This window comes from Triticum aestivum, chromosome 7A, assembly GCF_018294505.1.
Source record: "Triticum aestivum cultivar Chinese Spring chromosome 7A, IWGSC CS RefSeq v2.1, whole genome shotgun sequence".
Lineage (NCBI taxonomy): Eukaryota > Viridiplantae > Streptophyta > Magnoliopsida > Poales > Poaceae > Triticum > Triticum aestivum.
In genome coordinates, this window is record NC_057812.1 from 42,756,026 (window position 1) to 42,828,114 (window position 72,089).

The 72,089-nt window shown below is 44.5% G+C and overlaps 3 protein-coding genes and 1 pseudogene across 3 annotated transcripts; all 4 read right to left on the minus strand.

The window, feature by feature from the left end:
• Positions 1 to 34,011: 34,011 nt before the first annotated feature.
• LOC123152938 (ATP-dependent DNA helicase DDM1-like) lies at positions 34,012 to 35,745 on the minus strand (annotated as a pseudogene).
• Positions 35,746 to 41,028: 5,283 nt separating this feature from the next.
• Positions 41,029 to 47,552, minus strand: LOC123154336 (ATP-dependent DNA helicase DDM1). Its single transcript, XM_044573093.1, has 14 exons — positions 47,332 to 47,552; positions 46,829 to 47,152; positions 46,629 to 46,727; positions 45,814 to 46,160; positions 45,554 to 45,740; positions 45,284 to 45,459; positions 43,911 to 44,167; positions 43,699 to 43,803; positions 43,513 to 43,607; positions 43,318 to 43,437; positions 42,126 to 42,245; positions 41,919 to 42,017; positions 41,739 to 41,840; positions 41,029 to 41,614 (listed from the first exon to the last, which is right to left on the minus strand). Exons 1-14 carry the CDS (start codon positions 47,422 to 47,424, stop codon positions 41,387 to 41,389), a joined length of 2,352 nt encoding a protein of 783 aa, XP_044429028.1. The 5' UTR covers positions 47,425 to 47,552; the 3' UTR covers positions 41,029 to 41,386.
• Positions 47,553 to 48,370: 818 nt separating this feature from the next.
• LOC123152939 (cell division cycle protein 48 homolog) lies at positions 48,371 to 56,623 on the minus strand. The gene is made up of 6 exons (XM_044572299.1): positions 55,061 to 56,623; positions 49,534 to 49,607; positions 49,261 to 49,352; positions 48,998 to 49,073; positions 48,667 to 48,755; positions 48,371 to 48,420 (listed from the first exon to the last, which is right to left on the minus strand). The coding sequence occupies exons 1-6, from the start codon at positions 56,345 to 56,347 to the stop codon at positions 48,371 to 48,373; spliced, it is 1,668 nt and encodes a 555-aa protein (XP_044428234.1). The 5' UTR covers positions 56,348 to 56,623.
• Positions 56,624 to 68,990: 12,367 nt separating this feature from the next.
• Positions 68,991 to 70,846, minus strand: LOC123152940 (CWF19-like protein 2). The gene is made up of 5 exons (XM_044572300.1): positions 70,697 to 70,846; positions 70,516 to 70,595; positions 69,719 to 70,058; positions 69,416 to 69,628; positions 68,991 to 69,317 (listed from the first exon to the last, which is right to left on the minus strand). The coding sequence occupies exons 1-5, from the start codon at positions 70,844 to 70,846 to the stop codon at positions 68,991 to 68,993; spliced, it is 1,110 nt and encodes a 369-aa protein (XP_044428235.1).
• Between the last annotated feature and the right edge of the window lie 1,243 nt (positions 70,847 to 72,089).

Here is a 72,089-nt window from a genome sequence, read left to right on the forward strand (position 1 = left end):
GTTGCAAATATTTCTAGGTTGCTAGGTAGGCCAAGATTTCTCAACTTGCTGCAATATTCAGTTGTTGTATGTGGTCCTAGGCTCACACGAAATGCTGAATCATAGCAGTGAATGTAAGTTTTATTCCATGTATAGTACGTAGCAGATTTATAGCTTAATATACTTGTATAAATCCTACAACTCCCACATTAACACACGAGCAGCCCTAAATAGTAAAGTCCATCCACGATATGTCAAAAGATCCATAAAGTCATGAATTATATTTGGCAAAAATAACTATAGGTAAATATAACGTCAATTCGTACTGATCAACATCAACGCTAAAATAAAAAGTTGATTCCATAAATCCACAATTAGTATTGGTTACCTTTGGCATTGGGAAACCATGGATAATCTGGAATTGACAGCATTCATCGAACTTGTGTGGTCTCTCAGATATTACAACTGCAACAAGTATAATGAGACTGTACATTACTACCAAATTATTGAATGAAGTATTAGTACAAACTGTTAAATCATACAAAAATAGCTAAGCATGAAGATGATTAGTGTGCATGCTGTGATTTTTGTTTGCTGTAGCTAAATTTGGCATGCAAGCAATGAAAATCTTTTTATTTAATTAATACAATAATTTAATTCTTTAGACAGTTATGATTATTTAGTTATTTGCTTATTTATTAACAGGTGTGCATTTGATGGAAAAAGGAAAGAGATCTGCACCATCAACAATGGTATATATGGTAGAAAACATTGTTATATATGGTAGAACTATATTCAGCCATGATCTGCTACCCAGTTATTCTCCGGATGTCCTACCTATATATGCTAACCTTCTCTGCCATCCCTCCTCCCCCTCCTTGCTCTTCCTTCGGCCATCACAATAGCTGACCTGGACGAAAATTTCCCAAGGAGTACCTTGTGTAAGCAAGGACCATCTTTAAGGCGAGTTCCTCTAGGTACGAACAATTCTGGATCTTTATATTCTCTAAAAGTGTAATAGTTGTTATACTAGGATCATTTTGGTTGAGATATACTATCAAAAGTATGATTTATCTTGCATTTTCTGTATGTTCACCTACAAAATTATGCATGCAATTCTGAACACGTGATTTTCTGAAGCACATTATATAGCAAAAAAAGCATGCTTGCAATTCTTAACATGGTAGAGAACAAACAAATAAACAAACACTTATGAAAATCTTAATATTATGACAGTCATAATAATAAGTCCTTTCATGTAATAAAAGTCCTATGCGTTGCACCGGTGTACAAAATGTAAATCTATGCTTACACACTTGAAAAAAACTACAAACAAACAACATTGCAATCAGTCAAACAACCATATCAGAACAAATAATTCAAACAATTTTGGTTAAAAATATTTGTCAAACATCTAATACCTTATAAGTTTGCAAATCCCGTACCATTCATAGGAAACATACACATGGATATGCTCTTACTTGATTTTCCACATGGCAAGTTGAAATAATTTTTGTTGTATCAAAAGTATTGTGATAAGATTTAGGATCAAAATTGATGAATGATTTCGGATTATGTAGTCAACAAGACAATACAAATATTAGGCATTGTTGCATGCCTAAGGCTCAAACCCAAAAATAGCCATGCACCCATAGTGAACAATAACCAGACAAATCATGAGCAAATTCATTCAAAAAGATTGGCTACATGTTCTCCATTTATAATTCACAACCAAGAGTCGAGTCATGGTCGTAGGTAAGTTTCATAGCAGAGTATATATTGAGCCTTGGCTGGAAAAATAGTTGGAAACTAAAAAAAATATTAATTGATGGTCATGGTTGTCTGTCAATTAGTGTCAGTGTTGGCAGACAATGATACAACTAACAATCGAGAAATGAACTTGCTACTTAAATTGCTTGCTGGTTAGAATAATAGATCCATTATAATTTGAACAGAAGCTTTTATAGAGGAAGACTCATCTTAGCACCGTAGTAGGTCCGGCTGGTGACAGCGTTGGGGACTTGGTGACGAACTGGCCAACCACACCATGCCGCAGAGTTAGGGAGTCGTCGCTCCTTCCCGTGGTTGTGAGGCCGGGTCACGGCGCCTCGGCTCATCAAGAAAGAGGAACCACATCAAACCATTATATAAAGGAAGAAGAAGAGGACGAGAGGGGTGGGATCAAGAAGGGGGGCGACGTACCGGAGCTGCTGGCGATGCAGATCGAGGAGACGAACACCGCCGCGGATGCGACGGGAACTGGACCGGACCGAGCACCCGATCCCGTTTCATTGAGCTTGCTGCGGACGTTACCTGTTGGTCGCGCTGCACACAGCTCGTCGGATCCCCTGGCCGCACAGGTAGGTCGTCTATGGGCGGAGTCACACGGTCGACGCGCGCGACCATGCGGCAGGGGGAGTGGAGATGGCCGAGCTGCTGGTGGGGGTGGAGAGGACCAGTGAGGCCGCCCCAATATCTGCCGCGGCATGGGATGGATCATATCAATTTAATATGTGTGAACTAATTATCCATAACTACCTTAATTAAAACAGTAGTGACTTAGCTAAAACAATTAAAAAACATGATCCAGATCCCACAATAGTTCCATCTACAATTAATCGGCCAAACATCCAGTGACAACCACTGTTTTAAGAAGTATCAAACTTAGCACACCTCATAGCAGTTCATGTTTGTGCTAAGTCACTACATGATTGAGTGGAATAGTTAAGAGCTCGTATTTATTTGTGAAGGCCTGTATAATAGTAAACGAAGTAGTCAAACGCCCGTTTAAGTTTGCTAACCATGCTATGGTAACTGCATAATATGCTACTAACTAAAAGTGATATCATCAAAAACAAAAAAACAAAAACACATACATAATAATTGCTAATAAAATGACAGGCAAGCTTGCGTTGAAAGATAACAGTCCCTCAATTATACGCTGCTAGAAAATTAAAATCAGGGGCTAATCTGTTTGGGTTTAGTTTAATTCAATCATAAAATTCACAAACAACAATTATACACTGCTAGAAATTAAAAATAAAGCACACATAAAAATAGGTTATCCTAAGCTTAGTTCTACTACGGTTACTTTCCCATGAAGAATTATTGTCCTCCATACTACATTTCCAGTAAAATGCATAGGCATCAAAATATGAAAAGTAAAGCACCCACATTAATAATAGGAGATGTCAATATGGATAACTTTGAATTGCAAGAGGACATGGCTGAGCATTAAATGAAAAGAGAGGACACAACCTAAAATCTTTTTCCACATGGATAATAAAAATTAAAATTGGAGAAGGAAAAATAAGAAGAAGCCCTCACCATATAATCGACATGTTGAAGGTGAGGGAGCTGACATATACATCCTCTCATCGCCACATGCATCCCAGTTCGCTCTGGCCCGCATCAGTACAGCAGGGCAATAGGTGCCAGTGCTGCTCCTGCAAATGTTAATGTGGCCTTCACAAGTGGGTCTGGTTCGTAATAGCAGTGGCTAATAATAGGAAATCATTAAACATGTTACTTTGAGATATGCATGCAAAATAGTGCCTTCTCAGGTGATAACTTTTCTTGGGAGTGTACTTTTGTGATAATTTGGTAAATTTGCATAAATTCAAATCAAAGCAATTGATTCTGCATAAGCTAATTATATGCCACACCACAATCTAAGATAGTTTAACCTCCATTGGTTCATGACTTGTTTTCTGAACATCTTAGGGTATTTGATAACATAGTTTTTAGATAATGTGCAAGAGCTATGCGCTTCTTATTTTAATCCGAAAGCATTACCGATGATAAGAAACTGACCAAGAAAGGATTCTCAGAAAGTTAAGTAAAAACATACACCAAACCTAGCAACAGGTGCATGAAAGGCGCACAGCTGTACCCATTCTATAAAAGGTCAATGTCTTCTGTTATCCGTCATGCACAGCAAGACGGTCTGCAACATATTGAAAAAAAATGCTCAAAGTTGTAGCAAACATCTGCACAAACCCTATAATAATGCTCAAGGTTCTAGCAAACATCTCCAAAAACCCTAGCAAACATCTAGCAAACATTAGCAGAAACCCTAGCTAACATCTAGCAAGCATCTACACAAACATATGGAAACTAAAATGCTCAATATTCAGTTCAACATCTGCACAAAACCTATAAAATAGATCTAAGGATGCAGAGATGCTGCCACAGATTAAGGATTAATTTGCTTACCATCAGATAAGCGGGATCCGTGCGAGCTAGCTGTTGCTGAGAGGGAGTTGCTGCCGAGGGGTGCAGCAGCATGAGGCGGGCACAGAGCGATGTCCTATGGCCGGCTGGCTGTAGCGGTGGGGATGTGGAGGGGTGGTCAGATGCGCCGTTGGTTGAGGTGGCTGTGTCCCCGCGGCACGTCGGTCAGCGCACAGCGTGCTGAGTGCTTGTGCATGTCATCCCTCCTTGCCGAGGGCGGCGGCGTCGGCAAGCAGTCGTCGTCCTCGCCGTGCATGCGAGGTTTGGTCACCGCCCCGCGCCACAGATAGAATAGAGAACCACATCAGCACGCTAGAAACATTCGAAGAAGACTAGGAGGGGGCGGATCTGCCATGGGGAGTGTCGTACCGGAGCTGTGGCGTTGCAGATCTGGACGCAACTCCTCGGATCCACCTGCGACATCGCTGGAGAGGAGCGCCGCCGTGGATCCATGCTGAGTGCATGTGCATGACATCCCTCCTTGCCGAGGGCGGCGGCGTCGGCAAGCAGTCGTCGTCCTCGCCGTGCATGTGAGGTTTGCTCATGGTGCCGCGGCACAGAGAGAACAGAGAATGAGTTCAGTGGCTAAGAAGACGAGGAGGGGGCGGATCTGAGCAGCCCGCGTTGAATGGATTTGTGAGGCATGGGTAGTGGCTTATCGGAGTTGTGTCGTTGCAGATAGTGACGCGTCGCTGCGGATCCAGCTGCGACATCGCCGGAGAGTAGCGCCGCCGCGGATCCGACCGGAACGGGACCGCATCCATCACCCGCAGGTGCTCCAGGAAGTGCGCCCCATCCGTCGCGCTCGGTCGCGCAGTCCACAGCAGGCAGGCCCAAGGTCAGTGGATGCAGGAGACCGATGCGGTGGCCGGCGGGTGGGAGAGTGGGTCTTCCTGCTCGTCGACGCGGGCGGCGATGCGGCAGGGGGAGGGGAAAGGGCGAGAGGGTTTGTGTGAGTGAGACGAGAGGAGATGAGAGAGTGAGTGAGACGAGAGGATAAGGTATGTTAGGTAGAATGCGGCGGGGGGAGGGGAACGGGCGACGGCGCGTCGTTTTAGTTCTGCTGCCGCCCTAGAGGCCTGCGTGCCAGGTGGGCCGTGCTGGCGGGCCGCGCAACAGGCCCGTCGTGGCGGGCATGGCGTTTTTTTGCTGTTTTCTTTTCCTTTTTCTCTTTAATTTTTTGGGCTTCTGTTTATATTTTATTTCCTATTCTTTTTTATTTTTTAGTTACATTAATTTGTTTTAATTATAATATACAGCGTTCGTTGCATGTCACAAAAGTGTTCAATAGTATTAATGAAATGTTCATGGTTTTTTAAAACAGTTCATCATCCATTACAAAATTGTTATTATAAAATGTTCAATGAATAGATAATCATTGTGTTTTTTAAATTTGGTAACTGTATATTACAAAAATTCGAAATATGTATTAAAAATTTGTTCAACTTATATTACAAAAATATATAATCATTGCGTTTTTATGTTTATTTTATTTTCCTTTATCTCTTTTTTTTATTTTTGTTATGTTTAAATTTTTTTTCCCTATACTCTTTTATTCTTTATTTATAATGTTTGGTTTTTATTATAATATACAGAGTTCAATGCATGTCACAAAAGTGTTCAACGGTATTAAGGAAATGTTCATGTTTTTTCGAAAAGTTCATTGTCCATTACAAAATTGTTCAACATTTATTGTAAAATGTTAAGTGAATATATAAACACTGTGTTTTTTAAATTTGTTAATTGTATAAAACAAAAAATTTGAAATATATTAAAAAAAATTGTTCAACTTATATTACACAAATATATAATTGATGTGTTTTTTGTTTATTTTCTTTTCCTTTATCTCTTATTTTTTTTCTATTTATATTTTTTTCCTAAACTTTTTATTCTTTATTTAGATTGTTTCGTTTTTTATTATATGATGCATACAAAAATCCTATTTATATTTCAGCATAGATATAAAGTGATGGTTTCCGACATACGCACTGATGTAACGGTGACAGTCCACACTGAAACACCACGAGAAGAGGTGCATATAGCTAACCTTACTCTGTATGTATATTATAGATGATAATATGAATGGTCTATTTATATTCTTGTTTAATCAGAATATAGGAGACATGGATATGCACATTGGAGATGCACAGAAGAATACATGGAGGTTTCAGATGCAACATCGAAGGGGCCGGATATTCACAACATAATAACGTCGAAGAGGTTATATCTCATAACAAACAAAAAAAGGATGCTAATTTGCGTGTTATCCCACTAGGTATATGTTTATATTATTATCGATCTTATTTTTGTGATCTTGCCTTTTGTATTCAACTAATTTGGCTCATTTTTTTAACTAAGTTGTCTCACTTTTTATGAATTTGACAGACTATGTTTGTATCCCTAGAGATATTACAGTCATCGAATCAATAAAGTGTGCCCGCAAGGATACCCAGTTCGTGGACATTGGAGATGCCTTGTTAGCAACCGACGATTTGAAATGCCTTATAAAAAATAATATGTTCTTACATGACGGTGTAAAACCAATTGCAGAAACTTTGTAATCAATAATATGAACAATATATAATATCATAAAATATAAATATATCCTAAATGTTGTTTACAGGTGATAAATGCTTACATATATTGCATCCTTGCTCACGACCATCTACAAGACAGAGCGGGTGAAAAGGTACATATTATTAGCACGTTTGTATCTGGCCAGATAAAAAAAGACGGTGAAAGAGACATCGACCCATCAAAATATCATCGCATTGTGCGTCATGTTAATAATTATCTACAGCAAGATATGGTTAGTTGTTGTCTTCATATCCATGCATATATTTATGGATTTGTTTATTTAGTTCTTATGTCTAATGATTTATTAATAATTATGTCTAATTGTAATTGTGATTTGTATGATATTTACACCAGTTATTCATTCCGATAAACATGTTGTGCTACCATTGGTATCTAGCAGTCGCCAATGCCAAAAAACGAGAGATCCAAGTATTGGACTCACTTGGTGAGAATGTCAAATGCAATGACCTTGCTATTACCGTAATTATCTATTTTTTTACTCATCTTAACATATGTTTTGTTTGACTTCATCCCTAACATTTCTCATATAATAGTTACGGGGGCTCGAGAAATGGCTGAAACTTGCAGAGCAGAGTCCGGAGTTTATCAGAGGTGATAAGTGGCCCGATCTCAATGTTACAGAATGGACGGTTGAAGAGCAAATTCAGGAGGCAATACAAACCGATGGGTAAGCAATTGTTAAAATGTTTGTTTATTTGATTCATCTGTGTGATATTCTAAAGCACACTTACCAAATATTATAGCGTATCATGTGGGTTGTTTATGCTAAATTACATGGAATATTGGACATCACATGGACTGTCAGACCAGTTCACCCAGGTATTTCATTTTTATACATTATTTCGTTATTTTATCTGAAAATATTATATAACTTTTTTGTATAATTATTTTAGAAGGATATGAAACATTTTCGTCAAAAATTAGCAGTCATTTTGCTTGATTCAGAGCTTAATTTGCTAAAAGGATGTCCCATATACCATAAACCTGTCAGCGAATAAACTTTAGCTAATTCTGATTTCGAGATCCTGGATAATCCTCCTGACATAGTCGAAGAAAAACGTCCTGCCCCAGTCACTATTATTCCCACGGACCAACGTCAAATACTTGCCGACCTCTGCAAGTACATCATGTCGATCGATGATGCCGGGTGTTTGGAGTAAGCATCATGTATCAATATTTAATGTGCGGATGTATATTATTGTTCTTCTTACCATCCAAATTACAGGAAGGTATGGGTCCGGAGCTGCACACCCGATTCAATGAGCTCAAGTCTTAAAAAACTTCAGTGCATACTTAAGATGGAGCAGCCTATGGACAATGATTGCTTCAACACTGCCGTGCATATGCTGGCATGTGATGAGAGAGTATTGTTCACAGACCCTCCTATACACTACATGGATCTACGATTTTGTGTAAGTTATCATAACTCTTCATTCTATGTGCCATTAGTATCAACATGTTTAAACAATATTTCTTCTTTTACTTAGTCCATGATGCTAGAGTCAACACGAGGTCAGAAGTTTTGTGAGAAGGAAACTATCCAGACATTGGCAACATTATTTGATAGCTGGCCTGGAATGGAGAACGACATCTCATCTTGCAATAAGGTAAATAAAATATTTTGTCCATCGTTATGATGGTTTGTTGTTGTTTCTAATAACTCCACTTGTAGATTTATCTTCCCTATGCATCCATCGGCCGATACATATTGTACGTCATCGACAAAGAGGCACATCGTTTATATATTATGGATCCTATTCAAACATCACAATCGTCAGAGGATAAAAACTTGAGGCATTCACTGAAATTAAAAAGTTTTGCAAGGGATTTCAAAGAAGCACTCGAAATAAAGATGACTGGTTGGAATTATGATATATCTAAATGGCAACGTTTATTTCCGTTTAGTGTTCCAACGAGTGTAGACGGGTAATGAATTCATAACAAGAGTATTTACTTTTGTTATCACTATATTTTTTATATTATTAAATTAAATTTTTTCAGGAATGTGTCTGGCTATTTTATTTTTTATTTAATGCTCTGGTGGAACGGTAAAGAATTGGTGAAGCCGATTTGCACGGTGAGTATTGTGCATTACATGTTTTAAGACCTTCGGCGTGAAATTGTCATACTAACTACATGTCTTGTTTCTGCAGGATGGGAATGAATTGAGGAAGCATTTTTTATTATACTTACTAAAACATCGTGGGAATGAAGCTAGAGGAAACTTTCCTGATATTGTGAAAGAATTTCTTAAGCGCATCATCTAGATATTAATAGTTTTATAATAGATGTTCAGTTGGAACATCACTCAGTTGTTACATGGACATCTCGTTATTTTTTCTTTTATGTTATCCAATTACATTGCAATAATGGACTTCCGTTATTAAATAATTGTGTTTGTGTTATATTGTTTGTATGTGTGAAATATTTCAAGAGCTCGTGGCAACGCACGGGCATTCTACTATTCTTATTTAGTATTGCACAATATTTCTAATTCTAGCATGTAAAAACAGTTTTGGCCACTCCGATTTAATTTAGTTTAAGTGGCTTCGATTGAGTACTAGCCATTTCGATATAGTTCAATTTAGTTTCTGTTTTGCACATTCCGAATTAAAATTCAGTTTTAAAACTTAAGTGCAGAAAGAACAGTTTTTACATCACCTATTGGAGCACTGCCGCGCGGCTGATGTATTTTACCTCATCTGTTAGCGTTGGGTGTTTTCTGGTGATGTAAAAATCAATTTTTGATGATGTAAATTTTACATCTAACATTTTTTGGTGATGTATTCTATACCATCTGTTGGAGATGATGTAAGCGACATTTGGAGAAACTGGCGCTCATGCGCGCGCCCGCCCGCCCGTGGGCCAGCCCATGTAGAAAGTATGCTGCTAGGTCGGATTTAACTGGTTTCTCTTCTGGTCGCTGGATCGCATTTTGACCTGTCGCGGTTCATCGTTCAACTATTGACTTTTACAAACATAAGAAAAAATATAAGAAAAATGAAAAAATGCAGAATATCAAAAAAAGTTAGCGAAGTGAAAAAAATCACCGATTTTGAAAACAATAATCCAAATTGAAAAAAGGTCATTGCTTTTTAAAAAATTCACCGAATTTAAAAGTTCAAAAATATCGAAAAAATCATCACCAATTTGAAGAAAAAATCAACGACTTTTAAACAATGTTCATCGAACTTGAAAATAGTTCATGAATTTGACAAAAAAATTCATCAATCTGGAAAGATTTCAAGTATTTAAAAAAGTTCAAAAAAATCAAATAAGTTATTGAATCAAAACATTCGTTGATTTTGGAAAAATCATGAATTTGGAAAAAAAATCAATAAAATTCAAAAAAGTTCATCAAATTTGCAAACATATTTTGAAAAAAATGTTAACAGAGTTTGAAAAAAATTCATTGGTTTATTTTAAAAATCATGGTTTTAGAAAAATAATCAATTTGGAAAAAAACAGTCATCAATTTGAAAAAGGTTCACACATTTAAGAAAGGAGAAAAGAAACACGCAATAAAAACATAGGAACCCAGGTGGACGACGGTAAAAAACGAACAGAAAATAAATGGGCCAGCCCGCTAAAAGACCTAGAATAGAACACCCGCAAAAAAAAGACCTAGAATAGAGGGGATGCGCCCAGTGCTGGATGGCCTTTAAGCGGCGCCTTAAGCGTCGTATAGGAAATGCCATAAGAAGTTCAGCGTATGGCAGAATAAAACGAGATAGGACAGACCTAGCCGGTAGCCGCCTGGTGTTGTAGTGCATGTGGGTTTTGGGCCCCCGCGTAGGACTGGACCAAAGCATTCTCGCTAGGCGCTGGTCAGTTCTCTGCGAAACCTCATAGACTGTAACATGGCGAAAGCAGTATGGTCGCTGATGGATGATGATGTTGTGAATCTTGTTCAGTCACGTGATCAGGAAGATCCTAAGTTGTGGTTGTTCAATCTACTCGAAGTAGCATCACATGCGGAAGTTGTGAAGGTCCTGATAACACTATGGTCCATTTGGTGGGCTCGCCGAAAAGTGATTCATGAGCAACAATTTCAGAGTCCGCTATCGACGTTCTCCTTTATCCAGCGTTTTCTGTCAGAGCTTGAAGGGCTACCAGTCAAGAAGTCTAACCAGCCCAGCCAACCTCGTAGGCCTGCCCGTGGCGGCTGGCAAGCTCCTGCTGTGGGAAGTGCCAAAATTTATGTTGACGGAGGTATAGACAGACGAGAACGGAAGGGAGCTGTAAGTGCAATTTGCCGTAATGTGACGGGTACCTTTCTCGGTGCATCCTCAATTGTTTTTGAAGGTCTTACACATCCATCGACACTTGAAGCCATTGCATGCAGTGAGGCAATGTCGCTAGCTCTTGATCTAAACCTCTCACAAATACAAATTGCCACGGATTGTCTACAAGTGGTTCGCAACATCAAGGAGGATAACCCATGCAGCTATGCCGTAATCATCAAGGAGATTCTCGCAAAAAAGGCGTTGTTCCAGGAGGTGTCCATTAGTCATGAAAATCGAGCATGCAAGTTTGAAGCACATAGTCTAGTGAAAGCTGCTACTTCTCTCGAGAGTGGGCGTCATGTTTGGCTCACCTCACCCCCACCTATAGCTTGTATCCCTACAAACATTGTTTAAATAAAGTTATAATGGTGTTCAAAAAAAAAAGTTCTCTGCGAAACCAATCGAGCGACCAGAATGATATCAATGACTCTACTACTAAAAAACGGCACTGTCGATGGATTAAACATGCAGCAGCGCGGCCGGTAGGCAGACGGTGGGTCGGAGGCTAAAATGTGGGATCAAGACCGCACGACGCACGCGCGCATGTATTGTGTGCAGGGGCGGAGCTATGTAGGGGCAGACCTGGGCCATGGCCCGCCCAGGAATTTGACAGAAAAATATTTTACTACTAATCGTCTTAGCCCAGCCCACTAAGCCCAGCACGCACAGGCTATCCCCCATCGGCCGTCGTCTCCTCGACTCACGCACGCTGCACGCACAGGCTCGCGCATGGCTTCCCCAATTGCTCATGCCCTCAGTCTCATACTCATGTAGCCACGCCGCCGTCGTGGACAGGGAACACGGTCCACCGGAGCGCGCCGCCCTCCGTCTCTCGGAGCAACCTCCGCGGCGACGCCCGCCTGGATCTCGCCTCGCCCCTGCCCTGCTCCCTTCCGCCGCCCATGATCCGCCGGAATCCAACGTGCCGTGCGTGCTGCCGGCGATCCATTCCTGCAGTTGTTCTCCTCCATCTCCAAGTCTCCAAGTCTGGGGCATGACCTGGGCCAGCCCCTTCTCTTTCTATATTCTATCGCTAGCGCCCCCATGATTTGGCCCCTTGCCACACGTACACTTCATAGGTAAAAAAGTTCCCCCAAATTCTAAATTTGATAAGCAATAGCCTTATTTTTCTCATTTGTGTACACCCAGTGATTAGTCCTGCTAGTGATAAATAATAGCCTAATGATTTGATCTTATGCAAATTTCAACATAGGTAGTCATGGGGAAGGAAAATCAGACTTAAAAAGAATTGATTTAGTTTTTAAAAGAAAAAGAGATTACATAACTGAAGTTGAGGATCATTAAGACAAGATTGTGCAATAAGATGGAAGATGAGAACCGGGCTAATAACTTGTTAGTTCACATAGAGGGTGGAATTTTAGAGAACTACAGCCCACGAAGATGTCATTGCAGATTTTATTGCAAGAATGATTGGAGAGTTGATTTCTATATGAGCAAGTCCATGTCTAATGTCTCGGCACTTTTGTATTAGCTAATTCAATAGTGACTCATGGTTGAACTGTACTTTGGTACATATATATTATATATGTACATATCTGCTAGCTCAATCTTATGACATGGGTCTTTGTAATATGTCCTTATGAGTCAGAATTTGGAAAAAAATGTGCTCTTCTTAAGTTTGGCCCACCCAACTTTTTCGTTCAAGCTCCGCCACTGATTGTGTGGGCACTGGGAGCACAACAGCGCGGCGTCTTTTCTGGGCTGCTGGTGGCCAGGGGAAGGGTAAGAGCAACTCTAGCAGACCCCGTATACTCGCGAACTGTAAACGCGGTATAAGGGCTGTGAAAGTAAGGGTTTGAGAGGCCATTTATGTTGGGACCGAACATACACCGTATTTAGAACCGTAAATTTCAAAACAAATCATTCGCAGGCGAAATTGAAGAACACATAGCATATTCATAGTTTGATCATGGGTACATAGATCGATTAACACTACATTATACTACAATGCCACACCATCCTACCCTAAACTAAGCAAAATTTGAGCTCACTGGAGCTTTCCGGGTGCCGTAGCGGCGCTCACTCGTCGTCGTCGGAGTCGGAGGAGACAAGATCGACGTATTTCTTGTCCTGCTCCTCCTGCTTGCGGCGCCATGCGGCCTGCTTCTCGTGGAGCACGTGGTCGGTGACGAGCGCCTGCTAGAAGTGGAGGTCGTTGAGCTCGTCGTCCCGCCGGCAACGTGCGTCCTCCTCCTCCTGCTTGCACGCAGTGCGCTCGGTGAGTGCCGCCTCGATGGCGACCACGTCGGGCCCGATGACGTCGTGGTCGTGCGGCCGCTCCTCCCCCGGCTCGATCTTGACGGCGGGGAGGTCGCCGGACTCCCTCTCCTTCTTCACCGGCAATAGCCCCACATCGGAAGTGCTTCCTGCACCCGAAGAGCTCCCCCCGACGGAGGAGCGCCTCGCATGGCGGAGGTCGTACTCCTCCGTCTCGCGGCGGAGGAGGGACTCCGACACCAACAACCCATACTTGGTGTACCACTTGGCCGTGTGCTTGCGCGCCGCGTCAGAGGTGACGCAGCGTTTGCGCTCCGGGTCTTCGGTGCCACCGTGCCAGCCAGAGCTCCACATCCTCGTGGATTGTGGGCGGGCCGCGGCTGATTTCTCACCGGCGATGAGAAATGGAGAGGGGAATGGGTGAGACGCGGCGGCGAGGGGGTAGGGTTTAGATGGGCCGGGCGACTATACGGTCTCTGGTCTGGCCCAAAAAAGGGGCCAAACCCGTATATCGCCGAATTTTTACCATTTGCGCGAGTATACGGGTCCTGCTAGAATTGCTCTAAGTCACCATTGCGTGGATAAAATTATTGATCAGTAAAGTCAAGCGAGATTTGATTAAAAAGCTGAGCAATTACTATTAAAAGTTCAAACTAAATATGTTTATATTTCTATTGAAATTGGTGATTAGGGTTAGCATCATATAGAAATATAGTGTGCATAGATTACTTTGATATTGTATCGTACATTTGTTTTGGTACTTTATTTAAGTTTTCCCCACCTTAATTTTTCTCGGTCCTCCACCAGAGCACCACTGATAAGAAACACATTGCTCTGCCAAAGATGCAACAAATAATGATATGCAGCCATTATTCATTACAACATTACTATAGTGCCAAAAGGATAAAGGAAAGTGTAAACAGCTACATGTGGACCTAGACTAACCGTGATATAAAAGGTAGATGCAGTAGCAAAGAGCAAACATGAGAGTACCACCTACAGCTGTCACAAAATTGAAGAGAGGGGGGAACTAGACAAAGCAGGTTGATTGCCATCTTTCTGATCTGGCTTGGGAGCCCAATAGCATCCCACGGGATTGAGAGACGTGGGGAACTTGTTGGGGATGGTAGCAGAAATTTAAAATTTTCTACGCATCACCAAGATCAATCTATGGAGTAATCTAGCAATGAGGGGAAGGGGAGTGCATCTACATACCCTTGTAGATCGCTAAGCGGAAGCGTTCAAGTGAACGGGGTTGATGGAGTCATACTCGTCGTGATCCAAATCACCGATGATCCTAGCGCCGAACGAACGGCACCTCCGCGTTCAACACACGTACGGTTGGGAGACGTCTCCTCCTTCTTGATCTAGCAAGGTGAGAGGAGAAGTTGAGGGAAAACTCCGACAGCACGATGGCGTGGTGGTGATGGAGCTCGTGGTTCTCCGGCAGGGCTTCGCCAAGCACTACGGAGGAGGATGAGGTGTTGGAGGAGGAAGAGGGCTGCGCCAGGGGAAGGGTGCGGCTGCCCTCTCTCTCCCTCACTATATATAGGGGGAAGGGAGGAGGGGGAGGTGCCCTAGGGTTCCCTACGGGAGGGGCGGCAGCCACAGGGGAAACCCTAGATGGGTTTGGGCGCCCCTACCCCCTAGGAAACTTGCCCCCCAAGCCGGGAGGGGCGGCTGCCCTAGGGGTGGCGCCCCCACCTCTCCTGGTTACGTGAGATGGGGTGGGAGGGGCGCTCAGCCCCTTAGTGCGCTGATGTGCCCTCTCCCCTTGGCTCATAAGGCCCCCAACGCTTGTCGAGGCCTCCGAAACCCCTTTCGGACACGCTGGTCATCACCTGGTACCCCCGGAACAATTCCGGACTCCAATACCATTCGTCCAATATACTGATCTTCACCTCCGGACCATTCCGGAGCTCCTCGTCATGTCCGGGATCTCATCCGGGACTCCGAACAACCTTCGGTAACCACATACTATTTCTCATAACAACTCTAGCATCACCGAACCTTAACTGTGTAGACCCTACGGGTTCGGGAACCATGCAGACATGACCGAGACAACTCTCCGACCAATAACCAACAGCGGGATCTGGATACCCATGTTGGCTCCCACATGTTCCACGATGATCTCATCGGATGAACCACAATGTCGAGGATTCAATCAATCCCGTATACAATTCCCTTTGTCCAGCGGTATTGTACTTGCCCGAGATTCGATCGTCGGTATCCGATACCTTGTTCAATCTCGTTACCGGCAAGTCTCTTTACTCGTTCCGTAATACATCATCCCATGATCAACTCCTTGGTCACATTGTGCACATTATGATGATGTCCTGCCGAGTGGGCCCAGAGATACCTCCCCGTTTACACGGAGTGACAAATCCCAGTCTCGATTCGTGCCAACCCAACAGACACTTTCGGAGATACCTGTAGTGTACCTTTATAGCCACCCAGTTACGTTGTGACGTTTGGCACACCCAAAGCACTCCTACGGTATCTGGGAGTTGCACAATCTCATGGTCTAAGGAAATGATACTTGACATTAGAAAAGCTTTAGCAAACGAACTACACGATCTTGTGCTAGGCTTAGGATTGGGTCTTGTCCATCACATCATTCTCCTAATGATGTGATCCCGTTATCAACGACATCCAATGTCCATGGTCAGGAAACCGCAACCATCTATTGATCAACGAGCTAGTCAACTAGAGGCTTACTAGGGACATGGTGTTGTCTATGTATCCACACATGTATCTCAGTTTCCTATCAATACAATTCTAGCATGGATAATAAACGATTATCATGAACAAGGAAATATAATAATAACCAATTTATTATTGCCTCTAGGGCATATTTTCAACAATCTCCCACTTGCACTAGAGTCAATAATCTAGTTCACATCGCCATGTGATTAACACTCACAGGTCACATCGTCATGTGACCAACATCCAAGAGTCTACTAGACTCAATGATCTAGTTCACATCACTATGTGATAAACACTCAAAGAGTTCTAGGTTTGATCATGTTATGCTTGTGAGAGAGGTTGTAGTCAACGGGTCTTGCCATATTCAGATCCCTATGTATTTCGCAAAACTTTATGTCATATCCTAGATGCTGCTACCACGTTCCACTTGGAGCTATTCCAAATTGTTGCTCCATATACGTATCCGGTATCTCTACTCAGAGCTATCCGGATAGGTGTTAAGCTTGCATCGACGTAACTCTTTACGTCGAACTCTTTATCACCTCCATAACCGAGAAACATTTCCTTATTCTTCTAAGGATAATTTTGACCGCTATCTGGTGATCCAGTCCTAGATCACCTTTGTACCCTTTTGCCAGACATGTGGCAAGGCACACATCAGGTGCGGTACTCAGCATGGCATACCGTATAGAGCCTACGACAAGAGCATAGGGGACGACCCTCGTCCTTCCTCTTTCTTCTGCCGTGGTCAAGCTTTGAGTCTTACTCAACTTCACACCTTACAACTCAGGCAAGAACCCCTTCTTTGACTGATCTATTTTGAACTCCTTCAAAAACATGTCAAGGTGTGCGTTCTTTGAAAGTATCATCAGGCGTCTTGATCTATCTCTATAGATCTTGATGAAGGAAATATGCCCTAGAGGCAATAATAAAGTTATTATTTATTTCCTTATATCATGATAAATGTTTATTATTCATGCTAGAATTGTATTAACCGGAAACATAATACATGTGTGAATACATAGACAAACTTAGTGTCACTAGTATGCCTCTACTAGACTAGCTCGTTAATCAAAGATGGTTATGTTTCCTAACCATGAACAAAGTGTTGTTATTTGATTAACGAGGTCACATCATTAGTTGAATGATCTGATTGACATGACCCATTCCATTAGCTTAGCACCCGATCGTTTAGTATGTTGCTATTGCTTTCTTCATGACATATACATGTTCCTATGACTATGAGATTATGCAACTCCCGTTTGCCGGAGGAACACTTTGGGTGCTACCAAACGTCACAACGTAACTAGGTGATTATAAAGGAGCATTACAGGTGTCTCCAAAGGTAGATGTTGGGTTGGCGTATTTCGAGATTAGGATTTGTCACTCCGATTGTCGGAGAGGTATCTCTGGGCCCTCACGGTAATGCACATCACTTAAGCCTTGCAAGCATTGCAACTAAAAGAGTTAGTTGCGGGATGATGTATTACAGAACGAGTAAAGAGACTTGCCAGTAACGAGATTGAACTAGGTATAGGAATACCGACGATCGAATCTCGGGCAAGTAACATACCGATGACAAAGGGAACAACGTATGTTGTTATGCGGTCTGACCGATAAAGATCTTCATAGAATATGTAGGAGCCAATATGGGCATCCAGGTCCCGCTATTGGTTATTGACCAGAGACGTGTCTCGGTCATGTCTACATTGTTCTCGAACCCGTAGGGTCCGCACGCTTAAGGTTACGATGACAGTTATATTATGAGTTTATGCATTTTGATGTACCGAAGGTTGTTCGGAGTCCCGGATGTGATCACGGACATGACGAGGAGTCTCTAAATGGTTGAGACATAAAGATTGATATATTGGAAGCCTATGTTTGGATATCGAAAGTGTTCCGGGTGAAATCAGGATTTTACCGGAATACCGGGAAGGTTACCGGAACCCCCCGGGAGCTAAATGGGCCATGATGGGCCTTGGTGGAAAAGAGAAGAGGCAGCCCTACATGGGCTGTGCGCCTCCCCCTTCCCCTAGTCCTATTAGGACTAGGAGAGGTGGCCGGCCCCCTTCTTCTCTTTTCCCCCTCCGCGAATCCTATTCCAACTAGGATTAGGGGGGGGGAATCCTACTCCCAGAGGGAGTAGGACTCTCCTGGCGCGCCAAGCTTGGCCGGCCAGCCTCCCCCCTCTAGTCCTTTATATACTGAGGCAGAGGCACCCCAGAAACACACAAGTTGATCCACGTGATCTATTCCTTAGCCGTGTGCGGTGCCCCCAGCCACCACATTCCTCGATAATACTGTAGCGGAGTTTAGGCAAAGCCCTGCTGCTGTAGTGCATCAAGATCATCACCACGCCGTTGTGCTGACGGAACTCTTCCCCGACACTTTGCTGGATCGGAGTCCGGGGATCGTCATCGAGCTGAACGTGTGCTCGAACTCGGAGGTGCCGTAGTTTCGGTACTTGATCGGTTGGATCGTGAAGACGTACGACTACTTCCTCTACGTTGCGTCAACGCTTCCGCAGTCGGTCTACGTGGGTACGTAGACAACACTCTCCCCTCTCGTTGATATGCATCACATGATCTTGCGTGTGCGTAGGAAAAATTTTGAAATTACTACAAAACCCAACAGTGGTATCAGAGCCTAGGTTATTTATGTTGATGTTATATGCACGAGTAGAACACAAGTGAGTTATGGGCGATATAAGTCATACTGTCTATCAGCATGTCATACTTTGGTTCGGCGGCATTGTTGGACGAGACGACCCGGACCAACATTACGCGTACACTTACGCGAGACCGGTTCCCCCGACGTGCTTTGCACATAGGTGGCTTGCGGGCGACTGTCTCTCCAAGTTTAGTTGAACCAAGTATGGCTACGCCTGGTCCTTGCGAAGGTTAAAACGGAGTCTATTTGACAAACTATCGTTGTGGTTTTGATGCGTAGGTGAGATTGGTTCTTGCTTAAGCCCGTAGCAGCCACGTAAAACTTGCAACAACAAAGTAGAGGACTTCTAACTTGTTTTTGCAGGGCATGTTGTGATGTGATATGGTCAAGGCATGATGATGTATTTTATTGTATGAGATGATCATGTTTTGTAACCAAGTTATCGGCAACTGGCAGGAGCCTTATGGTTGTCATTTTATTGTATGCAATGCAATCGCGATGTAATGCTTTACTTTATTACTAAACGGTAGTGATAGTCGTGGAAGCATAAGATTGGCGAGACGACAACGATGCTACGATGGAGATCAAGGTGTCACGCCGGTGACGATGGTGATCACGACGGTGCTTCAGAGATGGAGATCACAAGCACAAGATGATGATGGCCATATCATATCACTTATATTGATTGCATGTGATGTTTATCCTTTTATGCATCTTATCTTGCTTTGATTGACGGTAGCATTATAAGATGACCTCTCACTAAATTATCAAGAAGTGTTCTCTCTGAGTATGCACCATTGCAAAAGTTCTTCGTGCTGAGACACCACGTGATGATCGGGTGTGATAGGTTCTACGTTCAAATACAATGGGTGCAAAACAGTTGCACACGCGGAATACTCATGTTATACTTGACGAGCCAAGCATATACAGATATGGCCTCAGAACACGGAGACCGAAAGGTCGAGCGTGAATCATATAGTAGATATGATCAACATAACAATGTTCACCATTGAAAACTACTCCATCTCACGTGATGATCGATTATGGTTTAGTTGATTTGGATCACGTAATCACTTAGATGATTAGAGGGATGTCTATCTAAGTGGGAGTTCTTTAATTAATTTGATTAACTGAACTTAAACTTATCATGAACTTAGTACCTGATAGTATCTTGCTTGTTTATGTTGATTGTAGATAGATGGCTCGTGCTGTTGTTCCGTTGAATTTTAATGCGTTCCTTGAGAAAGCAAAGTTGAAAGATGATGGTAGCAATTACACGGACTGGGTCCGTAACTTGAGGATTATCCTCATTGCTGCACAGAAGAATTACGTCCTGGAAGCACCGCTGGGTGCCAGGCCTGCTGCAGGAGCAACGCCGGATGTTATGAACGTCTGGCAGAGAAAAGCTGATGACTACTCGATAGTTCAGTGTGCCATGCTTTACGGCTTAGAATTGGGACTTCAACGATGTTTTGAACGTCATGGAGCATATGAGATGTTCCAGGAGTTGAAGTTAATATTTCAAGCAAATGCCCGGATTGAGAGATATGAAGTCTCCAATAAGTTCTATAGGTGCAAGATGGAGGAGAACAGTTCCGTCAGTGAGCATATACTCAAAATGCCTGGGTATAATAATCACTTGATTCAATTGGGAGTTAATCTTCCGGATGATTGCGTCATTAACAGAATTCTTCAATCACTGCCACCAAGCTACAAGAGCTTCGTGATGAACTATAATATGCAAGGGATGAACAAGACTATTCTCGAGCTCTTCGCGATGCTGAAAGCTGCGGAGGTAGAAATCAAGAAGGAGCATCAAGTGTTGATGGTCAACAAGACCACTAGTTTCAAGAAAAAGGGCAAAGGGAAGAAAAAGGGGAACTTCAAAAAGAACGGCAAGCAAGTTGCTACTCAAGAGAAGAAACGCAAACCTGGACCTAAGCCTGAAACTGAGTGCTTCTATTGCAAGCAGACTGGTCACTGGAAGCGGAACTGCCCCAAGTATTTGGCGGATAAGAAGGATGGCAAGGTGAACAAAGGTATATGTGATATACATGTTATTGATGTGTACCTTACTAATGCTTGCAGTAGCACCTGGGTATTTGATACTGGTTCTGTTGCTAATATTTGCAACTCGAAACAGGGACTACGGATTAAGCGAAGATTGGTTAAGGACGAGGTGACGATGCGCGTGGGAAACGGTTCCAAAGTCGATGTGATCGCGGTCGGCACGCTACCTCTACATCTACCTTCGGGATTAGTATTAGACCTAAATAATTGTTATTTGGTGCCAGCGTTGAGCATGAACATTATATCTGGATCTTGTTTAATGCGAGACGGTTATTCATTTAAACCAGAGAATAATGGTTGTTCTATTTATATGAGTAATATCTTTTATGGTCATGCACCCTTGAAGAGTGGTCTATTCTTATTGAATCTCGATAGTAGTAATACACATATTCATAATGTTGAAGCCAAAAGATGCAGAGTTGATAATGATAGTGCAACTTATTTGTGGCACTGCCGTTTAGGTCATATCGGTGTAAAGCGCATGAAGAAACTCCATACTGATGGACTTTTGGAACCACTTGATTATGAATCACTTGGTACTTGCGAACCATGCCTCATGGGCAAGATGACCAAAACACCGTTCTCCGGTACTATGGAGAGAGCAACAGATTTGTTGGAAATCATACATACAGATGTATGTGGTCCGATGAATATTGAGGCTCGTGGCGGATATCGTTATTTTCTCACCTTCACAGATGATTTCAGCAGATATGGGTATATCTACTTAATGAAACATAAGTCTGAAACATTTGAAAAGTTCAAGGAGTTTCAAAGTGAAGTTGAAAATCATTGTAACAAGAAAATAAAATTTCTATGATCTGATCGTGGAGGAGAATATTTGAGTTACGAGTTTGGTGTACATTTGAAAAAATGTGGAATAGTTTCGCAACTCACGCCACCCGGAACACCACAGCGTAATGGTGTGTCCAAACATCGTAATCGTACTTTACTAGATATGGTGCGATCTATGATGTCTCTTACTGATTTACCGCTATCGTTTTGGGGATACGCTCTAGAGACGGCCGCATTCACGTTAAATAGGGCACCATCAAAATCCGTTGAGACGACGCCTTATGAATTGTGGTTTGGCAAGAAACCAAAGTTGTCGTTTCTGAAAGTTTGGGGCTGCGATGCTTATGTGAAAAAGCTTCAACCTGATAAGCTCGAACCCAAATCGGAGAAATGTGTCTTCATAGGATATCCAAAGGAAACTATTGGATACACCTTCTATCACAAATCCGAAGGCAAGACTTTTGTTGCTAAATTCGGAAACTTTCTAGAGAAGGAGTTTCTCTCGAAAGAAGTGAGTGGGAGGAAAGTAGAACTTGACGAGGTAAATGTACCTGCTCCCTTATTGGAAAGTAGTACATCACAGAAAACTGTTTCTGTGACACCTACACCAGTTAGTGAGGAAGCTAATGATGATGATCATGAAACTTCAGAACAAGATACTACTGAACCTCGTAGATCAACCAGAGTAAGATCCGCACCAGAGTGGTACGGTAATCCCGTTCTGGAAGTCATGATGCTAGATCATGATGAACCTACGAACTATGAAGAAGCGATGGTGAGCCCAGATTCCGCAAAGTGGCTTGAAGCCATGAAATCTGAGATGGGATCCATGTATGAGAACAAGGTATGGACTTTGGTTGACTTGCCCGATGATCGGCAAGCAATTGAGAATAAATGGATCTTCAAGAAGAAGACTGACGCTGACGGTAATATTACTGTCTACAAAGCTCGACTTGTCGCGAAAGGTTTTCGGCAAGTTCAAGGGATTGACTACGATGAGACTTTCTCACCCGTAGCGATGCTTAAGTCTGTCCGAATCATGTTAGCAATTGCCGCATTTTATGCTTATGAAATTTGGCAGATGGATGTCAAAACTGCATTCCTGAATGGATTTCTGGAAGAAGAGTTGTATATGATGCAACCAGAAGGTTTTGTCGATCCAAAGGAAGCTAACAAAGGGTGCAAGCTCCAGCGATCCATTTATGGACTGGTGCAAGCCTCTCGGAGATGGAATAAACATTTTGATAGTGTGATCAAAGCATTTGGTTTTATACAGACTTTTGAAGAAGCCTGTATTTACAAGAAAGTGAGTGGGAGCTCTGTAGCATTTCTGATATTATATGTGGATGACATATTATTAATTGGAAATGATATAGAATTTCTGGATAGCATAAAGGGATACTTGAATAAGAGTTTTTCAATGAAAGACCTCGGTGAAGCTGCTTACATATTAGGCATTAAGATCTATAGAGATAGATCAAGACGCTTAATTGGACTTTCACAAACAACATACCTTGACAAAATTTTGAAGAAGTTCAAAATGGATCAAGCAAAGAAAGGATTCTTGCCTGTGTTACAAGGTGTGAAGTTGAGTAAGACTCAATGCCCGACCACTGCAGAAGATAGAGAGAACATGAAAGATGTTCCCTATGCATCAGTGATAGGATCTATCATGTATGCAATGTTGTGTACCAGACCTGATGTGTGCCTTGCTATAAGTCTAGCAGGGAGGTACCAAAGTAATCCAGGAGTGGATCACTGGACAGCGGTCAAGAACATCCTGAAATACCTGAAAAGGACTAAGGATATGCTTCTCGTATATGGAGGTGACAAAGAGCTCGTCGTAAATGGTTACGTTGATGCAAGCTTTGACACCGATCCGGATGATTCTAAATCGCAAACCGGATACGTGTTTACATTAAATGGTGGAGCTGTCAGTTGGTGCAGTTCTAAACAAAGCGTCGTAGCGGGATCTACATGTGAAGCGGAGTACATAGCTGCTTCGGAAGCGGCAACTGAAGGAGTCTGGATGAAGGAGTTCATATCTGATCTAGGTGTCATACCTAGTGCATCGGGTCCAATGAAAATCTTTTGTGACAATACTGGTGCAATTGCCTTGGCAAAGGAATCCAGATTTCACAAGAGAACCAAGCACATCAAGAGACGCTTCAATTCCATCCGGGATCTAGTCCAGGTGGGAGACATAGAGATTTGCAAGATACATACGGATATGAATGTTGCAGACCCGTTGACTAAGCCTCTTCCATGAGTAAAACATGATCAGCACCAAGGCTCCATGGGTGTTAGAATCATTACTGTGTAATCTAGATTATTGACTCTAGTGCAAGTGGGACACTGAAGGAAATATGCCCTAGAGGAAATAATAAAGTTATTATTTATTTCCTTATATCATGATAAATGTTTATTATTCATGCTAGAATTGTATTAACCGGAAACATAATACATGTGTGAATACATAGACAAACTTAGTGTCACTAGTATGCCTCTACTAGACTAGCTCGTTAATCAAAGATGGTTATGTTTCCTAACCATGAACAAAGTGTTGTTATTTGATTAACAAGGTCACATCATTAGTTGAATGATCTGATTGACATGACCCATTCCATTAGCTTAGCACCCGATCGTTTAGTATGTTGCTATTGCTTTCTTCATGACATATACATGTTCCTATGACTATGAGATTATGCAACTCCCGTTTGCCGGAGGAACACTTTGGGTGCTACCAAACGTCACAACGTAACTAGGTGATTATAAAGGAGCATTACAGGTGTCTCCAAAGGTAGATGTTGGGTTGGCGTATTTCGAGATTAGGATTTGTCACTCCGATTGTCGGAGAGGTATCTCTGGGCCCTCTCGGTAATGCACATCACTTAAGCCTTGCAAGCATTGCAACTAAAAGAGTTAGTTGCGGGATGATGTATTACAGAACGAGTAAAGAGACTTGCCAGTAACGAGATTGAACTAGGTATAGGAATACCGACGATCGAATCTCGGGCAAGTAACATACCGATGACAAAGGGAACAACGTATGTTGTTATGCGGTCTGACCGATAACGATCTTCGTAGAATATGTAGGAGCCAATATGGGCATCCAGGTCCCGCTATTGGTTATTGACCGGAGACGTGTCTCGGTCATGTCTACATTGTTCTCGAACCCGTAGGGTCCACACGCTTAAGGTTACGATGACAGTTATATTATGAGTTTATGCATTTTGATGTACCGAAGGTTGTTCGGAGTCCCGGATGTGATCACGGACATGACGAGGAGTCTCGAAATGGTCGAGACATAAAGATTGATATATTGGAAGCCTATGTTTGGATATCGGAAGTGTTCCGGGTGAAATCGGGATTTTACCGGAATACCGGGAAGGTTACCGGAACCCCCCGGGAGCTAAATGGGCCATGATGGGCCTTAGTGGAAAAGAGAAGAGGCAGCCCTACATGGCTGTGCGCCTCCCCCTTCCCCTAGTCCTATTAGGACTAGGAGAGGTGGCCGGCCCCCTTCTTCTCTTTCCCCCCTCCGCGAATCCTATTCCAACTAGGATTGGGGGGGGGGAATCCTACTCCCAGAGGGAGTAGGACTCTCCTGGCGCGCCAAGCTTGGCCGGCCAGCCTCCCCCCTCTAGTCCTTTATATACTGAGGCAGAGGCACCCCAGAAACACACAAGTTGATCCACGTGATCTATTCCTTAGCCGTGTGCGGTGCCCCCAGCCACCATATTCCTCGATAATACTGTAGCGGAGTTTAGGCAAAGCCCTGCTGCTGTAGTGCATCAAGATCGTCACCACGCCGTCGTGCTGACGGAACTCTTCCCCGACACTTTGCTGGATTGGAGTCCGGGGATCGTCATCGAGCTGAACGTGTGCTCGAACTCGGAGGTGCCGTAGTTTCGGTACTTGATCGGTTGGATCGTGAAGACGTACGACTACTTCCTCTACATTGCGTCAAGCTTCCGTAGTCGGTCTGCGTGGGTACGTAGACAACACTCTCCCCTCTCGTTGCTATGCATCACATGATCTTGCGTGTGCGTAGGAATTTTTTTGAAATTACTACGAAACCCAACACTTGATGCCCAATTTGTAAGCAGCTTTATGAAGGTCTTCCTTTGAAAAACACTCTTCAAACAACCGTTTATGCTTTCCAGAAATTCTACATTATTTCAGATCTACAATATGTCATCCACATATACTTATCAGAAATGTTGTAGTGCTCCCACTCACTTTCTTGTAAATACAAGTTTCTAGCAAACATTGTATAAACCTAAAAGCTTTGATCACTCCATCAAAACATATATTCTGATTCCGAGATGCCTGCTCTAGTCCATAGAAGGATTGCTGGAGCTAGCATACCTTTTAGCATTCTTAGAATCGTCAAAACCTTTTATTGTATCACATACAACTTTTCTTATGAAAACTGGTAAGAAAACTTGTTTTGACATCCATCTGTAAGATTTCATAATCGAAAAATACAACTAATGCTAACATGATTCCGACGGACTTAAGCATCGCTACGGGTGAGAAATTCTCATCGTAGTCAACTCCTTGAACTTGTGAAAAGTTTCTTTCCCACAAGTCAAGCTTCATAGACGGTAACATTACTGCCCACGTCCGTATTCTTCTTAAAGATCCATTTATCTCAATGGCTTGCCGATCAACGGGCAAGTCCACCAAAGTCCATACTTTGTTCTGATATATGGATCCTATCTCGGATTTCATGGCTTCTAACCATTTGTCGGAATACGGGCCCACCATCGTTTCTCCATAGCTCGTAGGTTCATTGTTGTCTAACAACATGATATCTAAGACAGGATTACCGTACCACTCAGGAGTAGTACATATCCTTGTCGACATACGAGGTTCGATAGCAACTTGATCCGAAGCTTCATGATCACTATCATTAACTTCCTCTTCAACAGACATAGGCGCCACAGAAAACATCTTTCTGTGTTGCATCACTCTTTGGTTGAAGTAAAGGTTCAACAACCTCATCAAGTTCTATCTTCCTCCCACTCAATTCTTTCGAGAGAAACTCCTTCTCGAGAAAGGACCCGTTCTTAGTGACAAACAATTTGCCCTCGGATCTGAGATAGAAGGTATACCCAACTGTCACCTTTGGGTATCCTATGAAGATGTGTTTGTCCGCTTTGGGTTCGAGCTTCTCCGGCTGAAGCCTTAAGCATCGTAGCCCCAAACATTAAGAAACGACAACTTTGGTTTCTTGCCAAACCAATGTTCATACGACATCGTCTCAACGGACTTAGACGGTGTCCTATCTAAAGTGAATGCAGCTGTCTCTAACGCATAACCTCAAAATGAAAACGGTAGATCGGTAAGAGACATCATAGATCGCACCATATCTCATAAGGTTCGATTACGACGTCTAGACACACCATTACAACTGTGGTGTTCCAGGTGGCTTCAACTATGAAACAATTCCACAATATCTTAAGTGATTGCCAAACTCATAACTCAGAAATTCTCATCGATCAGATCGTAGGAATTTGATCTTCTTTGTTATGATGATTCTTAACTTCACTCTGAAATCGCTTGAACTTTTCAAACGTTTCAGACTTGTGCTTCATTAAGTAAATATACCTATATCTACTCAAATCGTTAGTGAAAATGAGAAAATAGTGATATCCACCGCACGCTTCAATTATCATTGGATCACATGCATCAGCATGTATGATTTCCAATAAGTCACTTGCCCGTTTCATTGTACCTGAAAACGGGGTCTTAGTCATCCTGCCTATGAGGCATGGCTCGCATGTGTCAAGCGATTCAAAATCAAGTGACTCCAAACATCCATCAACATGGAGTTTCTTCGTGCATCTTACGCCAATATGACCTAAGCGGCAGTGCCACGAGAAAGTGGTACTATCATTATTAACTCTACATCTTTTGGCGTGAACATGTGTATTACCACGACCGAGATTCAATGAACCATTTGTATAGGGTGCATGACCATGAAAGGTATCATTCATGTAAACAGAATAATCATTATTCTCTAACTTAAATGAATAACTGTATTGCAACGAACATGATCTAATCATATTTATGCTCAATGTAGACACCTGATAACATTTATCTAGGTTCAATACTAATCCCGAAGGCAGATGGAGCGTGCGATGGTGATCTCATCAACTTTGGAAACACTTCCAACACACATCGTCACCTCGCCCTTAGCCAGTCTCCGTTTAGTCTGTAGCTTTTGCTTCAAGTCACCAATAATAGTAACTGAACCGGTATCCAATACCCAGGTGCTACCAGGAGTACTAGTGAGGTACACATTAATAACACGTATATACTTTGAAGTTGCCAGCCCTCTTATCTACCATGTATTTGGGGCAATTCCGCTACCAATGACCGTTCCCCTTATAATAGAAGCACTTAGTCTCGGGTTTGGGTTCAACCTTGGGTTCCTTCACTGGAGCGGCAACTGGTTTGCCATCCATGAAGTTTCCCTTCAAGCCCTTGCCCTTCTTGAAACCAGTGGGCTTGTTAAACCATCAACACTTGATGCTCCTTCTTGATTTCTACCTTTTGCGGTCTTAAGCATCGCGAACAGCTCCGGGATCAACTCCATCCCTTGCATGTCATAGTTCATCACGAAGATCTAGTAGCTTAGTGATAGTGGCTAGAGAACTCTATCAATCACTATCTTATCCAGAAGTTTGACTCCCACTTGATTTAAGTGATTGTAGCACCCAGACATTCTGAGCACATGCTCACTAGCTGAGCTATTCTCCTCCATCTTGTTGGCAAAAAGAACTTGTCGGAGGTCTCACACCTCTCAACACGGGCATGAGCCTGAAATTCCAATTTCAGCTCTTGGAACATCTCATATGTTCTATGGTGTTTAAAACGTCATTGGAATCCTGATTCTAAGCTGTCAAATAGTCATCAAGATGTGTCTGTCAGGTGTTCACAACATCCACAGATGACGTTGTAGGGGTTTGCACATCGAGCGGTGCATCAAATACGTAAGCCTTTTGTGTAGCAGTGAGGACACTCCTCGGACTATGGACCTAGTTCGCATCATTGCTTACAATATCTTTCAACTAAATCTTTCTCTAGGAACGTATTGAAACAGGGAGCTACAACGTGAGCTATTTATCTACAACATATTTGCAAAGACAATTTAGACTATTTTCATGATAATTGAGTTCATCTAATCAAATTATTTAATGAACTCCCACTCAGATAGACATCCCTCTAGTCATCTAAGTGAAACATGATCCGAATCGACTAGGCCGTGTCCGATCATCACGTGAGACGGACTAGTCATCAACGGTGAACATCTCATGTTGATCGTATCTTCTATACGACTCATGTTCGACCTTTCGGTCTTCCGTGTTCCGAGGCCATGTCTGTACATGCTAGGCTCGTCAAGTCAACCTAAGTGTATTGCGTGTGTAAATCTGGCTTACACCCGTTGTATTCGAACGTTAGAATCTATCACACCCGATCATCACGTGGTGCTTCGAAACAAAGAACCTTCGCAATGGTGCACAGTTAGGGGGAACACTTTCTTGAAATTTTAGTGAGGGATCATCTTATTTAAGCTACCGTCGTTCTAAGCAAATAAGATGTAAAACATGATAAACATCACATGCAATCAAATAGTGACATGATATGGTCAATATCATTTTGCTCCTTATGATCTCCATCTTTGGGGCTCCATGATCATCGTTGTCACCAGCATGACACCATGATCTCCATCATCATGATCTCCATCATCGTGTCTTCTTGAAGTTGTTTCGTCATCTATTACTTCTACTACTATGGCTAACGCTTTAGCAATAAAGTAAAGTAATTACATGACGTTTATGTTGACACGCAGGTCATAAATAAATTAAGACAACTCCTATGGTTCCTGTCGGTTGTCATACTCATCGACATGCAAGTCGTGATTCCTATTACAAGAACATGATCATCTCATACATCACATATATCATTCATCACATCCTTTTGGCCATATCACATCACAAGGCATATGCTGCAAAAACAAGTTAGACGTCCTCTAATTATTGTTGCAAGTTTTTACGTGGCTGCTATAGGTTTCTAGCAAGAACGTTTCTTACCTACGCCAAAACCACAACGTGATATGCCAATTTCTATTTACCCTTCATAAGGACCCTTTTCATCGAATTCGATCCGACTAAAGTGGGAGAGACAGACACCCGCTAGCCACCTTATGCAACTAGTGCATGTCAGTCGATGGAACCAGTCTCACGTAAGCATACGTGTAAGGTCGGTCCGGGCCGCTTCATCCCACGATGCCGCCGAATCAAGATAAGACTAGTAAAGGCAAGCAAATTGGCAATATCGACGCCCACAACTTCTTTGTGTTCTACTCGTGCATAGAAACTACGCATAGACCTAGCTCATGATGCCACTGTTGGGGATCGTAGCAGAAATTTAAAATTTTCTACGCATCACCAAGATCAATCTATGGAGTAATCTAGCAACGAGGGGAAGGGGAGTGCATCCACATACCCTTGTAGATCGCTAAGCGGAAGCGTTCAAGTGAACGGGGTTGATGGAGTCGTACTCGTCGTGATCCAAATCACCAATGATCCTAGCGCCGAACGGACCGCACCTCCGCGTTCAACACACGTACGGTTGGGAGACATCTCCTCCTTCTTGATCCAGCAAGGTGAGAGGAGAAGTTGAGGGAAAACTCTGACAGCACGACGGCGTGGTGGTGATGGAGCTCGTGGTTCTCCGGCAGGGCTTCGCCAAGCACTACGGAGGAGGATGAGGTGTTGGAGGAGGAAGAGGGCTGCGCCAGGGGAAGGGTGCGGCTGCCCTCTCTCCCCCTCACTATATATAGGGGGAAGGGAGGAGGGGGAGGCGCCCTAGGGTTCCCTAGGCGAGGGGCGGCGGCCACAGGGGAAACCCTAGATGGGTTTGGGTGCCCCTACCCCCTAGGAAACTTGCCCCCAAGCCGGGAGGGGCGGCTGCCCTAGGGGTGGCACCCCCACCTCTCCTAGTTACGTGAGATGGGGTGGGAGGGGCGCTCAGCCCCTTAGTGGGCTGATGTGCCCTCTCCCCTTGGCCCATAAGGCCCCCCCCAACGCTTGTCGGGGCCTCCGAAACCCCTTTCCGACACGCTAGTCATCACATGGTACCCCCGGAACAATTCCGGACTCCAATACCCTTCGTCCAATATACCGATCTTCACCTCCGGACCATTCCGGAGCTCCTCGTCATGTCCGGGATCTCATCCGGGACTCCAAACAACCTTCGGTAACCACATACTATTCCCCATAACAACTCTAGCGTCACCAAACCTTAAGTGTGTAGACCCTACGGGTTCGGGAACCATGCAGACATGACCGAGACAACTCTCCGGCGAATAACCAACAGCGGGATATGGATACCCATGTTGGCTCCCACATGTTCCACGATGATCTCATCGGATGAACCACAATGTCGAGGATTCAATCAATCCCGTATGCAATTCCCTTTGTCCAGCGGTATTGTACTTGCCCGAGATTCGATCGTCGGTATCCGATACCTTGTTCAATCTCATTACCGTCAAGTCCCTTTACTCGTTCCGTAACACATCATCCCATGATCAACTCCTTGGTCACATTGTGCACATTATGATGATGTCCTACCGAGTGGGCCCAGAGATACCTCTTCGTTTACACGGAGTGACAAATCCCAGTCTCGATTCGTGCCAACCCAACAGACACTTTCGGAGATACCTGTAGTGTACCTTTATAGCCACCCAGTTACGTTGTGACGTTTGGCACACCCAAAGCACTCCTACGGTATCCGGGAGTTGCACAATCTCATGGTCTAAGGAAATGATACTTGACATTAGAAAAGCTTTAGCAAACGAACTACACGATCTTGTGCTAGGCTTAGGATTGGGTCTTGTCCATCACATCATTCTCCTAATGATGTGATCCCGTTATCAACGACATCCAATGTCCATGGTCAGGAAACCGTAACCATCTATTGATCAACGAGCTAGTCAACTAGAGGCTTACTAGGGACATGGTGTTGTCTATGTATCCACACATGTATCTGAGTTTCCTATCAATACAATTCTAGCATGGATAATAAACGATTATCAAGAACAAGGAAATATAATAATAACCAATTTATTATTGCCTCTAGGGCATATTTCCAACACTTGTTGTGTGCATCTTGGTGTTAAGATCTTTCTCCTTAGCCCTTATTCTTCTATGCTAGGCTGAGTGTAGCCTCTGGTTAGATATTCAATGGGGCAACACTTGTGCTACCCCACCCAATAGTCGTGTGAGATGCACAATTTTATACAGCGAATGGTATTGCTGACTGAGAAGCGTGTATCCAAGCATGGGATTTTAAGCTAACAAAAAGCATGGGATCTTCCCAAAATATTTCTTGCATTTTATTTATTCCGTATGTTAGTTTTGACCTAAGTCAAACTTTATAAAGTTTGACCAAATTTATCAAAAACAATCTAAATTTTCACAATAAAAAATACTTATCATATGAAGATATATTCAATGATGATTCTAATGGTACTAATTTGGTATTGTGGACCGACAGAAAGGCCCATTCTCATGTGCGCTACTGCAGGCCCGACAGGGATAATAATGACTCACAGAAATATTTCAGTTTCTTGTAGTGATATGTGAAGTAAATAAAAATAGAGGGAGTACTACTACTAGCTAGTATTGCCGCTGAGTAGGAAGGACCCCTAGTAAAGAATTTATGTTTGACTCATGTAAAACCCTTCTAGAATTGGTAGTATGTAGGTTTAACTACCAGCTCTTTTTCGTGATATGGTTTTTTAGTGATCTACTAGCACATATGCCCGTGCGTTGCAACAGGAGAGATTTTTTTGCGAGAAGCATCGGGAGAGATAATTGATGTGTCCATCAAAACGTTCTCCACAATAGTGGCGCGACAGAGCGGAGAGCTGTGGTGTTCTCGTGGGTCATGTTTGGTCCGTGAGATGTTTATAGTAGTGGGGTTGGTCTGAGTGGCGCCCACCACCCAACTCGTGCCTTTTTTTCCTTCAAGTCCACCTCCTTGTCGAAGTTGTGGTGACCTCCATATTTTCTTTAAAACATACGAGCATTTTTTTTGGAAAAAGCGTTAATTTCTGGAAAAAGGCAAAAAAAACTTGAAATCGGAAGATTTTTTTAATTCATAAACATTTTTTGAAAACAAGACCATTTTTAAGGCGGAGAAACGGACATATGTTGAATTTTTGAACATTTTTTTAAAATGGAAACTTTTTTTGAACTTTCAAAACCATTTTGAAAAATGTGTTTTTTATCACGAACATTATTATGAATTTGTGAACATTTCAAAAAATATATTTTTCGAATTTTTATTATTTCTAAAATGAACTTTATTTTGTAAGTCTCGTAAAAATTTGTAATTTGTTTTAGAATTAGAACTTTTTTGAATTTCGAGAAAAGTTATAACGAAAATATAAATTTAAAGTTCCAAATATTTTTGAATATGGGAGTTTTTTTAAAATTCTAAGATTTAACGAAAATTATTACAAAAAATGAAATTTGGGAAAATTTAAAAATAAAATTTATGGAAAAGGAAAATATAACTTGAAAGGAAAAATAGAAAATTATAAAAAAAACTCAAAAAACGGAAATGGGCCCGCCCAAGATTGGGCGACAGATGGGAAGCTAGAACTATATGTCGCTCTGTGCGACAAATAAGGTTTCCCAGCAGCGTGCGAAGGATATAAATGTGGGGCTTTTCTGGGCCTTAGCGTGTGCGGGCCACGTAGAAAATTCTGGACAAAACTCTTTTGTTTTCTTTTCTAGTAGCTAGACCAAAAAAATTTAGTACCACCTCGGGTATAAAAAAATATTTTCGGTGGTGAATGGATGAAAAAATTGGCGAAATGCACCTTACTTTATTGGTAGGTATAGATATAGATATAGATATACTGCATAGCAACTCATACCAAAGTCCATCCTCACTTAATATGAAGGTACGTTTCATGATGAACCTAATGGTATTGAACCGATATTGCAGTTATTGATACTTTGTCTATAAACTTCATCAAAATTCATTAAGTTTGACTTAAGACTAATCTGCCCTAATTTTTGACAAAGTCCCACAACATTTTCTCCAGATTCTTGCAACGAAACAAAGCACAGCGGGAGTAACTGCATTTCATCATCATTGCGCACAACCCCTTCATGTTTCTGCATGTACTAATAAAGCTCGGTAATCCTGCACCAAGATTACCAGACTCATCTATCATACCATGACCGTCTTACGTAGGTTGCCTGCTTGGTAGAAGGCACGAGCATAAGCTTAAAACAGAGCCCGCCAAAAAAATCAGCTCCTGAACCTACGGGGTGAAACGCACTCTTGTCTTGTCAAGCATTAGGCGGCGAACAAGCCAAAGCATCAAAATACCGAGGAGTCACCATTGCTAGGATGGCTCAGCTGGTGAGCGCCGAGCGCATGCACCGCCGCTCTTCGAGGCCAGCACCACCTCCCAGCCAGGCCCTTTCAGAGGGATAAGAGGGGCGGCACTGGCAGCCGCAGCAGGGCCGGTTAGGTCGCTCCTGTCCATCACCTTCAGGAGGTCCTCGTCACTCATATCCGTCTGGATCATCCTGCCTTCCTCGCCCTGCTCATCCTTCAGCAGCGCCAGCAGCCCCACCTCCTGCCGTTTTCAACAAAAAGTAGGAACACATCAGCAATCATGCAATCGTTTGATGATCACTGAAGAGACAATTTACACGGTACACTGGACACCATCTTCTATATTCCGGACATATATTTTTACATCTAAGGCGTTAGGCTTAGCGGCATCTTGTTGAAATTATCCCTTCACAATCACCACGTGCTCTACCTTCAGGCCCGGCCCATAGGCCGGGCAAACGGGGCGCCCGCCCTGGGCCCCCGGGAATCAGGGGCCCCGGCCCAGGTGTAGTTTTCTGTTTAGTCTTAAACCTAGAAAATACAGAGGTAAAAAAAAGAAGAGGGCCCAAAGTGCAGCCAGTAAGGAAAGCCCACCACGCTGTTGGACATGGGTGGAAGTCACACGTTGGAATTAAATCGATGGTTGTTGGATAGGGATCTCTCTCCACGGCGGCGTCTCCTCCTCTTCCCAAATTTCCTATCTCAGTCTCCAAGAACAGCGCCGCCTCTCCCATGCCTTTCTGATTTTGAGATCGCGACCAACCATTAACGGAGGAAAATGGTGCAATTTCGGCCCCAATTAGCTCTTCTTCATCCGTTCATTCTGCTCCATCCCCATATGATTGAGAGATTGTAACAGGTTCTTATTTCTAGTAATTTGGTTCCTTAGTTCTGTGATTCAATGTTAAATAATGTCAATCCATGGTGAGAATTTTCATAGCACTACTTTAACTTTAGACATACTTATCTTTTGGAGGTAATATGTCTCTTATATTTGCAGGGCATTGTTCAGATATTACAGGCTGAAGTTTTCGTGGACTCGTACATTTCTTATATTCCATCCAACAATCCACATTAAGGTGCTTTCGTTCCTTGACTATATATATCTTGAACACAATTTTCTAGATTATGTATATTGAATCTTTTTCTGCAATTTTTGTAGTTCTGTTGTAGAATGTCTTCTAGTATTTTTCCAGTAGTGAATTGTGATTAGAGCAAAGAAAATAATGGGATTACATTTGTTGGTAGAGTATCTTTTTAAAGGAATTCCCAATGGGAGTAATTAACATTTCAAAACCTGTAGTTACTCTTGGGATTTATGATATTGGTTTTGTTTCATTTGAACAACAAAATAATAATTAAGATGAAGCCAAGATCATCGACATATAACGTGTTGCATCGTACCGATTGGTTATTTTACTTATGCAGTACTATAAATGAAGTGATCCCCCGCAAAAAAAATGAAGTGTTAATGGGGCCCTAAGTTTTACTTTCGCCCCAGGGCCCCCAACATGCATGGACCGGCCCTGTCTACCTTCAGCTCTCCAAAAGCTCTCGTCATAATCTGACCCTGTGACAATGAGGAGATGAGCCCCGATGCCAAAAAAATTACGCAAGCAAGAGTCCAAAGATCATCCCCTAACCATACCTCAACAGGATTCGATGTTGCCAGCCGATAAACATGAACCTGTTTTGTTTAACCAATGCGGTGGCATCGATCCATAGCATGTAAATCCATCGGAGGATTCTGCAGAACAAATAAAGTGGGAACTCCTATGTGGCACCTTAAAAGCATCTCCAATGCATCATGTAGATATAAAAATAACCGAAAAATACATCACTAAGGCCTAAAAACGCCCCCCAACAGATAATGTAGATGCAAATTTTATACATCTGTTGTAAAATGCATCACCAAGTGATGCAAATATACATACACCGCTTGGGCGCAGATATACATCATCAGGGGAAAATATCTGGTGCACCGGAGCTTGTGCTACCGGTGCACCGAACACACAATGTGTTTTTAAAATGTTCAAAAAATTCTGTAAAAAAATTAATACACTCACACTACATTAATGTAGGTTGTCATAAAATTTCAAGTCAAAATTCGAAACATAACTCAAAAAACAAAAATGACAAATTCAGCATTGAATAGTACATAACATAACCTCGGCTTTAGATTTGGCCCATTATCACACTGACGTCAAATTTGTCATTTTTGTATCTTAAAAAATATTTCAAATTTATGTACGAATTTTTATGACATTATACAATGATTTTGCGTTAACATGCTATAATTTTTTTCAGATTTTTTTAAATATTCTATAGCATCCGGTGCACCGGTAGCATCATAAATGTGGGTGCACCGGATACATTCCCATATCATCCGATATAAAACGCAGTTGCGCCGTGCGAAGCCCAACTGCCATCCGGAGGGCTCCCGCTGCCTCGCGACTACTCGATCCCCTTTCCGCACACGTCCTGCGACCCGGCGGCCTTCGTTGCCGCTACTCCCACGTTCGTCCTCCCATGGTAGCGCCACCAGGGATCCTCGAGGTGCGCCCGCTCGAGTTGGTTGCGGAGGAGATGGAGCTCGACGGGCTCCACATCCACCCGTCAGGACAGTGTTGCTGCTCGAGGCTGGACACCATGGCGCCATGGCCTGATCTCGGCCATGCCCGCGCTCGTTGTCACCGGTGGAGGACAAGGTGACGCTGTTATTGCTGCTCAGCCACGCCCCGCGACTTCTATTGTTGCTCTCGAGCTCCCATTGTTGCTGCTGCATGAACTACTGCTCCGGGCGCTGCTGCTTTTCTTCTATTAGCGCAAATGGCATGCAGGCGCATCTTGTTTGATGATGTGCAATTTATAATTCTAGCATGTAAAAACAGTTTTGACCGCTCTGATTTAATTTAGTTTAAGTGGCTTCAATTGAGTACTACCCGCTCCATTTTATTTTAGTTTAATTTTAGTTTTGCATGTTTCGACAGTAAAATTCAGTCTCGACAGTTAAATTCAGAGACAACAGTTTTTACATCACATTGAAACGACGCCGCGCTTGATGTATTTTACATGATCGGTTGGAGTTGGGTGTTTTTGGGTGATGTAAAACCCACTTTTTGATGATGTAACTTTACGTATAAATTTATTTGGTGATGCATTTTACATCTAACACTTTTTTATTATGTATTTTAAATAATTTGTTATAGATGCTCTAAGCACCATCTGGAGGAACTGGTGCTCACGTGCGCCCGTTTGTGGGCCAATCAATGTAGAAAGCGAGCCGCTAAATCGCATTTGACCGGTTTCTTTTCTGGTAGCTCAATCGCATTTTGACTGGTGCGGTTGACTGGTCAACTTGTTGACCTTTAAAACAAATAAGCAAAAAATAAAAAATTTCCAAAACATCAAAAAAGTTCGTGAATTCAAAAATATTCACTAAATTTGCAAAAAAAACATCATGAATTTGAAAAGAAGTTCATTATTTTTTTTGGAAATTTTCATCAAATTAAAAAATTTCACAAAATTTTAAAACTAATCATCGCATTTGAAGAAAGTTCATCAATTTTGAAAAATTTCATCGAATTTGAAAAAAGTTCATTTATTTTGTTTAAATGACATCTATTTTGAAGAAAGTTCATCACTTTGAAAAAACAATCATTGATCTGAAAAAGTTCACAAAAAATGAATAAAGCTCATAAATTCAGAAAAAATCACCAATTTAAAAAAACATGAATATGAATAAAAATCAATCCAATATTAAAAGAAGTTCAAAAAAATTAAAAATGATAATTAAATTTGAAAAAAACGTTCATAAAATTTGAAATAAAATCTAACAATTTAAAAAAAAAGCTTCATCGAATTTGTAGCAAACTTCATCGATTTTGAAAACAAGTTCATCGTGTTAAAAAAATTCGATTTGGAAATGGTTCAAAATTTTAAGAAAATAAAAAAGAAACATGTAATAAAAAAGAAAAGAAAAAAATAAAATTTAGAAACCCAAGTTGACAACGCTGAAAAAATGAACAAAGAAAGAAATTGGCTAGCCTGCTAAAAGACCTTGAGTACAGGGGGTGCGCCCTCTTTACTGCTGGATGGCATTTAAGCGGCACCTTAAGCGCCGTATAGGAAATGCCCTGAAGTTCAGCATATGGGAAAATAAAACGAGATAGGACGGGCCTAGCAGCCTGGTGTTGTAGTGCATGTGGGCCGTGTTATTTGGGCCCCTCATTGGACTGGACCAAAGCCTTCTCGCTAGGCACACTGGTCAGCGAAACCAGCCGATTGAATTACCCATGCATCAGCGCGGCCGGTAGGCAGGCGGTCAAAGGCTAAAATGTGACGACACAACACGCGGGATCAAGACCGCGTGGCACACACGCGCATGCATTGGGTGGGCACTGGTAGCATAGCAGCGTGGCGATTTTGAAAAAAAGTTCATCATTGGGTAAATCATCATCGCGTGGGTGAAATTCTTGATCAGTAAAGTTAAGCCAGATTTAATGAAAATGCTGAGAAATTACTATTAAAAGTTCAATCTAAATATGTATATATTCCTATTGAAAATGGTGATTTGGTTTAGCATCATATAGAAATATAGTGAAATTGTACCACTCTTTCATTTTTATACTTTATTTAACTTTGCCGCACATTAACTTTTCTCTGTGCTCCGCCGCTGATAAATACCACATGCTCCCTCACAGATGCAATAAATCATATGTAGGCGTAATTTATTAGAACATTATTATAGTGCGAGAGGGACAAAAGAAAGTCTAAAGAGCCTACATGTGGACCTAACCAAACCGTGTTATAAAAGGTAGATGTAGTAGCATAGAGCAAACATGACAATGCAACCTACAGTTGTGGCAAAGTTGACGAGAGGAGGTAATAGAGACAAAGCAGGTTGATCACCATGTTTCCGATCCGGTATTTGGATGGGAGCCCAATAGCATTCCGTGGGATTGAGTGACACAGGGAACTTGTTGAGTGCTCGATTGTTGTCCCCCATCTTCTCCTTACCCATTATTGTGCAATGCTAGTCTTAGTATGGCCTCTTGTTCGTCATATTGATGTGCATGAGGTCATTTTTCCGGTCGGACCATGTGTCGGAACTTTGCCTGGACATTGTATGAAAGAGTGATACAATCTAACATCTTTTTTGTGTACTTTTACTCCTGTTGTGCGGCATTGTTATATATTTAGCCTCTAATGTCACATCAACTCGAAGTATTCATCAAATTGTTGGGTCTCAGCATGTATACCAGTTAGCTGCTGTCTCGGGCGTTGTACAAAAGGAGTAGCACAAGGCACAGATGAAACTTGGCGCCAAGCGGCTCAAATAGATTAACACTTTAGCACTGAATTTATGTCCCGATTATCTCGGCATGCTAGCGATAGACTTCTTAGTTTACATAGTAGTCTTTCTTGTCAAGCTGATATTTTTTGGTTGTGTTTGTTCTGGATGTTCTGGCCTCTTCCTTCTTAGTCGAGATCATTTTTCTTGATGATGTAATAAACTCTGTAATAAGTTTGGATGCATGCATCTGTGACGCAGAACCGAGGGTAATAAAACATTCCATTGATATTTAAAACTAAACGCACTTATGCATTACTCACCCTATAGCTAGACTATCATCCAAATTATTACACCTTATTACACCAAGAGTCTAAAAGCTCATATGCTTTCGCACACTGAAGTACCACATACAGGTCTAGTGCGGGGCCATGTGGATAACCTGCACAAAATTAGAAACTTTCATCACTTTGGAAACAATATAATCATGAGAGTACTTAATTTTCCAACATAAGAGACATACTCCCGATCGGATTTGAGACTTAAGTTGCCTATTCGCCCCACCAAATGAGTTTCTAAACATATTTGCAGTACTAGTTAGCGGAGGAAGGTTAAAAGCCACATAATTGTTCATCATAACAGACCCACGAAAAGGCACATCACGAAAACAAATGATGGATCACATAGTCTTTGGCCCTGTTTGGTTCAGCTTTTATTGACAGATTCCGCTGCCGCGCAGCAGAATCTAAACCAAAGGGCGAACCCAGCAGAATCTGATTTCAGAAATCCGCTACCAAAATCTGAACCAAAAGCGGAAGCAGCCCAGGACATGCTTTCCAAAACCTGATTCCGCTGCGGGCCAAAATCTGAAAAAGCTGTATCAGCTGGTTTGCCAAATGACCTACATCTTTTTCATATCAGATTTTCCACAGCTGTTTTTCCACAGCAGATTTTTCACTGCTTTTAGAAATCCACAGCCGAACCAAACAGGGCCTTTGTCGTAGAAACAACAATTTTACTACCATTCCGGTTGTGTTTGGTCAGATTGTCATGGCTAAAATAACTCCTCTAGAGAGGTGACAAAAGAATATTTCTATTCTTAGGGGACTCCAATGTTCCAAATGAATTTCTCCTGAAGGAGCGGTTATGGTTCACCATGCCGACATACATGGATATTTACGGAAAACAACCATGGATATGTAGATTCCATATGAATACATCTAATTCTTAAGGCATGTTAACCTCCACCAGTCTCTGAACCAGATTTAACCATCCGTCAGAAGGCGACGTTCAATGGGGTAACAATAACACTTGTGCCACCCTACCGAACATGTGTGACGCACAATTTTGTACAGCGAAGGGTATTGCTGACTGATGCGTGTCTCAAAGCCAGGGATCTTTACAAAATATAGCATTGACGCCACTGACTATGAAGGACCCCTACAAAAGAATCTATGTTTGACTCATGGAAAACACATCTAGAATTTGTAGTTTGTATGATTAACCATCACCTATTGATAGGGTTCTTTCAGTGATGTATTTACATCACAGGTCACAACAACTCTTACCAAAGTGCATCCCCATTTGATATGAAAGTATGTTTCATGACGAACCAAATGGTAATTAAATTGATAATTTATCAATAAACTTCATCAAAATTCATAAACTTTGACTGCAAACTAATCTGCAGTATACTTTGACCTGGAGGGAGTAGTGATTAGGCAAGACTGAAAAAATAAATACAAACGATTAAAATAGTTCCCCTGCATATTCTCCAGATTCTTGCAACAAAGCACAAGTGCACAACACAGCGGGAGCAACTGCATTTCATCACCATCACGCACGATCTCTGCATGTTTCTGCATGTACTAATAAAGATCGGCAGTCCTACACCAAAACCTGAACGATCTAGCATTGCGGAGCAGAACAATGACAGTCTACCTTAGGTTGCCTAACTATCTTGGAAGAAGGCACGAGCATAAGTATGGAAAACAGCCCACCAAAACATCAGCTTGAACCGCTGTCGACCATTAGGCGGCCAACAAGCCGCATCAAAACAGCGCCGAGTCACCGTTGCTAGGATGGCTCAGCTGGTGAGCGCCGAGAGCATGCCGCCACCACTCTTCGAGGCCAGCACCACCTCCCAGCCAGGCCCTTTCAGGGGGACAAGAGGGGCGGCACTGGCAGCCGCAGCAGGGCCGGTCAGGTCGCTCCGGTCCATCACCTTCAGAAGGTCCTCGTCGCTGATATCCATCTGGATCATCCTGTCTTCCTCGCCCTGCTCGTCCCTCAGCAGCGCCAGCAGCTCCGCCTCCTGCAGTTCTCGACAAAAAGAAGGAACACATCAGCAATCATGCAAGCAATTGATGATCCCTGAAGAGACAATTTACACGGTACACCGGACACAATCTTCTATATTCGAGACAGATTTTTTTTACATCTAAGGTGTTAGGCTTGGCGGCATCTTGTTGAAACTGTCCCTTCCCAATCACCACATGCTCTAGCTTCAGCTTTCCAAAAGCTCTCTTGATAATCCGACCCTGTGACAATGAGGAGATGAGCCCTGATGCCACAAAACTTAGCCAAGCAAGAGTCTGAAGATCATCCCCTAGACATACCTCAACAGAATTCGATGTTGCCAGCCGATAAACATGAACCGGTTTTGTTTGACCAATGCGGTGGCATCGATCCATAGCCTGTAAATCCATCTGAGGGTTCTGCAAAACAGAGCAAAAAATTCAACATGCCACAGCTATGAAAGCTAAACTGAAGGCAAGCATTGTACCAACGACACCTACAAACACTCCAGATAAACAGAAAATTACCCAGTCACTGTCATACAGGATGCAAGTATCAGCAGAAGTAAGGTTGATACCAAGCCCACCAGCACGCGTGCTTAGAATGAAGACGTTCAGACCACTGTTCAAGTCATTAAACTCCGCTATCTGCCGCAGGGAAACAAATAGTGAGATGGCAACATCTATAGACAGCCTTCAATTATCTAAGGGAAAAGAATTAGCATGTAACAGAAAAGGAATATAAAGGAACATCTTATTTGTTTAGAGCACTGGTTCCACAATAACCAGCCAGGCCCATTTAACACAAGGGTTCATAAAACCATTGAATCTGCAGTATCTTCCCCCACAAGTTTGCGTTCTGGCTGGTTTGGGAGGGATGTTAAACTCCATCCAGCTTTGACACCTAGTAGCTGCAAATTAAGTATTTTTCCTTTCAACAAGATATCTAATCCAAGTTTTAAAGTAGCTATGTCCAAATATGTTTTTAATTATTTTTATTCTTTTAACTAACACATATTTGCTAAACCGCTTTAGAATGCGGGTAATGAAACACCATCCAGTGTGATACGGACAAGCTGCCAAATTACTCCGAGTTTTCTTCCTTCCGATGAGATACCTAACACAGGTTTCTAACGCAGTATGTATGGTTGTAGCTAATTTTTCCCTAATTACAGTTTTCTAAATAAATTTAGGAACAACCATGCAAATTAATACCAGTACCTGGGAACCAATTCAGGGGTTTGTGTCCTAAACTCATGTTTATGCTACCGCACATGTGCCCAATGTGGATGTTAAATTCACAAGCCCATAGGATACCACATACGTGTCCAAAACAGCTCATGTGTGCAAATAGGAAAGGTGCGCGCATAAGCAATGCATAAATATAAACGAGCATCGTGCAATTCTTCAAGATCTTGATTGTTACTTGCATTCATAGCATAAGGCTGCGGAATACGGATATCCTTCATATATGGACAAGGATCATACTATGGATTGTAGAAACAAGAATATGATTGTTTAGTTTCTCTGTTGTTAGGTGTGTTTCCAAACTATATAAACAGGGCTGCCACGCCTATTATAGCCATGCCAAGAATCAATCTAAGCTAGCTTAGCCTTCTTTCTTAGCATAGTTAGTGGTAGTTATCTCAGTATGTACAAGCATATGTACGATCGATGATGTCCAGTAAACTAGTAATAAATTGGCAGACTACCACATTACCTGCTTCCTCCTATCTTCTAGCTTAACATTACCATCAATTCGGCAAACCTTCAGACCTTTTGTATCCAAATAATAGTCAAGGATGTCCAAAACTTTTGTCCACTGAGAAAATATAAGGACCTACAAACATATCAATGGAACTATATGTCAGGTCCGAAAATTACAATAATGAACATGTGCTTGCACGTGCCCAACCTTGTGATTTCGTTTGAGTAGAGCATCCAGTAACCTATCCAACAGCTGAAATTTGCCACATTGTTCGAGAAGCTTTTCAACAGGTGGATAGAAGTCTGCAAACAGAAAAGTAACAATGTGGATAAAAGAAAATAAATCAAACAGAACAATGAAACTAGCATATGTCCAATGAGCAATGATACACACAGCTTGTGTCGAATGCAGCATCCAAAAGATCAGGGTGGCCACAATTTTTCCTGAGCTGAATGAGTAGATTATTTAGCTTCGTCTTGATGCCAGGTCTCCGCAAAACTATAATATAGCAAAAACTTGTCACATTCATATGTTATTTACTTATGGGCAGATTGGACAATAAGTACGCATGAAGACATGCATGAGATGAGCGTACACACACATACCAATATCTGTGTTCTCATGCAAGTAGTTGTCGAATGTCCTCTCAACCAAGTGATTCTGGATTTGTTTCTGATGTTCAGTCATGTTAGCATAAATGATTATCTCTTTCTTTCGTGGAAGCATGTGTTCTACATCCTCCTTCATCCGCCTTAGAAGGAATGGACGCAAAATGGCATGAAGCTTTGAGACAACAAGGACTCTTTTGTTCTCATCAGTTTCTTCCTGTTGTTCCCCATCTCCCTTACCAGAAAAATCAAACCTGTAAGAATAAGAATACCATCAGATCAACAGAGGCCAAATGATACAGATTTCCATGAAATATTCAACAATAACTTCACCATCTTTACGACAAAAAAGTAAAAAAAAAACATGTTAGGGTATCAAATCCATCCGAATAGTTCAAGTAGTATGTCCATATTTCATAATTCATCGGTATAGAACTAAGCAAACATAACATATCAACAGGTAACCTAAATAAGATAACATAAATCTGAATAATAGACAAATTGATAGGCATGGCATATCAGTGTCTGGTACACAACATAAATCAGGAAGAATTGTCATAACAACTGTTTTCTATTACTGGTGTTCTTAAAGTCTACATGTCCCAAATTTACAATTAAGAACATCTGCACATGGAGCTATATACCCACAAGTGGCAAATACACAGTGAGATGGCAGCTCACGCACATAATAATATCAGCCAGAGAACCCTGGCAGTGCCCACTGTGGCCAATGGTAATCCCTCATTTTCGGGGAGTTACCCATGTGGAGTGCAATTTTTCTGGCCTGTAACATTTGGAACAGGGCTGCGTTGCCAACTTTATGGTTAACCATTTCTAAATTCTTTCTAATAAATGGGTACTGCCCCTGCCAGGTTACTCAAAAACCAAAATGTTTCAAGAGTTGTATGAATAATAAATTACTAGGATTACACCATATATTTGTTTATATGCTGGGGAATTGATAACTCACTTAATTAAATTCAACAGATTTGTTTGCATTGGTTGACCACAATATGCGCTCTTAAGGACCAAGCATTATAACTTTACGGATCCTGACAAATGACATAACTCCTGACTAGAACAGACAGACATATCTCCGCAATTAGATTCATACGTCATTTGACTATCAATACAACATCTAGCCAATGACAGAGCAAACTATCTGAATGCTAGAAAAATGTTACATTGGATGATTCAGGTAGCTTATCTAATTATAATCAATATAAGCCAATAAAAAAGGCCACAAGATTGGCGGCAAGCACAAGAATTGCTCCCAGGATACGAAGACTATGGAGAAAAATGGCATGCACAGAAACTACATAAAGTAAAGGGGCAGACAGCAGTGCAGGTGTTAGTTCAGCAGATCATACCATGACTCAAATTCCTGATGGGATGAGAATATATCAGGCAAAATGAAGTTCAGTAGCGACCACAGCTCTGCTAGGTTATTCTGAAGAGGTGTCCCAGTCAAAAGGAGCTTATTCTCCATCGGAATGCGCCTTAGCTCCCTCAATAATTTACAATTCGTATTTTTCAACCGATGCCCCTGCAAAAAGAAATATCAAGCTGACATGTAAATACATAGGGATGGGGGAGAAACATACAAGGACAAAAATACGGAGCAGATGAAATTTCATCACCTCATCGACAACAACATACTTCCACTGGTAATTAGCAAGAAGTTTTGCATCAAACATGGCCATCTCAAATGAAGTGATTATTATCGGAAAATTAGGGCCAACTTTTTTGGGCATGAATTTCCTCCTTAGCTCTGCCCGAGCCACTTTATCTCCATGATAAATCAGACCAATCAGAGATGGAGCAAACCTGAAATCAAGAACTCAACATAAGACAGCAAACTAAGAACATATACAGTGAAAGACAACCATGGATACTTTACCTTGATAACTCATTTAACCAGTTTGACAGAGTGGAAAGGGGAGCAATAACCATGTACGGACCGTCCATACCATTTCCTTTGAGATGGGCAAGAAATCCAATTGTCTGGATTGTTTTCCCGAGGCCCATTTGATCAGCTAGAATTCCATTTAGGCCGTTTTGCCACAGCGATATTAACCACTTAATACCCTTTATCTGGTAAGATTTCAGCTTTCCTCCAGTCAATAATGGAACAAGATTGGCTTGCTCTTTTTCCCACCTTTCTTCTTCAGTGAGAGTACTATCATCAGCAGTACGGTCTTCACGCGATCTTGTAAGCATGGCTGCGACTGCTGTCTTAGCCTTCTTCTGAACAATATTTATATACCATAGTGAGAAGCAACAGAAGGTTAACGTAATGTCTGACCATAGAAAATGACCAATGATCCATCTTGAGGAAAAAATTAACAAGACATTCACAATTATAGAACTATTAGATCCCATTGACATCAACAAGTCCAGACAAATCAAAGTAACGCTGATCTTATTCTAGTGTGTAGACAGCAGTAGCTATACTCCAACAAAACTCAAACTGTCAAACAACACCTTTAACTAAGACATGTGTAGTACACATACACTAGAAGGATGCTACCAGTGTACAATAACAGATCAAGTGGCCTCCCCAGAATTATTCAAGCAAAATCCTCTGAGCAGGTAATACAGACGAACTGCAGCGCATCGACAGTATATGACAACCAAACATTTGCATAATCTGGAAGACAGACATAGTAACATATTCACGAATCCAGGAAGACAATGTATGAAATCAGAACTCACGTCATTGTACTTTGGCTTAGCCTTTGCTTTCCTCTTTCTGCCGCGACCTTTCTTCTGCTCTTCCACAGGTTCATCTTCGTCTTTAACTTCGACAGCTTTCTGCAACACCACAAATGTCAACAAAAGAAGAAGAGGAATTAAAATAACTATCAGGTAGTAGTGATCAAGAAACCGAACAGTGAGAGATATAGCCAGCATACATCTGTGATCTGCTCCATCCTCTCAAGCAGGAATTCAGAAAACAGCTGTGTCTTTGTCAGCAGTTCGTCCAGTTTGCTGAACCGCTCATTCGGATCAAAAGCCTTCCGAGCTTCTCTCTTCCTGGCCTCCTCCTCTTCCTCTGCCTTGAGCCGGGCCTGGCACAGCTCATCTTCCTCCTTGGCCATCACCTCCGTAACCAAACCAGCGACGGCGTCCTGGAACTCATCAGACTCCCCCTCTCTGACGGAGTTCAGTAACTGATCTTCAGTGGCCTCGCGCTTCGAATCGCCGGCGTTTCCCTCGTCCTTGGCCTCGGGCATTTTCTGATCTCGCGCAAGAATAACCGTGTCAGGGTAAAGGATCGAATTTTCTTTTCGTGGAACAAAAAGGGGCCGAAATCGCTCGAAAACCTAATCGGACGAAATTCAAACATCGCGCCCAACCGAAGGAAATGGAGTCGGCCTAGGAATTGAAAGACGGAAGTTTTCGAAGAAGAAATAACCTCGTCCGATACAGGGGAATCGGCGTCGGTGGCGGCGGCCGTGATGACGGTGGGGGCGGCGGCGGCCGCCACATTCGCCACGGCCACCACCATCTTGACTGGCTTCGACGGCGACGGGCGGCGACGCTGGCGATGGCCGAGGGAGCCGAGGCGGCGGGGGCACGGGCAGGAGCGCCTCGGGTGGTGGTGGTGGTGGGGGTGGGGTGGGGAGACGAAACGAAAGGGCGGCGGCGCAGGGAGAGTGGGTGCGAACCGGCGGAGGCAATAGGTCCTTTTGAAGGTGGATGGACAGCGCGTGCATTTCAAAAAGACTCTCTTTTTTTGGGGAAAGTATTTCGAAATGATCCACCTGCCAAAATTAGTGTACTAGTATAGATTGGTAATCAGCTGCGTTTCCTTCCACTAAGTTTGCACGTGCAACGCACGGCTTGACTAATGCTCTTTGTTAAGATACAACATCTATTCCCAATCAAAACACTTTGTCTGTAGTTATAGTTCTTAATAGCGGTGTAAGAAAATAACAACAATGAAAAACAGCCAAGGTAACAATTCATATGACATGGTAACATACTTTCCAGCCGAAAGTCAACATGGTTTGGGCCAAATGAAAAATGCAAACCTCTTGCAGCAATCTCCGCCGCCCTTTTTTTGCGAGCATAATTGCTGGTCACTTGATTTGCATAGTTTTCTCTGGCATCCAGGATCTAAGAAGAACCCTTCAAGGTTTCCTAGAAGTGTCTCACTAAGAAGAAAAAACAAGAGGTTAAACCTCAGTGCGAACAACAGAAACTACTGGCTTCGAGCTTACCCTGCTAACTTGATGCCTCATGTTAAAAATATTGGATGTCGGTCAATGTGCTACATATACGAATGGTTTTCTAATCAAACTTAATTACATATATGGCACACGAAATGATAAACGTCTGGCACTTCACAAGAACAACTTAGCTAGATGCATAGTTATTTTTTCGAGATAGTTAGATCATTTCATTGTGAAATAGAATTATTTAAACGACATGTCTGTTTGTTCCCTGACTGCTTACCTCCAAAATATATAACAGTCATGAATATTAAGCACTTGAATATGAGCTTTGATAAGTCAAGCACATGTACACCAATGAAGAATTATGTTTTTTATTGTCTTATAAACGATAAATGTGTTGCACAGTTGGAATGGAGACATGCAGCTTCATCCCCATAAAGGTTAGAAGCTTCATTGCAGAAGTCATTCTGCTGCAAACATTCAGAACAAATCAGTATAAGGACATGCATAAGCAAATTAAAGAAAAATGACATATTAGGATTGCATCAATTTGTCTTGCTCAGATGGCTTACCAGCGAAACCTCTGTCATTGATTATTTTATATTGCAACATCACAGCTGACTTCATGGAGCTCTTCAGGTCATCTTTTTTTTTTTCTAATCTGAAACATGAACACATGGGTGATTAAAAACATTACTTTACATTCAATATGCGCATGATCCTAAATACAAGAGTTTCTGATTGTAACCTGAAGGTGTCCAAGCGCATTTGTTATTTGTAATCCTGAAATTTGAATCTAGTGGTTTGCCATTGATAACCTGCACATTCTCTTGTTAAGTTGGTAATCACTAATGCTGACTTGAAACAGAACATATATGAACTTCTAAGCAATCACATCCTAACCTCAAGATGTTGATGAGCTCCAAGATGTTGATGAGCTTCAAGATGTTGTAGCATCGTGTAGGTGCAGATGAAGTGCCTCAAGATGTAGGAGTAGTTTTTTTTTCATGATGCATATGTTAGGCATCGAAAGAAGTTGAGTCTGTATGAAACTTGATTCGTATGCTGTGACTCCATTTTCGTAATGAAAATAAAACCTCCTTGTTTTGAGCTTGCCAATCCTGATTAGTGACATTCCCAAGCCATTCATTTAGCAGAAGACTTACTTATTACCTTTCTTCTTATGTCGTCTAGATGTTGGACTTCAGTGGCTAGTAAATTATCCAGAACACCGCTAGTCAGTGGTCCTGCTCCTACGCTAGTAAAAAATCAGCCCATACTTAGTTGAGACTTCATGATAGAAGTAAGAAGGTATACATTCTATGGAGATTACAAAGCCATTTCCTAAATGCTGGAATCAGTTATAGCTCAGCAGAGACACTGGAGAAAGACAGAGGTGAAGGGGAGGATGCAGGTTGCAGCTGGTTCGGAGGACTCACAGGCGGCGATGGAGAGGTTCGACCAGCAGAGCACCAATAAGCCGAGGCTGGCTGCTGAGTCGCTCCTCCATGCCCTAGCGAAGGAAGAGATCGTCGCGCATCAATCGGCCGGAGAAGGGGCGCAACGGTGGCGAAGGGCAGTTCGCGGAGGGAGATCTTTGTTAGACTGTATTTACATGTGTATATTGTAACGTTGTATATCACCTCATTATATATATATGTGATAGGCCACCCCTAGAGGGTTGTGCCGGTTCCCCCCAAAGTATATTGTCTTACATGGTATCACGCTAGGTTACGTCCGCTTCCGCCTAAAAACCCTAAACCGCCGCCGCCGCCGCCGCCGCGCCCGTCATCGCCGTCGCCCGACTGCTATGACGTCCGCCGCTACGTCCGGCTCCACCGCCACCGGTTTTCTGCCGGCCTCCATCGCGGCACTTCTCTCGAGGCCGCTGGATGCCGCCTCCCTTCAGGCGCCGATCGGGACACGGAGCGTCGGCTCCCTCTTCGCGCTCCCGCCGGCTGCTACTTCGCCCGGGCAGGCGCTTGTGGCCCACACCGCCGCCGCCCCGTCAACCGCGGCTGTCGCGCCCTCGGCCGCTGCGCCGCTGGTGGCGGAGGACGTCGCGCTGGCAGGCTTCGCGGCGTCAACCGCGGCCATCGCGCCCTCTGTCACCGCGCCGGCTGCCCCTCTGACTGTCTCCACGGTGGTCTCACCTCAGCCAGTCTCCTCGATGGGATCGCAGCCGCCGCCGCCGTTTCACTTCGGCCATCTCATCACCATCAAGTTGTCGTCGGACAATTACATCTTCTGGCGCGCGCAGGTTCTTCCGCTTCTTGGGAGTCACTATCTGCTTGGCTATGTCGACGGCTCTCTCCCTTGCCCTCCTGCGCTGGTTGACAGCGTGCACGGTCCGGTCTATAATCCGGCTCACCGTGTCTGGACAGGGCAGGATCAGGCGAACCTCTCCTCCATCCAGGGGTCGCTCTCTCCGGCCGTTGCTGGGCTTGTTGTCTTCGCCAAGACGTCCCACGAGGCATGGACTATTCTTGAGCGCTCGTTTGCGGCACAGTCGCAGGCTCGTGTATCTGGGCTCCGTCGCCAACTTGGGGAGTGTCAGAAGCTTGACTCCACCGCCACTGAGTTCTACAACAAAGTCAAGAGTCTCGCCGACACGCTGGCCTCCATTGGACAGCCCCTCACCGACTCCGAGTTCAACTCGTTTATTGTCAATGGTCTTGATGAGGAGTATGACGCCCTAGTCGAGATCATCAATGAGAGGGGCAACTCCACGCCCATGCCAGCACACGAGGTCTTTTCACGCCTCCTGCTTACTGAGCAACGAGTCGAGACGCGCCGATCCAGGGGCAACGGCGCCCTCTCGGCAAACGCCGCCACCAAGGGTGGTCGCTCCTCTGCTTCATCCAGGGCTCCTTCGGGGCAGTCACCACCACCCGCCTCGGCCCCTCCTCCTACTGCGACGCTACCAGGGGCTGGCGGTCCACGTGTGTGCCAGCTTTGTGGTCGCGATGGGCACTGGGCCTCGAAGTGTCACAAGCGCTTCCAGCGGGGTTTTCTTGGTCTCGGCAATGACGGGAAGGATACACGCAACTTTGCTCGTCAGGTCGCCATGGCTGATCGTCCGCCGCCGCAGAAGCCACAGGGACACACTCAGTCCTACTCCATTGATCCCCACTGGTACATGGACTCTGGGGCGACAGAGCACCTGACCAGTGAGATGGGGAAGCTTCACACTCGTGAACCCTACCATGGCTCCGACAAGATCCACACCGCCAATGGAGCAGGTATGCACATCTCTCATATTGGTCAAGCATCACTTCTCACTAGACATGCCAATAGGAGTCTTCAACTTCGCAATGTTCTTCGAGTTCCATCTGTGACACGTAATCTTCTTTCAGTTCCTAAACTCACTCGTGATAATAATGTGCTTTGTGAATTTCATCCTTTTGATCTTTTTATTAAGGATCGGGGCACGAGGGACATTCTTCTTAGTGGGCGGCTCTGCCAAGGTCTCTATCGTCTGGAGCATCCTGGCGTCGCTCGCGTCTTCAGTGGAGTTCGGGTATCTCCGTCACAGTGGCATGCTCGTCTTGGTCACCCGGCCACACCTATTGTCCGGCATGTTTTGCGTCGTCATGAGCTTCCTAGTGTGTCTAGTAATAAAGATGTAGCAGTGTGTGATGCTTGTCAGCAGGGGAAGAGTCATCAACTTCCTTTTTCGGAGTCCAGTCGTGAGGTGAAACATCCTTTAGAACTTGTGTTTTCAGATGTATGGGGTCCTGCTCAGACTTCTGTTAGTGGTCATAATTACTATATCAGTTTTGTTGATGCTTACAGCCGCTTTACCTGGCTTTATCTTATCAAACGTAAATCTGATGTGTTTGACATTTTTGTTCAGTTCCAAAAACATGTTGAACGCCTTCTCAAGCACAAAATTGTTCATGTTCAGTCGGACTGGGGTGGCGAGTATCGCAACCTCAACTCCTTCTTTCAGTCGCTTGGGATCACTCACCGTTTAGCATGTCCACATACACATCAGCAGAATGGTTCAGTAGAACGTAAGCATCGTCACATTGTTGAAGCTGGTCTGACTCTTTTGGCCCATGCATCTGTTCCGTTTCGTTTTTGGAGTGATGCTTTCACCACTGCATGTTTTCTCATCAATCGTACTCCCACTCGTGTTTTGAATATGAAGACTCCCATTGAAGTTCTCCTTAATGAACAACCGGACTACACCTTTCTCAAGGTGTTTGGGTGTGCTTGCTGGCCCCATCTCCGTCCATATAACAAGCGTAAGCTCGAGTTTCGTTCCAAGAAGTGTGTTTTTCTTGGTTATAGCTCTCTTCATAAAGGATACAAATGTCTTCATGTGCCCACTAATCGTGTCTACATCTCTCGGGATGTTGTGTTTGATGAGCATGTTTTTCCCTTTGCCAAACTCCCTGTGTCCACTACCGAGCCACCTGTCATGCATTCATCCTCTGTTGCTTCTGACCAATTTGATGATGTTGCATATTCTCCTCTATTGTTGCCTAACCATGGTGCAGGCACTGGTCGTGGGGCTCGTTTGGAGATTCTGGAAGTGCCATCTTCCTCTTCGTCGCCATCGCCTTCATCCTCGGCACCTTCTGTTGTGCATGAGGAGCACATGGCGCCCCTGCATGGCCTCGGTTTCCGTGCTCATGCACGGCCGATCGACGTCCTGGCCCGGTCGCCTCTGGCTTCTGGGCTGCCTTCGCCATCGTCGCGCCCTGCAACCCCGCCGACTGGGCCGGCCTCCTCGGTCCCCGTCTCGCCCAGGGCGTCGGGGCAGTCATCACCAGGCCTGGCCTCGCCCGCCCCTGCCTCGCCCAGGGTGTCTGGGCCCTTCTCACCAGGGCCGGCCTCGCCTGCTCTCGCCTCGCCAAGGCCGTCTGGGCCGGTGTCACCGGAGCTGGCCTCGCCCACTCTCGGTTCGCCCATGGCCTCTGAGCCCCTGTCGTCGGGCCAGTCTTCGCCATGCAGCCCGGAGTCGTCTGTCCCGAGCTCGCCTGAGGTGATTCCTGCATCTCCGGCGACCGTCACGTCTCCGTCACCTTCGCCTCCGCCGGCTCCTGCTGCTGCTCTACGTCCACATACGCGCAGTCGGAGTGGCATTTTTCAGCCTAAGCAACGTCACGATGGCACAGTTGCTTGGTTAGCGGCGTGCATGTCTGCTGCTCTCGCAGATCCATCCTCTGAGCCACGCACGTATCAAGCTGCTATGCGCATTCCTCATTGGAGAGAGGCCATGGAGCAGGAGTATCAAGCGCTTCTTCGCAATCAGACATGGACTCTTGTTCCTCCACAATCACGGGTAAATGTCATTGATTCCAAATGGGTTTTCAAAGTGAAGAGGCATTCTGATGGGTCCATTGAGCGCTATAAGGCTCGTCTGGTTGCTCGTGGTTTTCGACAGCGTTTTGGACTTGACTATGAAGACACCTTCAGTCCAGTGGTCAAGCCTACTACCATCAGACTTCTTCTCTCTCTGGCTGTTACTCGAGGTTGGTTTCTTCGTCAGCTTGATGTTCAAAATGCTTTTCTTCATGGTGTCTTGGCGGAGGAGGTTTACATGCGCCAGCCTCCGGGTTTCTCTGATCCGGATCGCCCTGATCATCTCTGTCGTCTGTCCAAGGCAATTTATGGTCTGAAGCAGGCTCCTCGTGCTTGGCATGCTCGTCTTGCAATGGCTCTTCGTGCTCATGGTTTTGCATCATCAACTGCTGACTCCTCATTGTTTCTTCTTCAAAGGCCTGAGGTTACTATGTACTTGTTGGTCTATGTAGATGATATCATTTTGGTCAGCTCCTCTCAGTCGGCTGCTACTGCGCTTGTTCGCTCACTTGGTGCTGATTTTGCGGTCAAGGACCTTGGGAAGCTTCATTACTTTCTTGGTGTGGAGGTTACTTCTCATGCTGCTGGCCTTGTTATGACGCTGAAGAAGTACTCTCTGGATTTGTTGCAGCGAGCTGGGATGCTTAAGTGCAAACCGACGACTACACCCATGTCTACCACTGATAAGCTCAATGCTGTTGATGGTGTGCTTCTTTCTTCTTCTGATGCGACAGAGTACAGGAGTATTGTTGGTGGGCTCCAGTACTTGACGATCACGCGACCAGACATTTCCTATGCTGTTAACCGAGTCTGCCAGTATCTGCAGTCACCCCGTGACACTCATTGGTCTGCTGTTAAGCGGATTTTGCACTATATTCGTTTCACGGTGGCTCATGGTTTGCATATTCGGCCGTCTGACTCTGGTTGTCTTTCAGCATATTCTGATGCAGACTGGGCTGGCAATCCGGATGACAGGCGATCCACGGGGGGTTATGCTGTCTTCTTTGGCTCTAACCTGATTGCCTGGAGTGCTCGGAAACAGGCTACTATCTCGCGTAGCAGTACTGAGGCTGAGTATAAGGCTGTGGCCAATGCCACATCAGAGATCATCTGGGTATAGTCCTTGCTTCAGGAGTTAAGTATACCCCAATCACAGCCTCCTGTTCTTTGGTGTGATAACATCGATGCTACATACCTTTCTGCAAATCCGGTATTCCATGCCCGAACGAAACACATTGAAGTTGACTATCACTTTGTGCGTGAACGTGTCTCTCAGAAGCAACTACAGATCAAGTTCATTTCTTCCAAGGATCAACTTGCTGACATCTTCACCAAGCCATTGCCTTTGCCACAGTTTGAGACTTGCAGGCGCAATCTTACCCTTCTAGATTCATTAGAAAGTGGCTAAGATTGAGGGAGGGTGTTAGACTGTATTTACATGTGTATATTGTAACGTTGTATATCACCTCATTATATATATATGTGATAGGCCACCCCTAGAGGGTTGTGTCGGTTCCCCCCAAAGTCTATTGTCTTACAATCTTCGTCAAGATACGTAAGCGTGCTCCATTGCCCCATCTGGCGGCTGCTACTCAGGGAGGAGGATGACCGCGCGTTCCGCCTGGTCGGCAGTGTGCTCGGCCCCGGCGCGACCGCGTCCGTGGTGTGCATCAGGGCGGAGGCATCACCATTGCCGCGGGACACGTTCAAGGTGTGGGCTAAGGACCGCCGCCGGCGGATATCAACCGCAAGGCCGACACCGTCCTGGCGGACATCGAGGTGACAAGCAGCACGTCGCCCGGCGACGTCACAGCCGAGGAGCTCACGTCCCGTGACGGCTCCATGCCAAAGAGCTCGAACATCTCCGGGTGCTCCACCCGGTACGGTACTGCACCGTCTCCTGGAGCTCCCGCTTGACATCCTCCAGGCCGCCCACGACACCTTGGGGACCTCCACCGGACCCGTCTCCCACAGCGCCGACGGCTTGGTCACCTCCTTGGCGTGCACCAGGTCGTCCATGATCACGGACATGGAGTTGAGCACCTCCACGTCGATGGTGTCCGCCTCGAGGTCGATCACGTCCATCTTCTGGCGGATGCACTGGAAGGCCGCCTCGGAGCAGAGCACAGCGAGGTCAGCGCCGACGAAGCAGTGCGTGTCCTTGCTGATGCGCTCCAGGTCGACGTCGTCCGAGAGGGGCATGTCCTTGGAGTGGATGCGGAGGATATCGAGGCGGCCGACCTCGTCGGGCACGCCGATATCGATCTCCTTGTCGAAGCGGCTGAAGCGCCGGAGCGCGAGGTCGAGGCTGTTGGGGCGGTTGGTAGCGCCGATGACCATGACCTGCGCGCGCGGGCGGAGGCCGTCCATGAGCATGAACAGCTGGGACACGACGCGGCGCTCCACCTCGCCGTGCGTCTTCTCACGGTTGGGCGTGATGGCGTCGATCTCGTCCATGAAGATCAAGGACGGTGCCCGGGCCTGGGCGAACACCTTGCGCAGGTTGTCCTCGCTCTGGTCGGCCATCATGGACATGATCTCCGGCCCGTTGACGACGACGAAGTTGGCGCCCGACTCGGCCGCGATGGCGCGCGCGAGCAGCGTCTTGCCGGTGCCGGGCGGGCCGTAGAGCAGGATCCCCTTGGGTGGCTTCACGCCCAGCGTCCTGAACAGCTTGCGGTGGCGCAGCGGCAGCTCGACCAGCTCCCGGATCTGCGCGAGCTGCTTGCGGCCGCCGCCAATGTCGTCGTAGCCCGGGCCGTCGAGCCTCTCCTCGTCCTCCCGCTTGACCGGGTTGGCGTCGTCGCAGAAGACCTGCATGCCCGCTGCCACGATGACACACTCGTCAGGGTCCGTGTCGACGACCTTGATCTTCACGGCGTGCGTGTGGCCGTGCATCACGAAGCGGTCGCCCTTGCGCACCGGCCGGCGCGTGCCCATGAAGTAGGATGCATCCACGCCAAAACAAATCAATCAACAGCTCAAGAAGACGCAAGAACAGATCAAGAAGACGCAAGAACAGACCAAGAATCAATCAACAGCTCAAGAATCGCCTGACGACGGTTACTTACGCTTGACGTAGGCGTCGAACAGGTTGCCGCTAATGCCGTCGACGGAGTCCTCGAAGGGGGAGATGGCGACGCGGGCGGCGTCCTCAACACTGATCCTTGGAGTGGACGTGGCGGCCTGGTCGGCGCGTGGGCGGTGCGGGCGCTGGACGGCGCGATGGTCCGGGCAGCGCGAGTGCGGACGGAGGGGCTGTCCAGCGGCGCTTGTATACAGGCACATGTGGAGGTTGTCCGGCGGCGCTCGAGGCGTGGCTGGTGCGGAGGTTGTAGGGAAGAGGTGGGGCGAGGTGTGGGGCGGTGGCCAAACTGCCCCGACGGCGTCGTAGCGAGAGGGCAGCGACGTGTTCGGGACGATGTTAATTCAATGGCATGGTGGGTAAATAATTAAGGCAATGGCATGGTGGGTAATTAAAGTATAAAACGCGTTTAGTATGCTGGAGTGATGTAGACCATCGGATTGCAGGTTTCGATGGATAGGATGATCTGGTTCTCCGCCCTCTCTTGCTTTTATAGGGGTAATAGATATGAAAGTATGAAAGGATTTGAAATTGTTCATAACTTCATATAGCAACGTATGAATGAACCGGCATCAATTTTGGAAGGTACTCCCTCTTATCACTAAAGTGAAAAGGCTTATAGATGGGCTCAAATTAGTGTCGGGCATGGTTTGGACTCGTCACTGCTATTTCGAAAAAGTTGCAGTGGCAGCCCGTGGGTCACACCCGCCTCACGTAACCTCTTCCAAAATTGGCCCGAGAGGGTGGAAAAGGCATTGGCAAGCAGTCAGTATGTGCTCGCCACTAACGTGAGTTGAGAGTTAGATTTTTCACAAAACAAAATTTCTAATTTTATTAGAAAAGAAAATTGTGAAATATTTGCTCGAATAAGAAAACCTCGACAGTTTTCACAATCATGTCCGTATGAATTTCCTGGATAAAGCTCAGCCATGCGGAGAGCAAAGGGGAGCGCTTTTCTTTTGGGCAGGCTAGCGATCTGGCACTTCCTTGGAAATGGGCTTCACGTGCCAGTTGGCCCAGTTAACCACAGGCTTCGGAGGTCATCTGCGGCAAAAATACGGATCCGGGGAAAACTGCACGGGAGGCATCCAATTGGTTAATTGGGCTGATAGCCCAACAGCCTTACTTTAGGCCCGTTTGAAAGAAATGCAGGCCAGGTTTTAGGTGGAACAATATGGGAGAGAGAACATATCGGGGAGTAGCGTAGTTTTTTTTTTTTGAGACACTCGGGGTAGCGTAGTGGTTCCATCGATTTGTTTCTGCGTAGTTTTTTTTGTTTGAGACACTCGGGGTACTACGGTACCCCGAGGTCGCTTGGCGGTGGCATATTGGGTAATAATGCCCAACTATGCTTCCTTCGATTTTTGGACAAGGTTCGACTAGCTTCTCGTTTTTTTACTGTGAGAGTAGTTTGCTCTGCGAAGCTGGCTTCTCGGAGTAGTTTGCACGTAGGCTCTACAAACTTCATTCTTATTCTATTTTTAGATAGTCTATATTACTATTAAAAGAACGAACATAAATTCTTTTAAAACCACACAACAAACTATACAAGAAATAACCAGAACATTTGGATCGAATCAACTTAAACACATCCTACTGTCCATATTACGTCAATATTCTATCACCTAGATCAACACATTAGATCAAATGTTCTGCCGGCAGACGTTGTGGTCTGTCAATCCTCCCAGCGCTTCGCATCCTTTGATCCCCGCGGTCCCGCCTGCGACACCGTGATTTGTGGATCAGTTCCACCCGAATCGTACCTCCCCTTTATTTCTCTAGCCACCGTGATTTGTGGCGCCATCCTGTTGGGGCTGGCCCACTCGGTGGCCGAATCCCGACCGTCGAGGTCATCTGCGGCAACAACGATTCATGTTCCAGGTTCAACAACTTGCCGAAGTCCATGTACCAGGTTCGTGAGTTCATGTGTGCGCCCCGCTCGCTTCCATGTACCAAGACCTTTGTGTGGATTTCAGTGTTCGATTTCAATAGCCAAGATTGCGTCATTGTCAAGGTTTAGTTGTGAGTTCTTGATCGCTGGGATTGGATTGGATGGCGTAGTAGTGTAGTACTACAGGGCAAGAAGCCAAAATTGGATGGCAGTATTTAAGTTGATTCGATCCAAATGTTCTGGTTATTTCTTGTATAGTTTGTTGTGTGGTTTTGGGGGGGTTAATTTAGGTGTTTCATATATTATGTTAGTTAGCTATAATTAATAGAGAGAAGTGTTCTCTCTTATGTCCGTGCTTGATCGACGCTACGTACTATACATACGTATAGAGAGGACTAGACACGCTAGCTAGCTAGTAAGCAAACGAAGGAAACAGAAGATTATCATGAACATATATGCATACAGAGAGAAGTGATATCGACCACCTCTCCTTCTCCGAGAGATTGGTCGAACAACAAGTTCTCGTATATCTATCCGACACTACCGGCTACATATATACAATAATTATCTCGTACAAATATAATCATACGGACTCAGGGTCCACATAGTATTCTCCGTCTCCAGGTATCACGTGGTCAAGAAAGAATGCCGCCAATTCCTCTTGAATTGCTCGCATGCGAGCTGGTGCTAGGAGTTCATCCCGCTTCCGAAACATCTAATTTAAAGAAGGGGGTCAATACATATATATATGAATGAATGAAACTCAACACAAATGATGGTAATAAAATAAAATTGTGAATGTTATTATTTACGTACTTCATATTGTTCGTCAGTGTAGCCCCGCTCACAGGTCGTGTGGCGGATGGACTCGCAAACATAGTATCCACAGAAATCATTCTCTTGTTCCTGCCACAACCACTTTACAAGAAATAGAGGTCAATCAAACTGATAAGTAAGAATGCCAAATGGTATTGATGAAACTAGCGCTTGAATGACTAGTAGATGCGCGGAACATGCTACTATAGTACTTACTTTCGGGTGTCTAAATTGCAGCTCCTTCGGCAGTCCCGAAGCTTTTCTGGTGAATTTTCTCCAAACCCTGCCGGACAAAGAAAACAATTACTTGATATATCAGGAAATGAACAAAGTTGTTGATATGGTGGATAATGATCGATTTAACTTACTTCTCGAGTATTTGAGTCATGTCTGCATAGTCCTGGGGATCTTTTCATCTTGAGTCTAAGACGGTTACTAGTCCCTGCTCAAGCTTAATCTCTAGGAGAATATAGTGAAAACTGCACACGCATGCATAACTCATCAATTACATTACTATAACCTTGACTAATATATAAGGGAAACCGAATACGCACAAGACAGTAACACTCACTTGAAGTTGTAAGGAAAGAGTATTATATCTTTGTTTTCATTTATTACCAACGATCGTAGCAAGTTGGTCTCGGTAGCTGCGGCATAAAATTTAACCTGAGTTGCATCTATGAGATATGTGTTAATGAACCCAATATCACCGACTTGTCTTTTCTTCAATTCGGCGATCTTCAATCTGCATAATATAGTGAGGATGATTATAAATACATGCAATGAAAGAGCTGAGCTATATAGAGAGAGACTTAATGATAGAAGTAGTACTACTTACAGACAGTAGCAGGCGACCGTTGTTTTATCGAGGACCAATTGATTGAAAAACTGATAGAACTCCTCAAATGAAACAGGCAACAGTTCAATTCCAATGAGGTCATGCTCCTTTTTAACTTTCACATACAAAGTACTCCTCCCCCCAGAGTCTCTGCAGATTTTCAAGTACCAATCATGCAATCTTCGCATCATCGTTGATAGAGATCTTTCATCTTTGACGAGAGGCTTCCCGTACTCGTATCTTTGTATCTGCACCTTCATGGGTTCATAATGTACATCATCGGGCAGGTAATCTGCAAGATTGCTATAACCGGGCACCATCCTCGGATCATTAGCGACGTTGTGGCTAGGCACCTTGAGCGGGGGGCACGATTGCTTCGCTTGTTCGCCGAGCTGGGCAATTTGTTTCCCAGCTCGTCATTCTTTCAGCCTTTGATCACTAACAGTACTTCCCGACCGCTCCGCTTCGGCAAATTGCTTTCCAATAATGCGCTCATAGTTTCCTTTCGGTGGAGACTTGGGTGGTTTTGTCAGGGCAGCCAGAGTGCGCTTCGCTTTCACCGGATCTACCTTCTCCTCCGGAAGTGGATGTCTCTTTGCTTTCAACCCTTGAAACCAGTCATCCACTTCGGTTCGTGCGATCTCGGCGTTCTCCTCCGGGGTCCTCTCGTATGGTAACTTCTCTGGAGTCTTCAGAGAAGGATCGAATATGTATGTCCTCCCGCCTCTGGCTGTACTGCTAGACGCCGGCCGAGCAGACGGAGCAGTTGTCTTCTTTACTTGCTTACGAGGCGGAGGAGAAGGACTACGACGCGCCGGAGCAGCTGGAGCGGCGGCAGGTCTCTTCCGCCCTTGCTGACGAGGCAGAGAAGGAGGAGGCTGGTTGCTCGGGCGCGTCGGCGCAGGCGGAGAAGGAGGCGGAGTGCCACCACGCGCTGGAGAAGGAGCCGGTCGAGTGTCCTGATCGTCACTCGCCGGAGGAGGAGGCGGAGTGCCCTGACTCGCCGGAGGAGGAGGCGGTGGAGGAGGCGGAGTGCCCTGACTTGCCGGAGGAGGAGGAGGAGGCGGAGGCGTCCAGTTCGGAAGGTGATGAGCTCCTTCCGCCATAGGCATGGAGTCTTCAGAGCAGACCCCAGGCTAGTCTCCCCTTCACCGGTAGGGTGGCCAAGCTGGAGGTCCTCAAATTCCTCCGTTATTTCATCCACCATCACCCTAGCATATCCTTCTGGAATCGGCCGGCAGTGAAAAGTTGCGCCGGGTTCAGTAGGATAAACAAAGCCAATAGCCGCCTTGACCTTCAAATTCATCCATTGCGTCATAAGGTGGCAATTTTGAGACTCCGTGATAGCATCCATGGGATAGCTGGCAGGAGCTGTCAAGGCATGCTCCGGCTGAAGCAGCTCGGTGGAAGCCACGCTGCTTCTCCGCTGAGATGGCGGGGTAGCTTCGGGGGAAGCTTCGGCAGTAAGTTTGCTGCGATTTGCTTATCGTTCCTCTATCGCTTGTACCCTTGCTTGCAGCGCCTGCATTTGGGTCTGCTGCACTTTTTTTCTCCTCTCATGGGATTTGTAACCGCGTGCGTCCGGAAACCCAACCTTCCACGGAATGGAGCCTGGCGTGCCTCGTGTCCGTCCAGGGTGCTCAGGATTCCCGAGGGCCATTATGAGCTTGTCGTTCTCTTTGTCTGGAAAGAACGTCCCTTGCTACGCTGCTTCGATATAGTGCTGAAGCTTCCTGACTGGTATGTCCATTTGATCGTTCGTCCAAATGCACTTCCCTGTTACAGGGTCCAAGGTTCCGCCAGCCCCGAAGAACCAAGTCCAGCAATAGTCTGGCCAGTTAATTGTCTCTGGTTCAATCCCTTTATCAACCAGATCATTCTCAGCCTTGGCCCACTTAGGCCAGGCTACGAGGTAGCCACCTGACCCCGTGCGATGGTGATTCTTCTTCTTCGCGGCATTTTGCTTGTTTGTCGCCGACATCTTCTTACTCTTTTCCGATGTCTTGTGGGCCACAAATGCGGTCCAGTGATCTCTGATCTTCTCATATCTGCCCTTGAATTCTGGTGTCTCATTATTTTCGACAAACTTATTCAGCTCTTTCTTCCACCTCCTGAATAGTTCTGCCATCCTCTTAAGAGCAAAAGACTTGATTAATTGCTCTTTAACTGGCTTCTCTGGATTATCCTCTGGCGGTAGGGTGAAATTTGACTTCAGCTCAGTCCAAAGATCATTTTTCTGCATATCATTGACATAAGACACCTTAGGGTCTTCTGTAGCCGGCTTAAACCATTGCTGGATGCTGATCGGGATCTTGTCCCTAACCAAAACCTCGCACTGAGCAACAAATGCGCTCTTTGTCCGGAGGGGTTCAATCGGTTGGCCGTCAGGCGCGATTGCTATGATCTCAAACTTTTCATCCGAGCTCAACTTTTTCTTCGGGCCTCGTCTCTTTACCGAAGTTGTGCTCGATCCGGAGGGCTAAAAAAAAGAACAAAGACTTAATTAATATGTGTACATACCAAAACAAGAATGCATCAATTAGCTAGTCAGCAGAAGCTTAACTAATATATATACCTGGCCAGACTCGGTTCGGTCACTGGAGACGTCATCACGGTCTCCTTCTTGCACCGGCATTGGGTCACCAGAGCCGTCCTCACGGTCTCCTTCTTGCACCGGCATTAGGTCACCGGAGCCATCATAATCAGTTGCTTCCAGACCATCGGTCTCATTGAGAAACAACGAGCAGATGGCATCACTTCCTCGTGCTATTATGTCCCCCAACAACTCTTCTTGTACTTCGTCTCGGGCGGTGTCCATAGTTTCTACAAATATTGACAACATGGCAATTATTATTCAAACATGACAGATGGATATATTAGTGGCAAAAACGTAGAGCTAATATTAATTAGTGGCCTCGACGCTGCTTCTCTAGAATTTGGGGTGGCCTCGACGCTGCTTCTCTAGGGTTTGGGGTGGCCTCGACAACGCTTCAAGGATAAAAAAGAAGAGGAAGAAGAAAAAAAAGAGGAGAAGAAAGAATAGAGGAGTAAGAACATGGGTCGTCGAGGGTTTGGGGTGGCCTTGACGACCCTCGTTCCCGATAAAATAAAGAGGAAGAAGAAGAAAAAAAGAGGAGAAGAAAGAATAGAGAATAGAGAAGAAGAACTCCTCTATTCTTTCTTCTCCTCTTTTTTTTCTTCTTCCTCTTCTTTTTTTATCCTCTTCTTCCTCTCATGTTTGAAAGGATCGCCGAGGGGTCGGGAGGTTGCCTAGTGTCAAAGGATTCAACAAAACCATGTCTTCATCATTAGGCGAAAGTAACAGGTGCATGATGGTACGAAGCTCTCCAAAGTTATTTTGGAACGAAGTCCCAGATAAGATAATTCGCTTTTTGATACAAAGTTCAGCAAGAACCTTCCAAATATCGTTATTTGGAAGGCCTTTGCTTAAATTCATACAAAAAGGCAAATTATCCTATCCGGGACACCATTCCAAAATAACTTTGGAGGACTTCGTCATGCCCTGGTTACTTCCGGCTAATGATGAAGCCATGGATTTCTTCAATACTTTGACACTAGGAAACCTCTCTCGACCCCTCGGCGATCCTCGACCCCTCGAACCCTCGACGACCCTGGAACCCTCGACCCCTAGACGACCCTCGATCCCTCGACCCTATAGAACCCTCGAAGAAAGGAATAGCTAGAGGAGAAGATCGAAGAAAAAAAGAAGAAAAAAAGATTCTATTTTCTCTTCTTCTCCAATATTCCTTTCTTCTTCTCCTCTTCTTTTCCTTTTTTATTCTTCTTATTTATTTCTCCTCTTCTTTTCCTCTCCTCTTCTTCTTTCTTTCCTCTTCTTATTTTCTTCTTTCCTATCCTTCTTTTTCTAAAATTGTAACTTTTGCATATATAAAACTTTTCTAAAATTGTAACTTTCTATATATGAACAAAAAACTTTCTATGAACAAAAAACATTTTTAACATATATATTTAGCAAATTCTAGCCACATACATCACATACACATATACATTATAGCCACATACACATATACATCACATATGAACAAAAAAATAAACTAATAAAAATAAAAAAACATATTGCAACATATGAACAAAAACATATAGCCACATACATACACATACATTATATATATATGAAAAAAAATTAAACTAATAAAGGCAGGGGCGCGGGAGTGGTGGCGCCGGCGGGGCAGAGGGGCATGGCGGCAGCGGTGGCGCCGGCTGGGCAGGGCAGGGCAGGGGCGCGGGGGGCGGCGCCGACCTAACAGGGCAGTGGCGTCTGGGCGGCGCGCGGCGCCAACGTAGGGTAGGGGCGGCGGCGTGGCGGCCGCGCAGGACAAGGGCGCAGGGGGCGCGGGATGGGAGGGGCTGTGCTCACAAGGGGCGGCGGCGACGGCGAAGGCGATCAGCCTGACGGCGTCGGCGGCGGCAGCGACGACGAAGGCGAGCAGCCTGACGGCGTCGGTGGCGATGGCGACGAGGAGGAGCAGAGGCGTCGGGCGGCGACGGCGACGAGGAGGAGCAGGGGGCGTCGGGGGAGAAGTGGGTGATTTGGTCGAAAACTGCTAAGTGTTGTATATATAGCAAGAGCATTGGTCCCGGTTCGTGAAACCAACCGGGACTAATGCCACCTTTAGTCTCGTTTGGTGCCACCAACCGGGACCAAAGGCCTTGTGCTGCCCCGCGCCCAAATGTTTAGTCCCACCTCGCTAGTTGAGAGAGAGCCGCACATGTTTATAAGGTGCGGTGCGCCTTCCCTCTCGAGCTCCTCTCTAAAGCAGGCTTTCGGGCATAACCGTGCAATCTGTGCCTGTGGGCCTACTGGGCCTCCCGCGGGCCTGAATCCTAGCCCATGGTAGAGTTTCTAGTCGTATTCAGGCCGTGGGTGCCCAGTAGGTGGCACTTTTTTGTTTTTTTGTTTTTTTTCTACTTACAACAAAATACTTATTGTTGCTATATTTAATTTTTTTCCAGTTTTTTTGTTTTGTTTTCTGCATTATTTATTTTCTTTTGTTTTTTGCTTTATTTTTTAATTCTTTTTGCTTTAAGTTTTAGAAAAATCATAAACTTTCTGTTAGTGCCATTAGTTTTCAAATTTGAAAACACTTTTTTTGTTTTTTTGTTTTCTTTGTTGCTTTATTTATTTTATTTTGTTTCTACTTACAACAAAATATTTATTGTAGCTATTTTTATTTTTTTCCCAGTTTTTTCGTTTTGTTTTCTGTATTATTTATTTTCTTTTGTTTTTTGCTTTATTTTTTTTAATTCTTTTTGCTTTTAGGTCAGCAAAATTATAAACTTTCTATTGCTTTATTTATTTTATTTTGTTTCTACTTACAACAAAATACTTATTGTTGCTATTTTTCCAGTTTTTTTGTTTTGTTTTCTGCATTATTTATTTTTTTGTTTTTGCTTTATTTTTTTTATTCTTTTTGCTTTTAGTTTTAGAAAAATTATAAACTTTCTGTTAGTGCCATTATAAACTTTTTGCTTTTAATTTGAATTCTTTGAAAATTGTTTGAATCACAAGTTTGTGATTAACTTACTAAAAAAATGATTAATGCGATCCGTGCTTAAAGCAAACCATACATTCCTTGGGTCCTTTGCAAACTCATCCCAGTACTTTCTCTCGATTTTTCTCCACTGCGACCCGTCAGCGGGTGCTCTCAACTTCCCATCTTTCTTTCGGTTCTCACTGTGCCATCGCATCAACTTGGCATGCTCTTCGTTTCTGAATAGACGTTTCAACCGTGGTATTATAGGAGCATACCACATCACCTTCGCAGGAACCCTCTTCCTGGGGGGCTCGCCGTCAACATCACCAGGGTCATCTCGTCTGATCTTATACCGCAATGCACCGCATACCGGGCATGCGTTCAGATCCTTGTATGCACCACGGTAGAGGATGCAGTCATTAGGGCATGCATGTATCTTCTCCACCTCCAATCCTAGAGGGCATACGACCTTCTTTGCTGCGTATGTACTGTCGGGCAATTCGTTATCCTTTGGAAGCTTCTTCTTCAATATTTTCAGTGGCTTCTCAAATCCTTTGTCAGCCACGGCATTCTCTGCCTTCCACTGCAGCAATTCCAGTACGGTACCGAGCTTTGTGTTGCCATCTTCGCAATTGGGGTATAACCCTTTTTTGTGATCCTCTAACATGCGATCGAACTTCAGCTTTTCCTTTTGACTTTCGCATTGCGTCCTTGCATCGACAATGACCCGGCGGAGATCATCATCATCGGGCACATCGTCCGGTTCCTCTTGATCTTCAGCAGCTTCACCCGTTGCAGCATCATTGGGCACATCATCTGGTTCCTCTTGATCTTCACCAGCTCCCCCCGTTGCAGCATCACCGTATTCAGGGGGCACATAGTTGTCATCGTACTCTTCTTCTTCGCCGTCTTCCATCATAACCCCTATTTCTCCGTGCCTCGTCCAAACATTATAGTGTGGCATGAAACCCTTGTAAAGCAGGTGGGAGTGAAGGATTTTCCGGTTAGAGTAAGACCTTGTATTCCCACATTCAGTGCATGGACAACACATAAAACCATTCTGCTTGTGTGCCTCAGCCGCATCGAGAAACTCATGCACGCCCTTAATGTACTCGCGGGTGTGTCTGTCACCGTACATCCATTGTCGGTTCATCTGCGTGCATTATATATAATTAAGTGTCCAAATTAATAGAAGTTCATCATCACATTAAAACCAAAGTGCATACATAGTTCTCATCTAACAACATATAGCTCTCCAGAGCATCTAATTAATTAAACCATACATTGAAACTATGTAAAACATTTCAATGCGAAAACAAATGCGATCATAATCGCAACCAAGGTAACAATTGATCCAACAGCATAATGATACCAAGCCTCGGTATGAATGGCATATTTTCTAATCTTTCTAATCTTCAAGCGCATTGCATCCATCTTGATCTTGTGATCATCGACGACATCCGCAACATGCAACTCCAATATCATCTTCTCCTCCTCAATTTTTTTTATTTTTTCCTTCAACAAATTGTTTTCTTCTTCAACTAAATTTAACCTCTCGACAATAGGGTCGGTTGGCATTTCCGATTCACATACATCCTACATAAATAAAATCTATGTCACGTTGGTCGGCATAATTTTCATAAACAATAAATGAACCAATAGTTATAAAGATAATATATATACCACATCCGAATCATAGACAGGACGAGGGCCGATGGGGGCGGATACCAAAACCATCGCACTATATAAGATGCAATAATAAAAGTAAGAAAATAATACAAGTATCTATGTAAACATACAAGTAAGAATATTTTTCCTTTCAGAAAGAAGATAAAACAAGAGGCTCACCACGGTGGTGCCGGCGATGAGCTCGGCGCGGGTGATCGACGGCGGTGAAGACGGGGACGGGGCGTGACGGACCGCTAAACCTAGACAAATATTATGGAAAATGGAGTTTGAAGGTCGAGCTTGGAGAGGAGAAAGCTTAAGTAGTGTGGCTCGGGCATTCCATCGAACACCTTGTGTGCATAGGAGGTGAGGTAGAGCACCACCAAGCCCTCTCCCCCTCGGCCAGAGAAAAACAGAGCACTGGGGTGCTCTGCTCGCGAGCGAGGGGTATATATAGGCACCTCATTGGTCCTGATTGGTGACATGAGCCGGGACTAAAGGGGAGCCTTTGGTCCCGCTTCAAGCCACCAACCGGGACCAATGGTGGTGGGCCAGGAGCGAGGCCCATTGGTCCCGGTTCATCCCATCAACCGGGACCAAAAGGTCCAGATGAACCGGGACCAATGGCCCACGTGGCCCGGCCGCCCCCCTGGGCTCACGAACCGGGACCAATGCCCACATTGGTCCCGGTTCTGGACTGAACCGGGACTAATGGGCTGACCCGGCCTGGACCAAAACCCTGTTTTCTACTAGTGCATGTCTTGCTTTCCCTCAAAAAAAATGCCGCCTGCACCTCGTTAACCCATAGTAATTCCACCTATTAAAGAAACTAGAATAATTGTGGAAAATGAGTTCAAACACAATGCCCTGTTTTTGTTCACCTTTTCTTTTAATATTTTTTATTTGTGATGCAATTCACAAAGAGGAGATTTGTCTAAGAATTTTTTGACAACTCATAGTCGGAGGAGGAGAAAGAACATGATGAGTTTGAGATGGCCACGACAATGATCATTGAAGAAGATGGCTGGAATGTAAGAAGTGGTGTTGAATTTGAATCTGAAATGGGAGGGATGTTAGGAGGTGCACTTCGGTTAATAAAGGATGCTTTTCATTGCGGAAAAAAAATTATGACACGTGTTGTCAAAAAATTAATATGGGCTGTTAATTATTGGCACAATGTAAGGGGATGTAGCTCAGATGGTAGAGTGCCTGCTTTACTCTTTGCAAAACCTCAAGAATGTGAACTTTTTCCTTTTATGAATGTCTGCATTTTCAAGAAAAACACCATGGAAGAAAAACTCTACGGACTGTATTTTTTAATCTTTCTTCTATGAAATGTCTGCATTTTCAGGACAAAACACGCCAGAAGAAAAACCTATCGGACTATATTCTTAAAATGTAAATTAGAGCCTGGATGAAAGTAAGCCGCTTGGAATCAGCAGCTGAGCATTTGTATGACTGGGATGGCATCGATTCCAGATACCACATCATCAACTGCTATGGAAAATCCCATCTCCTTTTTATTTCATTCATATAGTTTGATCATCGATGATGATCAACGGTGACATACATACGGGCTCAATATCAGATATTTGCTTTCAACTAGAAGCCTAACAGAATCATCAAATTCTCACAACCGTATCCTGTGAAACTATCAACTTTTGCAAAAAAAACATAGACACAAATACAAGATGTAGAACAACAGCGCAATTTTTCCTACAAAACTGTTACTTTCTGCATCTTCCAACTGCTCCTGAAATTATTTACATCTAGTCGAGTTGCTTTGTCCAGTCGAAAGGCCCCCAGTCCTTCACGAAGCCGGCGATGGCTTTCTTCTGATCATCCATGGGCACATGTCTTGGACGTCGGTCCATGCCCTGCGCTGGCAAGCGGAGCACACCTCTGATGACATCCAGTCCAAAACCAGCACTGAATTTGCCCTCGTCGTCTATCACGTGGACAAACCCACGGTCCAGCCCAAACTCCACATGGAAGTAGGCGAAGTTCTCCGGGATGACTTGCCTCAGGTCACCGCTCGTCCGGATGAGCTTTTTCGCCTCATGCTGGGACCATTCTTCTTCGGCTTCATCGATCGCCTGAAAGAAGACAGAACGGCTTTCATTAGAACCTCAAGCACAGGAGACAGGACAAGGAATGGCTCTGGTCATGCAGACAGCAGTACACACTAACCTACCTTTTTGAAGTACATGGGCGCTTTGTGTGAAACTTCGCAGGGGACAGGGATGCATTCGATCATGCAATGTCTCCGTTGCTTGGCCAAGCCTACAACGGTCTCCAAGAAGATCACATCCTTGCCCTGCTGCAAGAACATCTTCAGGAGGCACTTTTTGAAGTTGGGAATCTCCTCCCAAGCACCGCTGTCAGTTGCTCTAGTTGCAGGCTCATGCTGCAACCACAAAAATCAAAGAATCAGTAAAAATGATTAGAATTCAGGTGAGCTGTGACTCGGTTCTCATCGAAGCACGGCGCGAAATACCTGCAATGGAAGAATAAGACAGTGCCCTCGAACAACAGGGTCAAACTGAGGCAGCATCAGGTAAGTGAAGTTTCCTACAGCAACAACCAACCTGGATGGGTTCTCGAAACAGTACAAACAGCGCTCTTTCTGGGTTAAGATGTGCCTATGGGTGCTCTTCTTCTCCACACGCGCATCTCTACTCTTGCTTCTGGGAGCATCACCCAGATCTTCGTACTCATCCTCGACGCATCTAGACATGTCGTAATGTTTGTTCTGAATAATTATATTTGTAGCATGCAGGTCAGCATTTTCTTCTCCTTTCCTGCTTTCAGCAGCTATAGCATGCTTTATAGTATGCCTGCAGTTAAAAAAGGCAATAGTATGTTAAGCAGGCAGATAAACTATAATAGCATATACAGTAACAAAGCAATGAGATATAACAATATCTGCACACAGTAGTACATGAGCTATCTTTAAATTTAGTATCTGTTGTAAACTGCTGTATTTCAGAATTCAGAGTGACTAAACTGAGGTCATGTCTTTTTTTTTGCAGGGAACTAAGGGTATGTCAGGTGGCTTGTATACATGGGATCAATTCACTACAGTGCCAACCGCCAAGAACTGCCGGCACTGGTTTAAACAAATACACAAAGCAACATGACTCAAATGATACAAGCAAAGAGACTGAATTTGATTAAACCGCACCGCAGGAGTGACAAACAGGAGATAGCTCAACTTAACATACATAGGACAATCATAGCATTAAGTAACACAAATAGGTAATCCAAGTGCATTCTGGCATAAGATGGACTAACCTGATTGAGCTCCTTCCCTTTTCATGCCTAGGCTCATCAACAGAAGTGCCTTGATCCTGCAGCACAGCCTCCGTTTCTCTCTGATACTCTCTCTGAATATGAACAAACATCAGTTAAGAGGTCATGTGATCTTGCACAAAGAACTCCTGTCAACACACAGCAGCAGCAGCACAGCACTTACCGAAAGCTGGTCAGCTTCTTCATGCTTGCCTTTCATTCGAAGGCGGAGAACCTCCGCAGCTTGTTGGATAAGTCTGTGTACTAGGGTCTTTGTGGGGCTGCAGCACATAGTCCTTGTGGGGCTGCTGGTCCTTGTGGGGCTGCGGCACATGGTCCTTGTGGCAGTTAGGATAGAGTTCCTGACCATCAAGGACTGGCAGTTAGGATAGCATCTTAGACTAGCATCTTAGACTGGCATCTTAGTAGCATCTCAGCATATGCTTGGCTGGCTAGCAGCCTATAAGTATGTATCCCCAACCCCTCAGGTTGGTATGGCATTGCGTGAGAAATAAACCAACGAAAATTTTCCCAACTCTCCTAGTGTCATCCACAACTATCAATGCTCAGGTTTAAAGGTCTAACAAGTGGTATCAGAGCCTCGTTATCTTGTACCCTGAGCATTTCCTGTGAGCAGCCCAAGTCGGTAGCAGCAGCTGCTTCGTCTGCCTCTGGTTACTTTCCTCCCTCCGGACTGTCGAGCAGCAGTTCGTCTTCAACAGCCTCCTCTTCACGCAACAGACCCCCTGCAGCGAGCCATGTCTGCAGGTCGCTCTCAGCACACGGCTACCTAGAGCATGCGGCGCCGGCAGGAGGCCGAGCGCGCCGTGGCAGAGGAGCGTGAGCGAGCAGCTGTAGCAGCAGCTGCGGCGGCAGCAAGGATGTCGAGGCTGGCTGCAGCGGAGCTGGCAGCAGCCAAAGCGGAGGTAGAAGCAGCCAGGGCGGAGTTAGAAGCAGCAGCAGCAGCGGACGCAGCACGTGAGGCTACGGCGGATGCCAAAGCACTCCGCGGCGGCTTCGGCAGCTCCAACAGCTCCGCACCTGCGGACGACGGCGCTGACGCAGACCGCGCCAAAGTGGCGCAAGAGCGGACGGCGTAGTGGGCAGCCGAGCACGCCCGCACTCCAGGTGGAGGTGCGCACCGCGACGGCGGCTGCAACGACCAGGACCGCGGCCTCTACGAGGTCCGGACTGTGGTCAGGGATGTTGGTCCCAGTGCTGGGTGGCCTACCCTCACTAAAACCAACTACGTCGAGTGGGTCGGGATCATGAAGGTCAGGCTCCAGGTGCGGCGCATGTGGGAGGCAGTCCAGGACAGCAACGTCGACCACCAAGAGGACCGACGGGCGCTGGATGCCCTCATCGCCGCAGTCCCGCCCGAGATGCAGTTCTCGCTTTCCAGCAAGCGGACTGCCAAGGAAGCTTGGGACGCCATCGCCGCGGCACGCATCGGCAACGACCGTGCTCGCAAGTCCACTCTGCAAGCACTTCGTAAGGAGTGGGAGAGCCTGGCTTTCAAGCCAGGTGAGGACGTTGATGACTTTGCTCTCCGTCTCAACACTCTGCTGCAGAAGTTG

Excerpts from the sequence above, each read along its gene's own strand:
- LOC123154336 (XM_044573093.1), bottom strand. The coding sequence starts at position 47,424 with ATGGTGGTGGCCGTGGCGAATGTGGCGGCCGCCGCCGCCCCCACCGTC. Across the intron at positions 46,728-46,828 it reads GGATGGAGCAGATCACAGAT|AAAGCTGTCGAAGTTAAAGA; the intron begins GTATGCTGGCTA and ends GTGGTGTTGCAG. Across the intron at positions 42,246-43,317 it reads TAGAAGATAGGAGGAAGCAG|ATAGCGGAGTTTAATGACTT; the intron begins GTAATGTGGTAG and ends TCCCTGCGGCAG.
- LOC123152939 (XM_044572299.1), bottom strand. The coding sequence starts at position 56,347 with ATGGGCACGCGCCGGCCGGTGCGCAAGGGCGACCGCTTCGTGATGCAC. Across the intron at positions 49,074-49,260 it reads CATAAGAAGAAAGGTAATAA|GCACTTCATCTGCACCTACA; the intron begins GTAAGTCTTCTG and ends CTACATCTTGAG. Across the intron at positions 48,421-48,666 it reads CAATGACAGAGGTTTCGCTG|CTCATATTCAAGTGCTTAAT; the intron begins GTAAGCCATCTG and ends GACTTATCAAAG.
- LOC123152940 (XM_044572300.1), bottom strand. The coding sequence starts at position 70,846 with ATGTGCCGCAGCCCCACAAGGACCAGCAGCCCCACAAGGACTATGTGC. Across the intron at positions 70,059-70,515 it reads AAGGGAAGGAGCTCAATCAG|GCATACTATAAAGCATGCTA; the intron begins GTTAGTCCATCT and ends TTTTAACTGCAG. Across the intron at positions 69,629-69,718 it reads GTCTTATTCTTCCATTGCAG|CATGAGCCTGCAACTAGAGC; the intron begins GTATTTCGCGCC and ends TTGTGGTTGCAG.